Here is a 72,089-nt window from a genome sequence, read left to right as displayed (position 1 = left end):
TATTGGTTTTACCAATATTTTTTTTGGATATGTCTCCTCACGCAAGGAAAACTAAAGCAAAAATAAACTAATGGGACTACACCTAACTAAAAAGTATTTTGCACAGCAAAGGAAACTATCAACAAAACAAAAAGGTAGTCTACTACATAGGAGAAAACATTTGCAAACAATATATCTGATAAGGAGTTAATCTAAAATATACAAATAACTCATACAACTCATCATTAAAAAAAACCTGATTAAAAAATGGGTAGAGGATATGAAGAGACATTTTTTCCGAAGAAGATATGCAGATGGCCAACAGACACATGAAAAGATGCTCAACATCACTAATTATTGGAGAAATGCAAAGCATAACCACAATAAAACACTACCTCATACCTGTCAGAACAGCTATCTGCAAAAAGGCAACAAATAACAAGTGTTGACAAGGATGTGAGAAAATGGAATCCTTGTACATTGTTGATGAGATTGTAAATTGGCGTAGCCACTATGGAAAACAATATGGAAGTTACTTTAAAAAATTAAAAATAGAACTAGAATAAGAATAGAAATTTCATTTCTGGGTATTTGCTTAAAGAAACCAAAACACTAATTTGAGAAAACAGATGCATTACAATGTTTAGTGCAGCATTATTTACATTCACCAAGGTATGGAAGCAAACTATGTGCCCATCAATAGAAAAATGGATAAAGATATGGCATGTATACATGTACAATGGAATATTACTCAGCCATAAAAATGAAACGTTACCATTTGCAACAACATGATAGACTTAGAGGGTATTATCCTAAGTAAACTAAGTCAGACAGAGAAAGACAAGTACTGCATGATCTTACTTTTATGTGGAATCTAAAAAACAAAGCAAACAAAACAAAACCTGACTCACAGATACAGAGAACAAACAGGTGTTTGCCAAAGTAGGTCAAAGGGATTAAGTGGCATAAACCTCCAGTTACATTACAAAGTAACTGGGATGTAATATACAAAATAAGGAATGTGGTCAATAATATTGTAATAACTTTGTATGGGGACAGTTGATTTTATGGTGATTATTTCATAATGTATACAAATGTCAAATCATTATGTAGTACACCTGAACCTAACAATATTGTACATAAACTACATTTAAATTAAAAAGTAATATTTATAGAACTCTCAAAGAAAATAAATACTGTGATCTTAAGAAAATTTTACCTAGCCAAGTTTTCATTCAAATGTAAAACCAACAGACTTTCACAAACATAAACATACATATATACTGTTTTTGAGGATAAGATAAACTTCATTTAGCAATTAAATTGAAACAGAGCAAAGAGAAAAAAATAGAAAATTTAAAGAAAAAATATGAGATGACTGCTGATGAGTATGGATTTATATGATAAAAATATAAAGGATTTAAATGTTTTTGTCACTCATGATTATGCAAAAGCATGAAATGCCATAAGCAATGTCATTATAAAATAATGACTAATAAAACTGAGATGTGGGTGGAACAGAGATAAAAGGAAGCATAAGAAGGCCGATGCTCCCAAGACACACAGGCTATCAGCAAATATTTTGATATGAAAGAATATTTTTTAAAAACAAACAAAAAACTCTAAAACCACAACCTTTCACTGTATTTCATAGTCTTTTTTAAACGTTATAAGAAGAGTTTAGAAGTATTTTCTGTAGTAAAGAAACACTTATTTGAAGGCAGTAAGTTCCGTTAGTTTTATTTTTGTCAGAAAAAAAAAAAAAATCAGGTCATTTAGGATCCTGGAAAGGAGAAATCCCCTGAACTTCAGCCATAAACCCACTTAAAATTTTGGTATATAATGAATAGAGTTGTACATCTTAGTCTGATAAAGGAGTGTATGTAGATGTATGTGTGTTTTCATCTGTTTATCACCAAGCAGCAATTATGGTTAATGATGAAAATCTAGTAATATTTTCATTGACGTGCAGAATATACAATTAATGATTATTAGCTTACAATGCTTAAAACCTTTTTTGGAAAATTATGGTAACTCTAACTGGATAAGAAAATAAAATCAGCTGTATAGATTTTTTTAAATAGGAAGCAAAAATGTAAGTGTAAAAAATTTGTCTATCTAGGTCTGAGGTTCAGCTGTGCAAAGTAATGAAAAAAGTAATTTTAAATACTCACAATGTGGTTAATGACAAAATCTGTGCACCAAATCAATTTACTTATATATTTTAATGTTGGTAGTTTGTTCTCCATGGATTTATTACACTTCTGCACATCTTACATATAGTAGCATTTACTTTTTTCAGACTATTTTCAAGGATGTTTGTATAACAAATAGCTTTAGAAGACAGATAGTGTCTCCTTCTGGAGAACAGGTCATATTTGTTTACCATCCAGTATAATAAAGAAAATGTCTTCTTTGCGCCATTTATAAAAGATTCATAATTCCCTAAGCTTGGAGTTTCTCAGCTGTGATGCAAACCCAGTTTATGTATAGCATCTATGTGGGCTCTCCTCCACTCTCCTGTAGGACTTACTGTCAAGGAGACCTGACACAAACATGCAGCACAGTGCAGCATCATGAGCAACAGAGTCCTTGTCTCCATCCCAGGACACTTGTGACTACTACCAGCTTCTGTGAAATTGTGGCAAGCTACTTTGTGACCTGTATGTAGGGTAGGTTCTCAGAATTTTGACAATTCTTGACATAAAATAGCCATTTAAAAGATATAAAAAATGTAACATAATTAAATAGAGATAAACTCTACTATACATGGAAATGTAACATTATATAGGAGGTATGTAGTAATTCTGAGAATAATAAATTCTTTTGTAAATGGTGTAAGGATAACTGGGTGGTGTTACTGAGGAATAAAAAACAATCTCATTTCTTATTCTAAAATAAACGTCATAAATGTACATGATCAATGTGATGACAGAAAACTATAATACATTTTATAGCACAGCAAACACAAACAAAACAAAAAGTCCAAGTATAAACAAGTTTAGAATACAAAGAACAACCAGAGAAAGAAAAACAAAATAGGTCAACAAAAATAAATATTCAAGTTTTAAAAAGTGGACCAAGAATATTACAGACAGAAATCAATACATATAAGTAATCAAGGGATATATATGTATATATGAGCACACAACTGGATTTCAAAGAGAACTGAATAAAGGACTGACCATATTCATGGTATGATCACACAAAATAACAACTGAGAAATATTAAGTGATCCAAAGACCAGCAACAGTAGGAGACTGTCACCAATGCTGGGTCTGACAGGGTAAAGGGATAAATTGGTGCTACTAGAGCCAGCTAAGAGCTCAACCCCTGGAAATGTCAGTAGCAGGTCAAAACTCATGCCAAAAGTTCTCAGAGCTGCATGTTAGGGTAAGAAGGACAGAGACAGGGAAGCAGTGGAAAGAATTTGCAGAGATGCCAAATGATTTGCCAGAACTCCGCTATTCAAAGACATTCAAACTAAGCAAGATATTATTTACCATGCATCAGCAATTCTATATTTCCAAATCTATATGGAATCAGACACAAACATTTATGGAGCCAAAAGATGATACAAGCTTTAGGACATTCTGATCATTTATATAAAAATATATGGTACATTTTTGTTATGTAGCTTTAAAAGGTTTGATATAGTCACTATAAGAATACAAATTATATGACTATTTATATTTATATCCAACTTGGTGCTTTTTGGTCATTTTTAACCTCCTTATGTACATACATGTATATGTGTGTGTATATATGTAATACATGTATAATATATATTATATTATATATAATATAAGCTGATAATCTGATTTTTTTTACCAATAAGTTGCTTTTTTATTAAAAGAAAAAATATATAAAGCAGTATTTAAAATGCTCGAGATCACACACATTATATTAGAATAGCTAATATTAACTGTAAGTGTAACACTAGAACATCCCCAAATCTGCCGTTGCTTTATATGTATTTTTAAATATTTTATTTTACATCTGTGTAATTAGATTTTGATACACGCCTATAAAACTTAAAGTGTTTTAGTTTTATTTCCAAGAGATTTTCTACTTGTCACTGTCCTCTCATCTAGTTCATGGCATCCTATCGTTACAGTATAATTACAGTTTACTATATTTGAGATGGTAAAAAGTTTTGTTTTTGTTTTTTTAGTCCAAAACTCTTCTTGAATTTCTCTGGTATAAATTTTTACTTGATGTTAATGTAAACCTTTTCAATCTTTTGCCAGGCAAAGTATTATATCTGTGGGTAAAGGATGAGATACTGAACAGACTCTTGTAGACATAACTTTCTCCTTAAAAACGCAGAATTTAGTTATTGGTGTAAGTGGCCAACTTTTTAGAATTTTCTCCTCTTCATTAGTGTTAATAAGTCAGAAGAATAATTTCTGCTTAGAAGTTCCAAGTGTAGTACAAAACACAGTATCTCCACAGTGCAGAGTGAAGCAGGGCTCTAGGCAACCTGTCTAATCTGGAGCTTGTCATCATTCCTTTTATACGGACAGCAAAAGATGTGAAATACGGAATCTTTGTTTCTAAAAAGATACCATTCATGACTTAATCTGTCTTGTGTGTTTTGCATTTTATTTTATTTATTTTTTTTGCAGGCAGGGTGCTTAGGTGCAGGGAGTTTTCTTACATACATAACATTTCAAATATTTCAAGTATACGAAATATTATAATTGAGGTTTAATCCACTGGCAAGTACCATCCAAGTGCTGGTGCCACCTCTTCCCTCTTGTAACACCTCTGCCCCTTTGAGTGTCAAGGTCTCCGACTTCAGTTGTGTTACATTAGAGTTATTCCTTGTGCAATCTGGTTCTGTGGATGAGCATTCTGAAAACCTTGAGGCCCAATGGACAATCTTGTACCCCCAGCAAAAAGAGGAACAAGGAAAGTCCTCTTCACCCAAGAAGTGTGCTGCTCAGCCTCCCCCATTGATGGCTCAGCTCCACCAGCCTCTTGGTCCTGGCCAGGTAAGGTGTCTGGTAGCCTTCTTTACCTATTCTTGCTTTGACTCGTCTTTGTGGCTGGAGGTCCAGATGCCATTTTTCATCCAACTAATCTACTTTTTGATCACACCCACAGATGGTTCTTCCTCTAATCTCCTTCTAGTTCTTTGCTGTGATGCAATCCTTAAACCCTGCTTTCTACAGGCCCTCTGCTTTAATTTTAATCAATTAATACACCTTACTTATTCACTTCATCTCAGCTGCCAATTCTACTTATTCTCCAGGCACCAGAGGATTTTGCTTGTATGCAAACATGAAGGGTTTGGTTGTGTATTTTTATTTTACGAAAACAAGGATATCCAAAGCCATATTTCCATATTTAAGTTATCCCTCAGTGTTACTATTGAAAAGGGCTTATTCTCCTTTGATGACTTAGCAAATGACAATCATGCTAGTTGGAACTACAGGCTGATTATGAATTTTTTCTTAACACTTGCCTTGTTACTCTGAATAACCTAGGCTTTTATATTTAAACTATGATCCTTAAGTTTGTCAGTGAACAGACCTAAATTTGTAAATAAAGCATGGTCTTTACAGAGCTGAAAACCCAGGACTCACTTTCTTCTGTAACTGGAATTGCCTTGTTGCACATAAAATCTAACTTGCAGTGAGCAGTCCCTGAAGATGAGTTCAGCTAGCTTTGCAGACAGATTTCCTGGATAAGATTTGAAGTGATGACCTGGGGAGAGCTACACTTCAAAAACTTTTGCAACCCAATGTCTTCAGGAAAGAAGGATCCTCCTTGACAATAGTATCAGACTGTTTTAGGTCATGTTTTATACCCAAAATATTGGTCTTCCCTTATCAGTCTGTGAATTTTTTTTTTCTGATTTTTTTTTTTTTCTGCTAGATTTGGTCTCAACTTCTTCAACTGGAGCATTTCAGTCCTCTGACAGTTTTGGTTTCCAGAAAGAAACATGGAATGATTACTGTGACATGAGATAATTTTAAACTAATAATATAGGTTTAGCAAAAGAGTAAAATACATCAAGCTAAGAAAATCTTTGAGGGGGCTGAATGCATACATTTTATTAAAGAAACAGTGATCAATTATTGTGGTTCAAAATGATATCTAATTTAATCGTCTGATTGAAAGTGTCCCATAATTTTTAATTCTGAGCATGACTTAGTTATTTAGCTGATGTCTCCTAAAAGAGGTGCATGACTCAGAACTAATTGAGAGCTGAATTAAAGATTTCTTCAATGGACAGAATTACACTTAATTTATAAAATCCATTTCCAGATAAGAGCAACCCTTGAGGAATTACCTGAACTTTGTAATATTATGCACTACAGCCTGTGAACTGGTAACATTGTAGAAGTAGTCTATCTACCATGAAAAATATTTAATGGGGGTTTCGCTGATTAAAATTGATATTTCAAAAGAATATTCCAGGGTTATCTTGGATTTTCCTGCAGTCTGACACATAGTTGCCCATTCTGAGTTACCCTTACCTGTTTGCAAAGCTTAGCCATCTAATAACTGAATATTTCATTTTAAAAATTCCTTTTTACTAACACAATAATACTTATGAAAATCTGAATATGCCGTATGTATTATATTTTCACTCTGAATTCTATTTTGACTAGCAGAGGTGGAGGTAAACACCCAGGAGGCTAACTCCTCTTCTTATGATAGACTAACCGCAGCCAGAACTGAAGTATTGTTCCATATCCAGATTAAGAACTAAAAAAAAAACTTGAATTCACTCCCAGCTTAGAGAACCAAATTCCAGTTAACCATCTTTTTGGGATCCTACGTAGCCTTTACACAGTTTACTCTAATGGTAACATCTTACAAAATTATAATAAAATATGACAACCATAATATTGACTTTGATGCAGTCAACATACAGAATAGCAACATTATAAGGATCTTTCCTGTGTGATAGCCACACCAAACTCCTTTCCCTTCTCTTAGTCTTCCTTCTTTGGAAAGTATCTTTAACCCCCATTCATTCCTTAAGGATAGTTCCACTTAATATAGAATTCATGATTTACGGTTCATTTTTTCAGTACTTGAAAAATGTTGGTCCACTTCCTTTTGTCCTCCACCAGGTCACACACAAGAAATCCACTGCTGTTTGAATTTGCATTTCCCTATAAATGTTTTTTGTTTGTTTGTTTCTCTGTAACTGCTTTTTAAGATTTTTTTTCTTTGTCTTCAGTATTTAGAAATTCAGTATGATAAATCTTAGCATGGATTACTTGATTTGTCCACTCAACTTCTTAAATCTGTAGGTTTATACGTTTAACAAAATTTGGGAAGTAGTCATTGCATCTTTGAAGACTTTTCCAGTCCCATTTGCTCTGTCTTCTTCTTCTGAGACTCTACTTATATAAATACAGCTTTTTGGGTTATTGTCTTACAGGTCCTTAAGATTCTTTTTTCAGTCTTCTTTTTGACTTATTATGTAAGTTACACTGATCTGTCTTCAAGCTCATTAATTCTATCTTCTGTCATCTTCACTCTTCTAAGGACATTTACTGAGTTTTTTTTATTTCTGCTATTGTAATTTTTCAGATCTACAATTTCCATTTAGTTCTTTCTATGACCTCTTTTTTTGATATTTTCTATGTTTTATTTGTTTCAAAATGTTTATTAATTATTTAATCAATTTTATAATTGATTAAACACCCCCAACCCCCAAAAAAGGGAAAAAGAAAACTTATGCATACTTGTGACATAGCCATATTACTGTCCCCAAATATCCATTCTTCCTTTCACCTATACAGTAATATAGCCTCAATGTTGAGCAAGCACATGGCTGCCAAGAGTAAGTCTATGCTACTCAGAATCCTCTGAGTGAGGCCTACAGTGTGAGCAGGAGGAGATGTATGCAATGTCTAGTTCATGTATTTATAATGAAGGGCATAATGGCACAAATCCCTCTTCTTCCCTTACTGTGGGTTACAGGATGGATATGCGATGAGCCATCTTGGACCACGTGGATAAAGGAGCACCATAACAACAGACGAGCGAAAAATAGAAGTAGCCTTGTTCTATTTGGAGAGCAAAGCTGCCCTATCAGCCTAAATTTTTATGTGAGATGGAAATGAACTTATTAATTAAGTCACTGTGGTTTGGGAATTCTCAGAGCAGCCACAGTTATACCCTAACTAATGCAATTCTTAACCTCTTTATGGAATGTAACTTCCAGTTCTTTGTTCTAAATAAAACCTGACTCTAGGAAGATGGAGTGTGATTCAGTCCAGTTGAAATAAAGACTGATTTTGTTCAAGTGAAAATACAATTTAGAATGAAAAATAATAGGAATTTTGAGAGATTAAAGAAAGTGAAGAAACAGAACCCGTATTTACATTTTAAACTTGGGCTAATTTCTAGAATTAGAACAAAGCTTTAAGAAAATCAATTAATGCAAATTTAGTTTGCATATTATCATTAAATTGAAGAAGATTCACCTCCAGTCTCTTAAGCTAAATATTCCTTGCCATAATTAAAGTCACTGTATTAAAAGGAGATATTAGACATTATCTACTTTCCTGGACTACCAGAGCTAAAAGGGGTCCAGTGGATCACCAAGAGTCATATGCCAATGTGAAGAATAAAAATCCAGATTTGTAGAAGTCCAGCTCCTTCTATCTCTGCATACATCTACTTTTAAAGTGCTTACATTTTTGCAAAATATAAACATAGGATTGCCATATTGACAAACCATATTACTGTAATAAATTACCTCATTCCAAGTGAAATGTATCACTTTCTATAATTTAACTTTAAAATTTTGACCTATTAAAAGCCAAGTACTCTCTTAGAAAATGGAGATATGAATTTGGCTATGACTCAGTCTTTTCTTTCATAGAGCTCATGAAGCAATTTAGGAACCTGTAAGTATTCATGTAATTAATATATTTTGTTAGTTACACATACTGATAAGCAGAAAAATCAAGTCTATTTTACTAGCCTGAATTTAAGACAGTCTCTAAATTTACAGAATTATTTCAAAAATTATTTTAACTATAGTCAATATCTTATAATAACCTTTAATGAAACAGAATATGAAAATGAATATGTGTGTATATGACTGGGATATTGTGCTGTACACTGGAAACTGACATATTGTCACTGACTGTACTTCAATTAAAAAAAGAGAAAAGAAAATTTAAGATTATTTTAATAGCAAAATATATTATAAGCTTCCAAGCTGATAGTTTTACAATAATTTAATGAAACAATGACTAGTGGTCTAGGGTTTTACAATTTATGTGACTCTTTAAGATGCATTATATCTTTCACTTTGAAACAATTTCCTGTGAAGTTTTCTAAGGATGATGAAGGGGCCTCCCTGATCAAAGAGGAAGAAGCCAAATAGGGGTAATATTAAGACTCCCCAAAATTCAGCCTATTGCCTTTTTTGTATGACTTGCATGTTCAGAATGGTTTATTATATAAATATGATTTGATAATTGTCAAAAATAATATTCCATGACAAATGAAATTTCTATGATTTCAAATTTCAATGTCCACAAATAAAATTTTATTGGAACACAGCCACAGTCATTCATTCATTTACTGTCAATAGCTGCTTTCATTCTACAGTTACGGACTGGAGTGGATGCAGCAGACACTCTGTGGTCTGCAAAGCCTGAAATATTTACTACCTTCACAGAAAACTTTTGTCTACTACTGAAATGAATTATCTCTGCAAAATGCTTGCTTATGTTCTGGGAATTTATACAATAATTTGTTAAAAACAATGTTCTGCAGCTAATTGTTTCAAGAAGTCTTGAAAAATACTGTAGTGTATTATTTGATAGTCAGAAGAATCTTGTGATATTGGTATTATTTCTACCTTCTCTATAGGAAACATACGTTGAATGATATACCAAATGTCTGTAGCTAGTTAAGTGGTAGAGCAGACACAGTAACCAGTTACTCTGACAGCCCTAGGCAGAATCCAAATCTGAATCCTTCAAATTATGTGAATGTAAAACACCAACCATAGTATTTTCTGATCTGATTAGTATCTTATTCTGCCTCCTGTAATGTAGAAGAATAGGTACATAGCATCTGAACGTTATTATACAAATTTACTTCTGGTTAAAATGGGAGGTTTTATAGAACAATAGAAAAATTTCTCCCAAACCTTCACCAGAGCCTGCAGGAACACAAATTGGAGACTTTTATTTATGTAAGCAGCATTCAGTTTTAAATTATAAATGTCCCTGAAGAGTTATCATTCTCATGTACCTACATCCCAGAGTAATAGTGTACAATCAGATTGTTTTTCTTCTAACAACTGAAACAAATTGAAGGATTTGCAAGAGGAATAAGAGGACAAACCAATCTGAAAATCTCAACAATGTGCAGCATTTTATGTCCATTGAAGGCAAATTATTGTTTTCTACTGATTGGAAAAAAGAGGTTAGAAGAAAGTCTCTTTAGATGGTAAATTATACCTTTCAATTACTTGTTTTGAAATGGATGAAACTATTATTTTTACTAACACTTCAAGGAGTTTCTCTACCAGAAGCCATTATAAAACAATGCAATTAGAAAAAGAAGTAATTCACTTGGCCAAAACTCAGCTATCATTGTGATGCAATTTAGTATTTAATAAATAATGTTAATCTGAAGCAAGAGAAATACATATCTATTATCAGAGTGCCTACAGACTTACAGATGTAATTTATATTTCCATTCTAAAGATAAAGTACATAATAATTATTTTTTAAAACAATATTCTTGGAAATCAAGCAACTGCGTTAAGTATTGAATAAATTTATGTAAATCTCCAAAGCTATAAAATAAGTTTCTTATTTGATGAAGATTTTCCACATTGAAAAACTCTCTATTATGCTTGAATTAGTATATAATTAGTATGCCATTTTTTTCTCTTTCCTTGATTTTTTGTTTTTACCTTTTCTGATATTTTAAAGGCAAACAAAGATGAAGAAAACTGTTAACGTTTAATCATTTTATAAGTGTAGAATAATTATTAAGCTATTCAGCTTTGATAGTTTTGGATGCTGTAAGAAATATTACCCTTCATTTGTTTCCTACAAAAATGTTTATTTGCAGGATTTTAGAAAATCAAAGTGTTTTAGACAATTTAATTTCAGCTTACATGTAAAAAGGCTCATAATGAAAAATTTTTAAATATTTAATTTTACTGTATTTAAAAATACTACAACAGAGGTGAAACTGCCAAGTTGTTCTGGTTGACTTTTTGGTTATTCTCTTACGTTTTAGAAAAGTACACTTTAAAAAATGCTCAAGGAAAGACGTATTTCTAGAGACAAACAGTCTATAGATAGATAATTCTACTGATAGATAAAGTCACTAAAAGATTAAATATAAAAATAGGGAAATAGAGTGCTATAATATTACCACATAGTTCACAAGGAATTCATTCTGTAAAAAAATGCAGTCTTCACTGAAAACTGTGCATTGCTCATAGCATACCATTCTAAGATATATAATTCTCATTTTATAGAAGCTAGCTTACAATTTTGTTAATTAGAGACATCTGGTGGTGATGCAAAACCACTGTTTCTTATAGACACATTCTTTTCTGTATAAATTCCATTCATTCTGATGGAGTTTCAATTGACTTATTTCCCTGACTATGAAACTATCTAGTTCCATGTCCATTTTTACATTAATTTATGTGTTCCTGCTTTGTAAGTATGTCTCTTCAAATTCTCCTTTGAACCTGTTAATATTTAGTTAGTATTTCCTTGGCTCCTTCATTATAGTTAAATAAAATCTTTAACATGTGTTCATTTGTATATTTGTGCAAGAATCATGATTTTATATTTTCATTAAACTTGAACAGTTTTGGATGTCTTCCAATGGAGGCCCACTGGGTTTACCTAAGAGAACTTAGTAAAGTCTCTCACCAGAGAAGTGTATCTCATCAACAGTTTAAGTCCAGTTGAGTGTTTTTGTTGAGTCCTAGAGGAGAATCCAAAGGGTCCACAGAACTTTTCTGACTCTGTTTTCCTCATTTTATTTTTCCTATCTACTACTTTTACATTTTATTTTATTTTTTTCATTTTTTATTTAGCGTCTTTAATGCAGCCAATAATCACTGCAGGCAGCAGTAATTGATCAGTTGATTTTATATCTGATCATTGGTGATCTCTGAAAATTGATGAATAGTTCATAGGTATCTATTTCCCATTGGATAACAGATGAGAGAGAGTCTGGTTTCTATGCCTTTTCCTGTTTGCTTGTTTCTTTTGTCCATTTGGTGGTCTAATCAATTGTTTGTGTCCACAAGGAGAACTCCTTTTGTTATCTAGACCAGCAAAGTTTTTCTGTTGTTGTTTCTCTTGTGTTTATTCTTGATCCACAGCTGAAATTTCAGTATTAAAATTGAAGACCTTTCTCTATATGTCTGCCTATAAATCTGTAATTAGCAAGACTTTTGACTTTAAATGCATGTTTTTGTAGCCCTGGATATTATTAACAAGTTATATTATAAAGTCTTTTAAAGGAACAAGCACAGTGGGGAATGTGCTTCGAAGACAGTAGCATTAGCAGTAGCACACCACTTCCAGGGGAAACTTGACCAGTTAGGTATACGGTGCCAGTAACATGGTGTTTATGGTGCTTGCTTTGGCTGCAGTGAGCAGGGTAGTATTTTAGTTACCACATACCTTCCATGGTATGATTTTGATTGAAATTTTATCTCTGATCCTTCTAACATTTATTGAAAACATTTTCTTACATTCCTTGAGCTCATTTCAGCTACAAGTTACTTTTCTAATAAATTCCCTTTTCCTCTTTATTTAGTAGATTCAATTTCTATTGATTGAAAATAAAATCCATAACTAATTTGAATATAGCCACCAAGAATAGTGGCAAAAATTATATCTACATGACAGTGGTTAGTATTTGGGAGATTTTCCCTCCAAAGTTAATTTGAGTTGAAAGTCAGGAAGGTCTGACCTGTACAAAACTTCAAGGAGCCAAAGGAGTAAAATTTATTTTGAAATAATTATTATGTAGATATTTAGTGAAAACCAATTTCCAGTTTAATAGGTACTGAAAAGTTTATTACAAGTTTCAAAAGAGTAAAAAAGGGAAATTTTAAACCATTTTGATTAGTCAGTTCACACAATTCCCAATAATGCAATGTGTCATAATAGGCAGGCCATATGCTCTTTCTACAACGTCTCCTTGGTTTTATGGTAATATTCAAGAAACATCAAAGTTAACAGTTGATTGATCCCTGTTACTTTAAACTCTTTCTCTAAAGTCTGAATATCACTGTTAAAAACAATTTAAAAAGCTTCCTATCTTAGGTGCAGAGCACTGATGTATATATAGGATGCAGCTGAGACTCCACCTCAGCTTCTAAGAACTAAGAGAATTTTATTCAAAACACGACAGATCTGAATGATAAACCAAAAGAAAAGTTATACTGAGGGAGAACAGATCAAATGTCAGAAAGACAATTTAAAAGCATCTTACTATATCAATGTTCCCAACTGGAATTTATAACTAAAATCATTTATCATTCTTGAGGTTTGTTGAACTTCTTGAATATGTAGATTTGGGGGATTTTAAAAATCAAATTTGGGAAGTTTTCAACCTTATTTTTTCAAATATTCTCTGCTCATTTCCCTTTCCTCTCCTTCTGAGATTCTTGTTAGCTATATTGTTAAGCACTCTTGATGGTGTCCCATGGCTTTCTTAGGTTCTGCTCATTTTTCTTTTTTCATTCTGCTTTTCAGGATGGATAATTTCAATTGACCTATCCTCAATTTCACTGATTATTTATTTCATCTGTTCAAAAGTACTACTGAAAGTCTCTGGTGAGTTTTTTTTTATTTCATTTTTGTTACTTTCAGCTCCAGAACTCTCTATGTGCACATACATCATTCTCTTGGTTTCCTTTCCTGATTTGTTCATGCTTTTCTTTAGCTATTTGAGCATATTTTAAACAGTTGATTTAAAAATGTTATATTTTAAATCCAAAGATTGTACTTTGTTGGCAAAAGTTCCTGTTAATTCCTGTAAATGGGTCATACTTCTTTTGTTTCTTTGCATTCCTTGAATTTTTTGGACATTTTGAATATCATAATGTGTAAATTGGTAACTCTGGAAATCAGATTATTGCCTCTCCTCGAGCTTGGGTTTTTCACTTTCTTTTTGATAGGTTGTTCCATTAGTGACATTTCTAAATTTTTGAAGTGTGGTTTTCTAAACCCGGGTTCTTTAGTTTGTGTTTACTAGTGGTTTGAATGACATTTCCTTGAATGGAGAAAGAGATAGAGAGGGACAGAGACGGTGGGGTGTGGGTGGGAGAGAGAAAGAGAAGGAGAGAAAGAAAGAAAAAAGTAAGCAAAAGAAAAATCTCTCCCAGTCTTTTCAGGTTGGTTGTGCACTGGAGCGTTTCTTCAACACATAATCATGCCATTTAAAGCTTGACCTTAGCTTTCATTTCTTTCTTGCACTGAGACTTACAAAGTTTTGAAGGCTGGCAAGTCCAAAATCTTCAGGGTTGGCCAGTAGGCTGCAGAACAAAGGAAGAGCTGAGAGTTGATATTGCAGTTCAACTCTCAAGGCTGTTGGCCGGCAGAATTCTTTCTTGTTCAGGGAAGGCTAGTCTTTTGTTCTATTTAGGCCACCAACCAACTGGATAAAGTTCACCAACATTATGGAGGGCAGTCTACCTTACTCAAAGGCCACTGATTTAAATACTAACCTCATCCAAAAACACTCTTACAGAACCCTCCAGAATATTGTTTGACTAAATATCCAGACACCATGGCTAAGCAAAGTTGACACATAAAATTAACCATCACAATACATTCTTAGCAACCACTACTGAGGGTAGCTTCTGTGGTGCCTGCATGCTGGAAAACAAGCCACATCTAAATTTCCATGAGCTTAAAATATTACATTTACACTTGCTTGCTTAAAATACACATGCTTGCTTTGTTTTAATGTTTTACGCAGTAGATGACCTATAGCACGTATTATGCTAAAGAAAATTGTGATGGGCAATCCTGAGATTGACCGTAAGGGCATAAAGGAGTGCAGATATTTCTTTAGGGTGAAACAATGGATGTTCTGGAAAGCCAGATCATCCATTAACAGAACTTTGTTCTGGCCTGAAAGCATGTGGTTAAGCCCAAGGGAAATATTTGCTATCTCAAGGTGTCCCGGGGGCAATAACAGGATAGATTTAGAAATTTTGCATACCCCAAGGAGGGTGATTGTTCCTGGAAGGGATAGGCCTGAAATTAATCAGTTAATCAGCAAGCAGAACTTGGTGCTTATCTCATGAAATATCTAAAGCCCCACCTCTTTGATTGCATTTTTTTTCTTCTCTGTATACTCCTAATAAATATGATGTTGACCAGGCTTTTGGGACTCTGGATCCATGAGATCTTGAGTCCCCTGGTCTCATCTTTGCTCTTTACCTTGTCTCTTTGCTTCTTAAGTCTTGCGTTGCTAGTCCTCGGACATGGTCCCGAGCTGTGGTGGACGCAGCACCTGCAGGCAGGTCTTAACGCACTGGACCATTCAGAGATGGCTACTTGAGTTCTCTGAGCAGTCAGATAGATGGTGCTAACTTTGAGTTTCTTTACATCTTCAACAGCAGTCCTGCGAATACTGCTTATTGCAGATATAAAGAAGCCACTGATGTTTTCAAACTCCTTCATTTTCAGTTTTCTCAAGCAAAGGAAGCTGTTTCTCAAGCAGGGCAGAATAAGCTAGATTGCTTCTCATTATTATCTCTCCCTTTATTGTAAGATCTTTAATATAATATCTTGGAAAATCACTTGCATTCAATGCCCTTATCCATTGTGTATTTTGTGAAAATTTGTACCTACCCTTTGAATACAAAGACAACATTTTATTTTATTTTTTTATAAAGTCCATACTACTGGCTAGGTCTCATTGACAGATAGAATATAGTAAAGACACTGGATCAAAGCCTCCATAGGCGAGCACACAGCCCTCAGTTGTAGGGGTTCTCCTTCTAGGATTCCACAAGTGCTCGTGATTTCTTCCCCTTGTAACTAGCATAAGTTATTAAATTCTCTCAGAAGACAGTGGTGCCAGTCTTCAAGCCTTATTGCTTCATTGCTTCCACTGCTGCCGATGGACACTGGCTAATAATTGAGAAAAATTCCCTTTTTCTTGTTGGCCACTATCTTACCTCAACTGGTTCTAGCCAAACCTTCTCTCCTATGCTGTCATGTGGATGTGGGGGAAAAGAGAATCTCTCCAAAAAGCCTTCAACCTTATTTCATTAAATCCCAAAGAAGGCAGGACTTCCTCTCAGTGGATTTCAAAACTTCTAGCTTGTCAATTATTTTACCTAATTTATTCTTTTAGATTTTTAACATGGCTTTTATTGGGAACTTGCTCAGAGTGTTTTTAGACTGAACCTCAGGGTTGCAAATGACACAGCGTGATGTTGAATTAAATATTCCACTCAGACATAGTGCCAAAAGTTAGGTGACATTCTTTAATCTCATTATAAACAGGTAACTTCTTAATCCAGAAGGTAAGAGGTAGGTCATAGCATCCTATTTTTTTCTACCTCTATCATCTCCAGATCAGAATTTTGGTCCTGAGAGATGAAAGCTAAGCTGGTGTGGTTGCTTTTGCATGTGGTAGGCTAAACCAGTTTTCTGGTATCTAGAAATTCCAAAAATCAACATGTGGACAAACTCATGCCTGAAATCGTATGGTGTATGCCCATAACATGTCATCTTTATGCTTTCACTGAAGCTAAAAGAAATCAGAATATACATGTAGCCAGAAAATTCCTCTTATCCTCCTTTTACATTTATATGCTCGCTAGATATTATATTCCATGAACATCAGTTTCCAGATACTGTCCTATAAAATTAACACAAATACGATGCCTAACCCCATACTCCCCAGTATTCATTGTGACCTTTCTCATATTGTCTAATGTCACTTAGAAACTAGGCTCATTTATGCCTGAAAAACAGAGTACATGTTTCTAACTTTAGCTGGACATCATCATAGAGATAATCTCATTGTATTATCACTTCAAGTAAATGGCTCTGCCAAGTCTGGGAGCCCTGATCACTGTCTGTAGTGCAGCCTTTCTAGATGTACCACCAGCTCCTTATTTTCTGAAGCTGAGATTATCATTCTTGGAAAGTTCCCAAGATGTGAGGACTAAATTCTTACTCTCTGTGGGACTACTATCCATCTCCATTCCATTTTAGAGGAAATATCCATTTTTTTCCTTCTGCCATCTTTCTTCCTATTTTCTTCCCCTCAAAATTCACTCTAGGCCTCAGACTATTGCAAAATAAAATTCAAGGAAAGAAAATGTCTTCTGTTATTTTTAGCTTTTTTTCCTTTGAAATAGAAACATCCCTGCCCAATATAAGACAAAGAGCACTGAATGCCTTTCTGAAACAGGGAAAAGAAAAATCACGAGAACAAATTAATTTCTTAAAATATTATTGTAGTGCAGCTCTTTCTAGCAATTCTTTGTTCACTCAAATTAAATTTACTCTAGATCTCAGTGTCCATCACAGGGGGTAGCATATTCATGTCTACTGCAGTTATCCAGTTCTGGTTAGAATTTGCATCCCTATGACATGTGTTCCCTGAAATACAGCAGCACTTGGATATACATGTGATGCTTTTTTGAGTATTCACAAAGGCAGAGAAATGTTCCCGTAAAGGCAAAATTTCCTGGAAAAGGCAATTTTCCTCTTCCCAGAAATAAATTGATCCCACCCAGGAGTACCAGATTGTATAGAATTTTCACCAAGATTATTAAAAAAACAAAACAAAACTCTGTTTGACCTACTGTCAACACTAGTCTTAGGTTCAAGGAATATTTTATAAGGATTTAATTTTGACTATACTATGATGTTTTCCTTCAAGAGAAATCTCCAGCCTTGTCCTTTGTCAACTGGGACAGTGGCATCAAATTTGTACTAATATTAAAGGTAGGAAATGTGGGAGATGGGCTTGGCAAAAATAGTATTTATAGATTGTGTGCTCTATGGGTCTAGCACACTGCATACATCATCTCAGGGTATCAGAACACTACACTAACACAGGATCACTATTTCTACTCAGACATGATGAAACTAAGCTCAGAGAAATAACAGTGACGTGGATGAAGCAGCAAAGCCAGTAAACGGCAGAACAGAGATTTGAATTCCTATTAACTACGTAATTCATAGTTCTCACTGCGTGCAGTGTATATATTTCTACTTACTAGTATAGGCTTGTGGGCTATATAAAGGGGGAACCACATGCTTGTATTCTCATTTGATGTCTTTCTCTTACCACTTTTGTAAGATATACGGACTTGTACTAGGAAAACTACTGTGGGAAATGAATTCAAATGGCTTATATATGAAGATATACCTAAAAGTGAAAAAAAAAAAAAAACAGCTGGAGAAATACCATTTCTTATTCTCTATTTTATCTTTTGAGAAAATTCTAGAATAAGAAAATAAATTTTTGGCTGCTACCATTAAGCTTATTATCTGTAAAAGATGGTTTAAATAAAGAGAAAAATATTAGATTGAAGTAATATTACCAGAATTTACTATGTTTTTTATATAACCTTTGCTTTCTCAAAATTGACCATTTTATTTTAAATGTTTTAACTGGTATTTAAATCAATATTTAAGAATAAAAGTAAACAAAGTATCTAAATATTTTTGGACAAAATATAGATTTGACATTTAACTAGCTTTGAGAGAAATAAAAAGAATGAACCCATTTTTCCTGTCCTTTTGGGACATTTAGTAGTGGGCTGATCAAACACCAAAATCTGGTGTTTTAGGTAGCAAAAGAGTAATACTTTATCACTGTCTCCAAGAGAGGAGAGAAAAACAAAATGAATAACCTTTCCATGATCAATACCTTTGCAAAATACTAATTTTTCTTCAAATGCCATAAATCATGTAAACAGAATGCATTATATTGTTGCTTGTATCATTTACCTAATTCTGTAGTCTTTTTTTTCATATGTGAGTTATGTTAGTTTATCCATGATTTATCTCTCACATGTATTTGATAGGATAAAAAGAGTTTCTTTCAGCTAGAATGTATTAATTACTTTGATTTAGCAACAAATTTAGACCATACTGGCAGTCAACGCAAAAACGGGAAAGCACTGAATTATATAGTATGGAAAGCATTCAGAAAGAATTGTTTGTAGAGATATTCATGTATACTGCCACTAAAACCTGAGACAAATTAATAATGTAAATGTTTTAGTTAATACCTACATCATTTTAATTAAAGTACTTTTTTCAAAAATATTTTTAAGGAATTATTTCATAACTTTTTATACTTGTTGAACCAGAACTTCAATAATAATAGAATTTAAGTGAAAGCATCCACATGACACAAACTACAGAGATAAAGCATACTGAATAAAAAACAGTAAATTACTCTATGAAATAGTTTCCTAGGAAACTTTAACATGTCTTGAAATTCACATAATCCAATAGTGAAGATTCTGACAAGAGACCAAATTACAAGTTCTGTGATTTTTGTTTATACAGAGAAAAAAATGCTTTTGAAAGTGGATCTAAGGTGAGAAAGGTGATATGAATAAGCCAAACAAGTCTACATATTCAGAAGCAGCAACTAAATATACACAGAAGTTGCAGAGTTATTAACAGAGAAGATCAATATTTTTTTTCCTCATGAAAGAATTTAAAATTATCCTAAGATGCAACAGAGTTTCAACAACTTGGACGTAATTTTGCTGTGAGAGACTTTAAGGGCATGTGTGAAAATCTGTGTCTAAAAATGAATGTTGATTAGAACCTGTACATCTCTAAGTAGATGCTATCAATGTACTTATGGAAATTATGAATGAAACTACCATTCACTTGATTGTCAGAATGTCCCGGGTAGGTGTATGCAGCTAGATAATCTAGCTTGTGGCATGAATCCTATGGCCTTTCAATAATCCATATCTTGTTATTTGTTTTTTTTCTTTAAAAGCTACCCTGAAAAGAAACACCTGCAAACGTGACTTAGGTTTACTGCATATTGCTCTCTGCCTGGCTCTTCTCCTCTGAGGAGGTAGTCTGACCATTATTTTAGTCTAGCTTGGGGTACAACAACTACCCAAAGGAATATAAAATGAACAACGGTAAGCATTCAATGAACTATAAAAATCAGTGTGGCAAAAATATTTCTTTTAACTCTAAATTGATTTACTTCGCCAATTAATTCCTATTTGGTTACTCATTATTTGTCATTTTATGTTCTATTACATTAATTTGCCAAGTGCCCCAAGTGCCAGCACTTGACATTCTGAAAAGTTATTATTTGGTTTTTAAAGCTTTTGCAAAAAAACTTTAAAACCTGTAGTATAAACAACAACAGCAAAAAGAAGATAATCACTAATGATTATAATTAAAATTCAAATTGCAAAATTTATGGAAGTCATTTCTTAAATACTGACTTAAAAAGAATGAGTGAATAATTTAGATTTAGCTCTGCTTAGGTTAAAAAAATATTGGAAATGGATGTCTTAGAGTTGAACAAAGCACTCACTGACCATCTGCTTGTATTTCAGTTTAAACAGTTGACTATCCTAATTTTTGAAAAAGAATCTTAATAGTAAACCCGTTTAATTTTAGATGACTTTAAGTAGCATTGAAGAAATAAAAACAATTTTGTATATCAGCAAACAAATTTACAAATATACAGGCTGTTCAAAAGGTCTTGATTGTAAGATAGATAAAACTAGTGATATTACTTGCCGGAGGGAAGATTTTTTTCTACATTTTGTAACAACTAAGTTATGAGGGAAGTTATAAAGGATTTTACTAAAAATGAGATGAGAATAGCAGAATGATATTTTCACTTTGAAATTAAGCAGCTACTTCTTAAATAAAATACTGTTGAAACTTCCTCTTAAGTCAGTGAGTCAATACCATATTATTCAGTGCCAATGTCGCCATGCACCTCCTTTTGATTTTCATTGTGTGTGTGTTTTGCTCCCCTCCACATATTGTACTAGTAATGTACAGAGACACATTTAGAATGGGTGAAGCCCCTTGTATAGCTTAACCTATTCTACTTCCAGTTGCCAATGAAATTTGGCAACAGTGAATCAAGATGTAGCAGAGGTTCCATGACTTCAGGTAATGATTAGGGTCCCTACCTCTTCTAGGGGAAAGAAAAGAATTCTCATGAATAAACTATACTACAAATATGCTTACATTTCTAAATTTATAAATTCAAAACATTCAAAACATTACAAAAATGGGTTTGAAATAAATATTTTGGGAAAATTAGCTTTCAGTAAGAAAATTATAAATTTTCATCTGCTACCTCAGACTATATAACAAAATAGTTATTGGATTAAAGATTTAAATGTTAATATAATTTTAAATGTGAGATAAGGAAATATAGAAGAATAAATAAAATAGATTTTTACAAATTTTTTTCTATAGGAAATTAAACTTCAATAATCATAAAGTAATAAATTTGAGTGCATAAATTTTGGAAGTCTGGATGCAAAAAAGAAAATGGCACGGAAAAACCTCAAGTGTAAAGTTTTACTAACCTCAGTATGCAAGGTTTTTACAAATCAATAAAAAATACCAACTGAGAAAGGATATAGATATAGGCACACACATATATATATTCATACAATTAAGTCAAATGCAAATCTATTTGTAAACAAGATTGCCTCAGTAGAAAATTCCAAAGAGTCTATTAGAAAACTCCTAGAACTTTTAAGTGAGTTCAGCAAGGTTACAGAACACAAGATCATTACAGAAAATCTATTACATTTCTATATACTAATGATCAATATGGAAGAACCAAATTAAAAACATATTATCATTTTCCAAAGATAATGAAATACTTAGATAAGCTTAATGCTAAGCATCACATGTAGAAATTTTATACTGAAAATTATAAAATGCTAATGAAAGAAATCAAAGGAGACCTCAATAAATAGAGAGACATATCATGTTCATGGATTGGAAGACTCAACATAGTTGAAATAGCCATACTCCTCAAACCAATACTACTACAGGTTTTATGCACTTAATATCAAAATTTCAGCAAAGTACTTTGTAGATTAAAAAAAATTATTCTAAAACTTGTATGAAAAGGCAGAAGCACTAGAAGAGCTAAAAATATTGACATCAAAGTATGAAGTACTTTGGAGGAGTTACTGTAGTCAATATTAAGTCATACGATAGAGCAGTAATCAAAGAAATGTGATATTGGTGGAGGAATTTAATCAATGGGACAGAACTGGAATTCAAAAACAGACCCACACAAATATTTTTCAACATACTTTTGACAATGGTGGAAAAGAAATTCAGTAAAAGAAAGGTAGCCATTTCAACAAATGCTCCTGGTGGGAGGAAGAGAGAAAGAGAGAGGGAGAATGAACTTAAACCTAAACTTTATACCTTATAAAAATTAGTTTAAAATAGATAATAGACTTAAATGTAAAGCATAAAACTATAATACTTTTTAGGGAAAAAATATAGCTGAAAATATTTCAGATTTAAAACTAGGCAAAGAGTTCTTAGATGTGATTCTAAAATAATGGTATACAAAAGGAAAATAATGTTTAGTTATCATCAAAATTAAAAACTTTTGCTCTGTGATAACCTATGTGAAGAGAATGAAAAAGAACAGCTATGGAGTGAGAGGAGACATTTGCAAACTGCTTATCTGACAAAGGACTAGCTTCCACAATACATAAGGAACCCTTGAACTTAACAATAAAATATCAAACAATCCAATCAGAAAATGGGCAAAGGATAAGAACAAAAATTTCACAAAAGAGGATATATAGATGGAAAATAAGCCCATGAAAACCTATTCAACATCACCAGCTATTAGAGAAATACAAGCTAAAACCACAGTGGGGATATTACTATATACCTACTAGAATTGTTAAAATGAAAAAAAAAAAAAAAAGATAATGTCAACACCAAATGTTAGTGAAAAAGTGGAGAGACCAAGTCACCCATATACTGATGGTGGGAATGTAAAATGATCAGTCACTCTGAAATGTTAGGCGGTTTCTTAAAAAGTTAAATGTACAATTATCATACAATCCAACAATTGCACTCTAGAGCATTTATCTCAGAGAAATAAAAAATTATGACTACACAATACCTATTCACAGATATTTGCAACAGCTTAATTTGTAACTGCCAAAAATTGTACTCAGTCCTGATTTCCCTCAACAGGCAAATGGTAAACTGTGGTACAAACATACCATGGAATACTACTCAGCAGTAAAAAGGAAGTTATTATTAATACATACTCTACTTGGATGGATCTCAAAGAGATATTGCTAAATGGAAAAGAAAAGCCAATCACAAAAAGTTTCATACTGTTTAATATATTTATATTTGTATAGCATTTTTGAAATAAAATTTAGAAATGGAAGACAGAATGGTGATTGCCAAGGTTAGGTATCAAGAGGTGATGAGAAGGAAGTGAATGTATTTATAAAAGGGGTCCCAGCTCAGAATATTGATCATGATAGATACACAAACATTTACAAGCTGAAAGATAGTATGGAATTTAATACAGATACACACACGCATATGGGTAAAAATAAGGAAATGTGAATAAGACTGGATGTGGGAGCCCATGATTGGGTTAACAAATTGTAACAGACCCCAGCCACTTATCTTCTTAAAGAAGATGTGCTTAGTCACAGCCTTGCTTGCATAGTTGAGGTTTTAGCAATGACCCAGGCCCTAGGCTATAAACACTGGGTGTACTTGCTGTTAAAGATAGTCTTCTATCCCCAAAACAGCCTTGGGCTGGAATGGTAAACAAGTTATAAAAAGCTGCAGACTCAGAGGTGAGAAGGCTGGTTAGCCAAAGATGGGTAAGATCCCCTGAGGGGGCAACCTAAGACAGGCACTGCCCCCGGAGTCCAAGTTGTTAAGCAGCTGATTCTCATATGTTCTGCCCTGATAAGCTGAAAGGCTCAACATGATTATGATTCACCAAAAAGGGTCTTCTGACCTTGAGCCAAATGCCAACAATAAACAAAGCCTTTGTACTCATTGTGATCCCACCCTGTCCTTCCCTAAATTCCTGCATTCCTCCTTTGACTGTACTCAATAAATGTGGGAGCATTTGAGAGGCTCATGGAGAGTTGACTCCCGACTCCTTCTCACTCTCTTGACTTTTTTCCACAAAGTCTCTATTAATTCATTCCGTCTCGTGGGACTTCTGCTGGCCAGAAAAATATAGATTCATATTGAATCTATATTTTTAAAATTTGTAAAATCTTATTCAAATTACCTTTGACTTGTAGGATACATTTTCACACATTTTGCATTTCAGTAACTCAGAATTCTGTCTCTCCTTATTTGCTGAAAATACTAGTTATATATTAGGAAATAGGCTAGCTTATGCTGATGAAAAAAACAACCCCAACATCTCTGTGGTCTGAAACAACAAAGGTTTACTTCTTGTTCATCTTATGATCTCTAGGTCAATTAGGTGATACTTTTGCTGACTAAAGCTCCTTATGGTACTTGTGTTATGGCTGTTTCGTTTCAACAGGGCTACAATAGCAGGGGAAGAGAGCATGGACAATTAAACCTTCACTCACTTTTCAATGGACAAAGGAAGTTGTGTGGCCAAAGTGAACTCATAGAGGGCAGAGAAGGGTAAATACTCTATGTGACCAGAAGAAGAAAACCAGGCAATTTTGGAAACAGTGTTAAGGTTTGCCATGTTAGACAATTACAGAATTAACTGCTACATCCCTTGCTAACAGGCCATGATGGTACTCATAAATCTTTGTCATTATTTTACTTTAATATGGAAAAAAAGGCTAATATATCTAACATCATTCTCTTGCATTTTAATAGGATGGAGAAAAAAGATGTGAACTATTTGGTGGTATAGGCCTACATTTTTGGTTTAAAGAGTATCTGGTTTATTTGCAAATTCCAGTTTGGCACAGACAATTTACTTTACACATCTCTGTTTTTTCAGAATATTATTTTGTAATACTAAGTGGATTTTCTGATTGCTGAAGAAACCTTTTGGATATGACAGTACTGATGTAATGGTTTTCTCTATTTGCAGTGGCTAGTTCAGTTCGATTATTCTAAAATTTAGCTTTTAAAACTTATATAGACATAAGCTTCAGATGTCTCAATGAAACAGGAAAATAAAAGTAAAGTTTAACACCACCACTTGCCTTAGAGTAGGACTCTGCCACAATAAAAGTGTTTATGAACAAATGAATTCACAAACCTCAATGGAGAGGTTATCACATTTCAAACTTAATCTGCTCATACTTGCTAATAACCAGAGCGAATTTTCACTGAACTATATTGTCACTTCACAAAGAGATACAGTAAATTCTTATCTTCAAGTTAGTTTTCTGCTCTACCATTCCATACTCAGTTTTTTCATTTTATTCTGAAGTCTGACTCCCAAGGAAAATTATGTGTATGTGTACATGCTGTGTATTGTATTATATAAAATGCAGTATGTGTGTTAGTCTTTGTATATGCCTGTGTACAATAAATATGAAAGGCAGACTTGCAAAAATATGAGAATTTCCTTAGCACATGTGTGTATGTATTGTAATCAATTAAGAAATAATTAACACTTTGATGATACCTCAGATAGTATTTACTTAATGTGACACTTCTTTTTTTAAGAAGCTAAAACATCGCATCTTAAGCACATAGTATAGCTGAAAGATTTTATACACAATAATAATTTGACTTAATTTTTGTTTGTAAATCCAGAAAAAAGTTCTCAATATCACTTCTATGCTAATGGGAATGTTTGGCTGCAATGAATGCTTTGAAAAATGATTTCCGAGTTTAGGTTATAGATAAAAGTCAAATCTGAGTTAAATGTGTATATACACATTATTCAAATTTTATTTTATCACAGTGACTTTGGACGACATAAATAAAAATAGTTTTTCTCATATGAACTTGATTTATGGAAGCATCCATAGCAATTGTCCTTTAATGCATTACCTACTTAAGCCTCACAAATTTGTTACCATGGTAGCAAAATGAAGTTCATCTAAAAACCTTTCAGTTTATAAAACTTTGATCATACTTTATGGGAATGATGAATTATACATGACAATATGGTTGACAGTGCTTGGAACAGACTTTTTAGTGAAAAGGCTAGGAAAAGTCAGTAACTGACTAGTGTTGAATTGTGAAACAACATTTATTTACATGAAATAGAATAAAATGCAACATTTACTTTCTTCTCACAATAATGAAATTCAGGACTTTCTTGGAAAATTATCTAAGTTAATATATTTTTAAATCACAGACAAGTGAAAGTCTAAAATTGGTTTTTAAAGGCCCAAATATAATATTTATATTACAATACTGAACAGGGAGAAGAAAGGGTGGACACAATTCAATAAACCTGTTCTCAATTTAATTGACTCAAAAAATTCTCTACAGAAAATTCTCAATTTTATCTTTATAAAATGGATTTTAAAATGTATAGTTTCATAGAATGATTATTTGACTGGCAAGTACAACATTTAATGTTTCATGTTATAAATGGTAAGAAATAAACTTATATTAATAAAAAGCCATTTTTTAAAAGTAAGCCTTAAAAAAAAAAATTCTTGTACTTCTGGGATAAACCACACTTGGTCACAGTGTACTATTCTTTTTATTAAGAAAGACACTAGAATATGTTACTAAGCATTTCTGGTTGATTAAAAGGTCATATTGCCTAAGCCATATGCCAGTTTTAAAAACTCATTAAATTAGTATAAAACAATTTGTGAATGTTTCCAAGGATATAAATGATCTCTTTACAGGAATAAACTCAGTTCAAAATACAGGTTTCAGATAATATATGAAATATTTGTCTATTTATGTCTTAAGAAAGGCTAATTTTTAGTGACTTTTTTTGTTTGCCATAAGCCTTGGTCAGTGTGATAATGAGCTAAATTTCAAAAAATATTTTTATAGATATTTTCAAGAGGAATATGCATTTATTTCTTTACTGCAGCAATTTCTTTGGAAAAACAATTCTGCCTGCATTGACCTATATTATTTTAAGTCTAATCAGAATCTACAACTATCTTTCATTATAACCTCCATATATTTATGATTGGACATGATCTTCTGGTAATTTTTAATCCAATAATTAAAAAAATACAGTACTTAAACCAAAAAAAAATTTTTTTTCAAACTGGTGCACTTTACATGTCATTTAATGTATCCAAAAATGAACATATTTGGTAAATTAATGTGCAATTTTATATTTCTTTAATTGATATGTTGTATAATATGTGCTTTAGTTAGGTAGATGCATGAAGTATATGGAGAATCTCTCCTAAACAAGTAACTTAGAAACGAGGTAAGCAGAAGTAAGCCAGCAACTGAATATTTGATTTCATAAACAAGGAGACAAAATAAAAATGCTCCAAGAGAAAAAATAAAGGTTTGAACTTAACATCATTAACTTAAGCACACAGTATCAATCAGAATCTTCCTCAGTATCAGAAAAAAATTACCCTAAAGTAAATACAGTACTGATTTCATCCACCTACCTAAAATTATAAGCAAGTCCCTAAACAAGCAACAGGTATCCAAATAACACAATCACATTCCAGAACAAAGATGAAGAGTATTTATAGAAAAATAAAAGTATCCAGTTTCCAATATAGTAGAATTCACAATCTCTGGTATCCAATAAACATTTAGCCACCATGAAAAGAAGCAGGAATTTCTTATTATGGATCATACTATATGAGAATAAAGAGAACAAAGGTCAGTTAACTGAAACAGACCTTGAAATCAAATAGATGTTAGAATTAGTAGACAAAGATGGTAAAATAGTTATTATAGCAACATTCTATAATCTCAAAAAATAGAGGAAAGACTTGGAAGATATTAGGCCCAAACTGAAACTGAAACTGTAAAGGAGAAAAAATGATAATGTGTGAGATTAAACATATAATGGATAATATTAACTTCAAATTTAACATTGAGAAGAAAAGATTAGTGAATATGTGCCTTTGTAATAAAATTTTTTTTCCAAAATAAACAACAGGAAAAAAGAAAACAAAAACAAAAACAAAAACACAACATAACATCACTGAGTTGTGGAAAAACTTTAAGCTACTTAATATATGTGTAATAGGAATGCCTGAAGGAGAGAGGAAGAAGAGGGTAGAGAAAAGTATATTTAAAGAAATATGTGAAGACTTTCTAAATTTGGTAAAAACTAATAAACCCACAGATCCAAAGCAACACATACATAAAGACACATGAAATAATGCCATAATCAAATTGCTCAAAATCATGATAAAGAGAAAATCTTAAGAGCAGCCAGGAAATAATACATTTTTTATACATATGAACAAAAATAAAAATGATTTTAGACTATTCATCAGAAACAATTCAAGCCAGAAGACAGTGAAGCAACATCATTAATATACTAAAAGAAAACCTAAAACTCTATATACCAAGTGAAGATATCTTTCAAAAATTAAGGTGAAATATTTTTTACATACATATTAAAAACTAAAAGAATTCATCCACGTTAGAACTACACTGCAAGAAATGTTATACAAAGTCAAACATAAAGTGAAGACAGAAATGGAATATAAGATGAAAATATGGACATACCCAAAGAACTGAAGAGCACTGATAGCTGTAGTTGGTGTTAGTAAATTCATATTTTTTCTAATATTTAAATATCTTTAAAATATAGTTGACTCTTTAAAAAAATAGAAATATAGATTGAGTTTAATGACATATATAAAGATAAAATATATGAGATCAATAACACAACAGTTGAGAAGAGAAACAGACATGTACCACTGTAAGATTCTTGTATGTGAATTTTCTTATGTATTCTTATAATATATTGAATATATTCAATAGTATGACTTGAAGGAAACTTACTGTGATAAGTTAAAGACACATTAATCCTAATTCAATTGCTAAACTATCAAATCAAAAAGCTATAGCTAACCTAATCAGCCAATAAAGAAAAAATATGTAACCTTAAAAAATATTCATTTAATCCAGAAGCAGAAAAGCGAAAAAGGAGCAACAAAAAAGAATGATGAAAAATAGAAAGCACATAAGAAAGTACACATTTAAACTGAACCATATTAACACTAGAAGTCTAAATGTAACAATTAAGGTAGACATAGACTGAATAAAAAAACAAGACCAAAATATATACTGACTCCAAGGGAAACACTTAAAATATAAATACACAAATAAGCTAAAAGCAAAATGATAAAAACATATGTATTATGTTTACCCTTATCAAAGAAATGTTTGACAATATGAGAAACATGGAAAAAAGTAGATATCAGAGGAAAGAGTATTAAGAAGAATAAAAGTTATTACATAATGGTAAAGATGAGGCTATGAGACTACAATATTGCTCTCAACAATTGATATAGCAAGTAGAGAGGACATCAGTAATAATGCAGAATAATTCCTAAATAGCACTAGCATCAAACTTTACCTATTTAACATTTATGGAATAATTGTGCAAAACAGTTTAATACATATTCTTTTTAAATGAACAAAATATTTACCAACATAAGCCACATTCTGTGTCATAAAACAAATCTCAATATATTTAAGGTGATAAAATTATGCAAAGTACGCTTTCTGACCATAATAAAATTAAATGATCAATCAATAACCTAAGTCTCTGGGAATTCACTAATATTTAGAAACTAAGTATTAAACTTATAAATAACCTATGACTCAAAGAAGATAGTATAAAGGATTTTGAACAAAACATGAAAATACAGTGTATTAAAATCCACAAAACATAGTTAAGTCAGTGCTTTCAAGGGAAATGTATGACAAAACACATATATTAGAAATAACCTACCTCAATGACTTCATATTCTACCATAAGAAAATAGAAAAGGAAAGAGCAAATAAAATTCAATATATATGAGGATAAAATTTAATAAAGTAGAAAATAGTAGAATATAAGTGAAAATAAATTAGACAAAAGGTTGATTCTTTGAGAGGATAAATGAAATTGATTAAACTCTAGACAGACTGATTGTCTGGGAAGGGAAGAGAGAAAGAGAGGAAAGACAAATTCCTATATTAGGAATTAGAGTAGTGACACCACTCCAGATCTATAGATGTTCAAAGGATAGAAGAGTATTATCAACAACTTTATGCCATTAAATTTCAAAACTTACATTAAATATATAAATGCCTTTAAAGAAAAACTGTAAAAGCTCACTGAAAAAGAAATACACTACATTATAGCTATGAAAAGGATTAAATGTATGGTTAAAAAAAATCACACAAAGAGATGAGGTGTCTTTCTGGTAAAATTTACCAAATAGTTATAAGGAAATGAAAGCACTTTTACCCAAACAATCTTTACAAGTCTATAAAATGAATAAATCCAAACTCATTCTATTAGTTCAGTAGTATTCTGTTATCAAGATCTGACAAAGACATTACAAGAAAAGAAAACTGCAGAACAGCATCCCTCATTAATATAGGTGTAAACGTATCTTAATAATTTAGTAAATCAGTTTTAACATTATTTTAACAGGATAATACATCATGACCAACTAGGTTTTATTCCAATAAGAATGTTTTAACTTTTAAAAATCACCATAATTAAAAACTAAAAATGAAAATATGATCATCTCCATAGATAAGAAAAAACATCTGACAAAATCTAAAATTGATGATTTTTTAAAAAAAATCTTAGTCAATAGAAGATATTACTTCAGTCTGTTAAAGTCATATATATGTATATGAAGAATATATGTATTTAGTTAATTTTTGACAAAATTACAATGGAGAAAGGATAGTCTTTCAAAAAATAGTTCTAGATTGAGTGTATATAATTTGGGGACAAAATTAACTTTCATACACTGCACAGAAGCTTAAAGTTAACTGAAAAGCGACTAGAAATTTAAAGTAAAACCTAAAACTATAAAACATTGATTATAAAAACAGAGGAAAAATCTTTATGATCTGGGGCAAAATTTTCATAGATACAATTTTCAGACGGACTCTCTATAAGAAAAAATTTGATAAGATGAACTACATCAAAATTAAAAATTTCCTCTCTTCAAAAGACACCATTAAATAATGAAAAAAAAACAACACATATCCTGGGAGGAAATATTTTCAAATTATATATATGGCAAAGAATGTCGAGTGAAACATGGAAAGAACTCTCTCAGCTTAATAAGAAAACAAATAATATAAATGCAAAAGATTTAAACAATCACTTCAACACAGAAGATATGTGAAACACAAGCATTTGAAAAGTTTCTCAACATCATTAGTCATTGGGGAAGTGATATTAAAAACACATGAGTTACGACTGAACACCTATTGGCACATATAAACATAAAAATAATGATCATACCAAGTGTTGGTGAGGATATGGAGGAAATGGAAACTTCATACACTGCTAGTGGGGATGCAAAATAAGAGAACTGCTGCAACTGCTTTATAAATTTGCAGTTTCTTGAAAAGTTAAGACATACATATAAGATCATCCAGCCATTTCATGCCAACGAAGGCATATATTCACACTTGTATATATACATGTATATGTGTGTATGTGTATATATATATACACACACACAGATATATATATGCTGCTTTATTTGTAATAGCTCAAAACTGGAAACAAAACTATTCACAATAGGTAAATGGATAAAAAAAAGTTATCGTATGTCCACAAAACGGAATACTATTCAGAAATAAAAAGCAATGAACTATTGATACACACAACATGGAAAAAAAATCTCAAAATAATTACGTTGAATGAGTACAGACAGACAAAAATAGAATACATATGTAGAATTGTATTTATGAAAACTTCTTAAAAAACAAAGCTATTCTATAATGATAAGAAGTAAATAATTGGCTGCCTTTGGATGGGGGCCTGGGGGAGCAGCAGAGAAAGGCCTGGCAGAAGTGTTATAAAGAGGCAGGAAGATACATCTTAGCGATGTTCTCCTAGAGCAGTCTACCCAAGCAATAGAAATAAAAGCAAAAATAAACAATGGGACCCAATTAAACTTACAAGGTTTTTCACAGCAAAGGAAACTGTAAGCAGAACAATGCAACAACCTACAGAATGGGAGAAAATATTTGCAAAAGATGAGACTGACAAGGGCTTAATTTCCAGAATATATAAACAGCTCATATGACTTAATAAGAAAAAAACAATCAAATCCAAAAATGGGCAGAAGACCTAAACAAGTAATTCTCCAGTGAAGACATAAGAATGACCAATAAGCATACGAAAAAATGCTCAATATCACTAATTATCAGAGAAATGCAAATCAAAACTACAATGAGGTGTCGCCTCACACCAGTCAGAATGGCCATCATTCAAAAGTCCACAAATGATAAATGCTGGAGAGGGTGTGGAGAAAAGGGAACCCTCCTACACTGTTGGTGGGAATGTAATTTGCTGCAGCCATTCTGGAAAACAGTATGGAGATTCCTCAAAAGACTAAAAATAGACTTACCATATGATCCAGCAGTCCCACTCCTGGAGATATATACAGAGGGAAACTTAATTCAAAAAGGCACCTGCACCCCAATTTTTATAGCAGCACTATTTACAATAGCCAAGACATGGAAACAACCTAAATGTCTGTCGACAGATGACTGGATAAAGAAGTTGTGGTATATTTATACAATAGAATACTACTCAGCAATAAAAAATAAGTAAAATAATGCCATTTGCAGCAACATGGATGACCCTGGAGAATGTCATTCTAAGTGAAGTAAGCCAGAAAGCCAGAAGAAGAAAGAAAAATACCATATGATATCACTCATATGTGGAATCTAAAAAACAAAATAAAAAACAAAAAAAAAATGAACTTATATGTAAAACAGAAACAGATTCATAGACATAGAAAACAAACATGGTTACCGGGGGGAAGGGAGTGGGAAAGGATAAATTGGGAGTTTGAGATTTGCAGATACTGACGGGTAAATATAAAATAGATAAACAAGTTTACACTGTATAGCACAGGGATCTATATTCGATATCTTTTAGTAGCTTATGGTGAAAAAGAATATGAAAATGAATATATGTATATTCATGTTATGACTGAAGCAGTATGCTGTACACCAGAAAATGACACAACATTGTGAACTGACTATACTTCAGTAAAAAAGAAAAAAGAAAAAAAAAGAGGCAGGAAGAAACTTTTGGAAGCGATGGATGTATTTATTTTCTCAATTGTGGTTACGGTGTTATGAGTATATGCATATGCCAAAACTTATTATATTGTATAATTTAATTGTATGCAGTTTTTTGTATACCATTTATACCTCAAGAAGAGTATTACTCTGAGATAGTCCCTAAAATAAGTCTTACGGAAAAAATAAATCACTGTCTGTGTTAGAGTAAACAAAATCCTGGTCACTATTGTGGTCTTTCAGAGGTGTGGTAAATCATGTTCTTAAGACACAGTGAATATCCTTTAAGATATATTTCTGTTATTGATTATAATATAATTCATTATAATAAGAAAACATATTTTGTATGACTTGAACTCTTCTTAGAGACTTCCTTTTTGGCCCAGAATTTGGTGTATCTTGGTAAATGATCAAATTGCACATTAATGAGTGTGTGTTCTGCTGTTGTTGGATGGAGTTCTATAAATATTAAGAAAAGTTGATTGATGGTGGTGTTCAAGTTTATTACTATTTTCTTAATGATTTTCTGTCTATTTGAACTATCAGGTTTTGAAAGCAAGTGTTGGTATCTCTGATGAAAATTCCAGATTTGCCTAGTTTATCTTTTATGCTATTATTCTTTTATAACTTTTCACTTCTGTTAGCTCTGTTAGTAGGTACATAAACAACTTGGTTCTGGTTTTGGTTTACGTCCTTTTTGAATTGCATTTTTAATCATTATCATGACAAGTGTCTCTTTTTCCCTAGTAAGAGTCTTTCTCTTGCTGAAATGGACTTTTCCTGATATTAATATAGTCACTTTTCATTCTTTTTTGAGTATTAACATGACATGTATTTTCAATCTTTTTTACTGTAAGCTATTGGTATCTTTTGTATCTAACGTGGATTTCTTATGGGCACTTACAGTTGCTTCTTGCTTTATTATTATCCAAGCTAGCAATCTTTTATTTTAGTTGGGATATTTGAGTAGGATTTAATTTATTTTTAATGTGAATATTGATATGTCTGTGTTTAAACTTACCACATGTCTATTTCCTTTCTACTTTTCTTTTTTTTTTGCTTTCTATTAGATGAAGGGAATATTATTTATGATTCTTTTTTATCCTTTATTATTATCCTTACCTGCTTTTATTACTTGCTTTAGGGTTTATATTATATATTCTCAACTTATCAAAAACTACATCCAAATGATATTTTATAGTATTTTGATATAGTATAAAAACTTAACAACTCTGTACTTTTATCTCTCTCCTCCTGAACTTAGTACTATTGTTGACATAATTTTCCTCTAGATATCTTTTTTCTAGATAAATTTCACATAGGTAATAAGAAAAGATATTCAACACCTGCCATGCTTTAGACATTATGTATTGCATTTTAGGCATGTATTCTACCTTAGTCCTCATAGTCTTATGATACAACAATCATTACTTTCATTTTTCAGGTGTGAAAACTGAAACTTGAAGAGATTATATAACCTACCTAAGTCAGATAAGTACTAAGTAAAGGAGATGAAAATCAAACCCAGGTCTTTATAGTTCTGAAACCTATGTTTGTTTGTTTTATATACCACCGTTTTCAGTAAGTATTTAATGAATGCATAAATAAACTTCTAAATTAATGTAATTTTAGGGACCAAAAAAAGGTGCTCTTAATTCCAAAATATTTACATTTGCTTTGCTTGATAATATCTAAAATGTTCATAAGTGGAATATATCCCTTTAGCTTAACATGATGAACAACTAAGTGTAGCACCCATAATGTTTACTGCAAATATATCAATGGACATTGAAGTGGTTAATTAATAGACAAAGAACCACTGATGCTTCAAAAATTCAGCAAGTATTACACAAAAAATAGTACAGTATTACATGATGAAAACGTATGTTTTCTCCTGAGCCCAGTGAGAAAATGATACTGCCCACCTCAGCACCTTAACCATCCCCACAGGTAAGGCAGAATAATACAATAGAGTGCTGAGATTAGAAATGTCAGAGATTAACAAATGAAGCTGAAGGCCAGTGCTCCACAGACTAACATGCAGGAAAGCACAACCTATGGGGAATCAACCGATAAAGACTCCTTACATAAACGTATTTATAAGCTGAAATTTCAAGTCTTCAGATGAGTTGTGCTGCCTCAAAAGCTCTCAGTGAAATCCTGAAAAGGAGAGAAATAAGGGCATAAATCCATACTGCCATATTCTCTTAAATACACCATGACCTAAGATCATCTTCCTTCAAGAAAAAAGTGTGAGGAATTCAGGGAAGAAAAGAACAGAAATAGCCAATAAAGAAATATAAACAGAAGGACTGACAAATATTTAAAGATCATTTTGTGGGATTTGAATATTATTTCATAGGATATCAACTCCCTGGCATTAACCAATGGCAAGCAAAGTGGCAGGTGAGACAGGACTGGCCATGGTTGCTTGACAAGCACTGGAATGATAAAGCAATGAGGGAGCTTCAGGGGAAGGTGCAGCAGATGTTGACTAGCTATATGAATTCAAGATTGACTAGAGTAATAGATGGGAACTGATGGACTGAATGAATGATGAAGGTTTGAATGATCTTTAGAAACTATGAAAGTTAAGGGATGTGAAGGGAACAGAATGCCGTGAGTATCACCTTGGAAGTAGAACATTTTTCTATAATAGCCGAGTTAAGGTTGTGCTATGTATGTGGGTAGTTGACATTTATTGGTGATTGAAGCCATTTATATCAAGGGTCTATGAAGTAGAACGATACAAACTGATGGTTCTGGCCATTTTAAATGGTCTTTAATTAAACCAAACAACAGGGATTTGCTAACTGAATTTAGAAAATAGTCATTGGATGAGCATATTAGTAAGCAATAAACAAAAATTTGCATATGCATCATGAAATGGATGTGAAATGAAGGCTTCTTGGATAATAACTAATTGTTCTACCTTGTATGAAGCAACCCAAACTTTTCCTCTAAATGGTAAAAATAGATTTCTCAAGAAATATCCAGTTCTCATCCTCAAAGTTAAATTTAGTTTATACTTACAATCACCTATTAAGGTATATAAAATACTATGAAATAAAAATATTGATAGAACAGATATGAGTATTGAAAAATATACTTAGATTAATTTGAGAGCACATTTTTGCAAGAACTATTTAAAGCATTACATGAGCATATGTGTGTGTTTATATGTGTATATATGTGTGTGTGTGTATGTATGTGTATATATATATATAATTGTTCTTCCTTAATTAATAAGTGACATTAAAATGTTATCTTGTGACTCTTCAAAATAACCTGAGGCTTTCAATATTAACACAAGGTAGAATTCCCGTATTATGTGGATTTTCTTTTCTTTTAGGAGTTTATAAACACTCTTTTAGGTATACAATAAGATAGGTAAATCAGTACATCCTAGATTAACTATCTGATTAGAAATGAACATGAGGGGTAGGCCAGGAGGAAAACCAAGTACCTTAAACTTATTTTGGGAGAGCCGAGTCTCATAGAGACATGACACAGGGTGTGCATCCACCCCCAGGCCTTGTGATTGATTGACTGACTGATTGATTGCTTGATTGATTGACTACTTGGTTTCCCTGAGCTCTGGTTGACTGAGAGCTCAGGTTTCTTGTGTTCTGGATTTTTCCCTTCCCCTTCCTCCCCCTTTGCCCAATGCTCACTTCACTCTAAGCTACCTAAGATTCCCCACTCTAGTCATGAGACCCCAAATCTTGGGGACATAGAGAGTGTGGACCCCTCTAGCTACTTCCTGCTGATCTAGGGTGATGATGGAGCTCGTTGGCATCCCAGACTAGCTGGCTGTCCTTGGGCAAGATGTGAGCGAAGGCTCGGTGTTCATTGAGGGGCTTGTATATAAGTGGTCTTGGCTGATTGGTTGATTACCTTGTTATATAATCATTTGAAGTTTGTCTCTAGACGTGAAGAAACACTTTTCGTAAGAAGGTTGAAAAGATAGAGGTCAAATATACAGAGCTAATCCTAGCCAAAGGACAAAAGAGGCAAACAAGGGTCTTTAAAAAAAGTTGATTTCTGTGCTTTCTGTTGGTTTAGGTTTTAGAAAGCACATGTTGAAGTGTTAGTCCAGTGAACAAAAAGAGGAGTCCAAAGAGGGACCCTAATGTCAGAGCCATTTTAAATTAGTCTTAAATCAGTTTGATGGGGGCCCTAAAAGAGAAAAGATTTGAACCAGGAGACATTTAAGAAAGAGGTTTGTCTAACAGAGACCCATAGTCCCCTAGGGCAAGGGCAGAGTCTCAGTTGCTAAGAGGTTTGTGAGAATATGTGGCTCCCATTGGTGAACCAGATCTCATCAGGGTTTTCCAGGGGTTGGTTGGTGAGATCTGTTCTAGCTCCTAGAGAAATGGATAGGGTCTCATGACATAGGCGAAAGGGAAGAGACTCATCTGGTGATGGTCATAGTGTAGCAGAATTGAGTGTCCCACAAATGGAGACAGTGACATCTGGGTTTTCCAGTAATAATGCCTGATATTTAAGAAGCCAAGCATCTGAGAGCCAGAAACATTCCTTGCCTTTTAAAAGGTCAGAAACTTGATAGTTAGCATATGCTTGTATAGGGGCCCCCAGAGCTAGCTTAAAAGCTTCCACCAGGAGAGCAGAGAGGGCTCCCAACACTCTTAGGCAGGAAGGCCAGCCTCAAGCAGTGGGATCTAGCCACTTGGAGAGGTATCCCATAGGCTGTTGGGTAGGACCCAGCCATTGCCTGAGGACCCCCAAGGCTATTTCTCCTCTCTCATGAACATAGAACTGAAAGGGCCTTGTGGGATCTGGAAGCCTCAAGGCCAGGAATCTTACTAGGAGATTTTTTCATTCTTCCATTGCTTCCTGTTGGGAAGGACCCCACTGGAGAGGTCTTTCCAATCATCTAACCCTAAGCCCCATCTGGGCAGCTGGGGACCCCAGATCCCCATGAATCAGCTCATGGATCTGGTGTTTAAAGTACTGAACAATAGAGACAGGGCTAAAGAGGCAAAAAGGCTTCAGGGACAACAGCAAAAGGCGCAATTCTTAGCGGCAGCCTTCATCTCTGCACCACCTCAGAGTTATCCTCCACCAAGACCCATGGTGAGGACAGGATCCAGGATGCCTGCATCAGAGCCACTGTCTCACCAAAAAGGGACCTGTTTTAAGTACAGCCTGGAGGGCCACTGGAAAAACAAATGCCCCATGTATAGGAAAAGTCCACCAGGACCCTGCCCCATATGCAAATAAAAAGGCCACTGGAAGCGGGACTGCCCCCAGTCCCGAAGGGGGCTTGGGACTCCCAAACCAATGATGGCTGAGACAACTAAAGAATGACAGGGCCCGGGACCCTCCCTGGCTCCTACAGGACACCGGGTCATTTCTCCGGTGGAGCCTTGGGTAACCCTTCACGTGGCAGGTAGAAAAGTTGTCATCTTATTAGATAAGGGAGCCACCTAGTCTGTGCTGACTGATTTCCTTGGACCCTTGTCCTCCCAATCCTGTATTACAATGGGGATCAACAGAAGGCCCCAAACAAGGTGCTTACTAAAAATTTACTTTTACACATGAGTTTTTGCTGGTAGCTGAGTGCCCCGTCCCCTCATTGGGAAAGGACCCACTTGCTCAGTAAATCCCAAGAAATAATCCAATTCAAAGACCCTTACATGAAAGACACACACCCAAAAAAAGTCTACTCTTGGCTTTGGGAGCCTGCCTCAGTCCCAAGCCAGAAGAGGTCTCCCTTCCACCCCATATTGATTCTCAAGTAAACCCTGCTGTCTCGGAAGCTGAGGTCCTGAAAGAGCTACTATTGTCAGCTGATCATCAGAAATGGGACCACGTGAGGCTACAGGCCAGCTTCTTCAGATCAAAGGCAAAACCAAGAGCCTTAAATAAAATACTTCTCAAACCCAGGAAACCACCTCAAAAGTGTGCATAAATAGATGGCCAAATCGGAGGCCACTGATCGGACTAAGCTGACCATAGCTGATATTTGGAGCCTAATATAAATTTTTTGGAAAAGTCTCCCCTAAGCTAAATGAGATAAAAAACTGTCCTTGTTTTACAAATCTAGTCTTTACAGGACCAGATGTGTGATGTGGCTCAAAAATGATACAAAGCCCACCAATCCTTCCACCACTCCCTAAACCTCCCCTATGTATTTACCTTAAGAGACAAGTATTTTGAAAAGACTTTATTTTTCTGGCCTTTAAAAAACAAAGTCTTTCTAGGGGAAACTTGCCTTCCTATGCCTTTGAAATACAAATATTCTACCTCATCTTCTCCGGGAACTCTGACCTCACCATCTTTTTAAAATGCAAATTAAAAAAAAATTAAAAAACGGGGGTGGGGTGGGGATAAATAATTTGGAACCTAATTTGCAAAGGACAAGTAAAAATTTTATCTCTTTTTCATAAATATTAGTAAAAAGGCTTAGCCATCTAGATGGGCAACTTTGATTTGTTCTATCTGCCAAAAACCCCAGTTAAAATCCAACCTCTTTTGGTGCCAATGGGTTTTACTTTGCTCTATCTGATTCATGACTAAAATTTTAAAATGAAAACTATAAGGTGCCTGGCTTGTATGTCATAGATGTATGCTACTGTCACAATTAAATGGTAAAAGAACTCTTTAAGTGGCTAAAAGGAAGTTAAGTACGTATATAAATACTCAAACATAGAGAAAACTGGCCAAAATAAATTTCAGGTTCACGTTATCTAAAAAGGATTCAGTACTGGTATTGGTAGTGAAGCTAGCTTAAGCTAGTTGGTTTAATTAATAGAAATGTTGTCTTTAGAGACATCAGTGTTAAGGATAATACTTCGGTCGTGCCTAGGCTTACTAGAGGGCAAGAAGAACTTTATTATATCTGTTACAAATTTGTCAGCAGAAAAAGTAACTCAATGTAAAAAAAACTTTCAAAAAGTAAACAAAATAAGAGATTTGGGGTAAACTCTATAGGAGTTTTCTTTTGAAAGTATCTACCTAGAATTGTCTCTCCAAATTTTGGTACTTAAAACTAAACGAAGTTAAAAAGTTCACTGACTATCTGTGCCATTTATAGAATATTAAAATATTAATTGCTAGGCAGATCTAAGTTTATTTACCTTTGCCTTAGGAAGAAAAAAAATAAAAAACTAAAACATAAATTTCCAGTCAGGAAATGGTGATATGACAACCAATTCACAGTTGCTTGCTTCTTGGTTTTTGCCAGAGATTTAAGGCTTTTGAGGGCTAAAATGATAATATATGTAATTAAAGCTCCTAAAATAAGTATTTCAGTACACAGTGGGAAAGTAAGATGTATGCTTTCAGTAAGAGTTTCGTAAAACAACTATGGGGGAAAAAAAGGTTTCATACATAATCAGGATTTTAAATATCTAACAAATTCAAAAAGTTCTTTGTAGCCCCAGGTAACTTTAAGATGCTTTAAAGAAAACCTGAGACATCTCAGATATTAAGTTAACTAGGATTATTTAATATGTTAAGTTTATACATATAACCAGTCAGAATTCTAGTAATTACAAACAAATCTCTATCAATTACAGGTGTTTAACCATGCCTTTTAAGTCTTTTTGTTGTTACAGACTGTCAAGCTGTTACAAAGGGGCTTCATCTTTAAAAAAATTGGTCAGAAGTCAGTGGAAACAGTGGGTTACAACAGTCCCACATCAGATGATGGCCCATGCCCTCAGCACTCTGGACACAGAAACAAAAGGCTGTCCTGCCCCTGAGGCCCTTAGATTAGGCATTCAGAGATTTTTTACTCCCTGATAGGCAAGGTCAACGCCCCTACTCAGCCTGGAAGTGGTTTCAGAAGAAGGACCATCATCCCTCTACAACCCCTTAAGAAGATTGTAAGAGTAAAATCTCTGAGGGAGGAATGAGACAGGAAGGAGGCAGGGCACAGCCATTTCAGGAATAACAGGGCAATTAACACCAGTATGGCAAAAGATTCAACCCCCAGGAGGCCTTGATGCTCAAAATGGTGGGAGACTTGACTTCTAGTAGGCCCTGGCCTAAATCATTACATGTCCATTGTAATATATTAGCATAGTGAATAACATGCCCACAGGTGCCAAGACAGTCCCAAGGCCACAGCCCCCTCTCTCTCCCTCTTAGGACATGGCCCACACTCTGTCTATGGAGTGTGTACCTACTTTTACTGGACTCTGAGCACCCAAGCCCCACACCTCCTGGGCTTTTTCTTGCCTCTTGATGGATCTCTAAATAAATCTCCCTATACTCAAAGAAACACACAAAAAAGATTATTTGTCCCTCCTATGAGCTGAGGTCTCAGTTAGACTGGCCTGGTGGAGTGGATGTACACTGATATAATATATATAATATATATATATCATATAATATATGCATATATTTTAAAAACATGCATATATTATATATACATACATCCATTATATAATATACATATTACATATATACATATCCATACACAGACATGTGTACATATATTGTATATATTACATATATATCCATACATTAACATGTGTATGGATATACACATATCATACACATATTACATATGTACATATTACATAATATATACATGTAATATGTATATTATATATATACATATCCATACAAGACACGAGTATATATAATAAATATATTTATATTCATACACTGGCATGTGGATAGATATACACATATATAATATACATATGATGTATGTGTATATATCATATATGTATATATAGATAGCATACACTATACATATTATATATACATATTCATACACAGACCAGTGTAATTATGCACTCTCGTTTAACAGACACGTGATACAAGTGCATTCGATTCCTAGACCAGTGTACATATGTACACTCATTTAATAAGACACATGAAACGGGTACACTTAGACTCCAACCCCAGGCATGTGTCTGGAGAGGCACCCCGTCTTACAGAGACATGAAACGGGTGCACTGGGCCTCCACCCCCAGGCCTGGGGCTGGAGGGGCACCATGTCTTATAGACATAGACTTCATTATTACACAGTTTTAATTTAACCAGCATTACTCTTTCCTCATCTTAACATTACTTCCTCCAAACAATTTTTATGATGTCACACAATTTGGTTATTTCCATCCTATACACACTTGTAGTATAATGGACCTGCTCATATTAAAAATGTGTCACATCACATTATACTTTCATGTTCATGATTGATATGCAATGATATACTTGAAGTTCTTAAAGTCAAAGTGCAAGCCTTATAAATAGGTTGTTTATATACCTTGCTTTGTCAGAGACAGTTTCATTTTATACCAGTTTCTTCAATACCATGTATATCACAGTCAAATTGTCTTAGTTTGGATTATAAATTATATGGTAATTCCACTTATAAACCCTATATGCCTAACATCCACCAGAAAGCAGGTAAATTGTGAGCACTCAAAGATTTTTGGAATTAATAAATGAATAAACAATTAAGTCAATGAATGGTTGACCCCAGTTATCCTTAATTCTGCTTTTTTAGAAGATATTTTAGAATGTCTTCTTTTAAAAACTTGACCACAGATGAGGGCACAGCTCAGTGCTAGAGTGCCTGCTTAGCATGCACAAGGTCCTTGGTTCAATCCCCAGTGATTTTATTCAGAAACAAAGAAAGAAATAAACCTCATTACCTCCCCCAACCAAAAACACAAACACAAAAACAGAGAAAATAACTTGATCATTCCCTTTGCACCCAAAACAGAAAAGAAATGAATAACAGACTAAAATACCCTGTGCAAAAACTTGCTAACATTTTCATACATTACTTGTGAGGAAACTATTTCTGCAATTTATATGGACAGTTATCTATTTTTCTGTTTACCTCTTCCTCTGCCTCTTTCTCTTTTTTGTTTCCGTCTGTCTCTCTTTGATGCTTTCTTAGTGGCTTGTTATTTTTCATAATTCTTCATGGTATCAGTGCAGACAAGACTTAAAAGATCTTCATGCACTGATTCTGTTAAGTATAAAAATATTTCATTTATAGCTTTCAGTACTTCTTATCTATTTCTTTTTGAAGAATTTAATCATGAATTATATATACCAGTACAGCATGAAATATTCAACTCATGTTCTTTCATTCCAGTTTAGCCTACCAAACAAAGAAAGAGTGGTTTGAACATAGAAAAGAGAGGGTATGTGTCGAGCAATATGACAGTACTGTTTAATAGCATTTTTCCCATAGCAGGGGCCAGATGAAAAGTCCAGCATAACTAGATTTCATATACTCAGTGCAAGACATGTTAAGTCATTCAATTAACTGAAACAGAGACATGGCTTCAAGCATATAAAATACAAGATTTGCTTTGCAAAAGTCAGTGAGAAATGGTATTACTGCAAAAGTGAATTATCATCATTCAAAACCACAATCAGGCATATTTTGTGAAATTTGGAAAAATTAATATAGGTTTTTAGGCCAATAACTACTTTTTAAATAGTATCAGAAGATACTCCTATCAATTTTAATTAATAATTGATTGATTATTCTGTTCAATTTGATTCTTTACAATTAGAGGTTTCCTACAAATCCTTCTAAATCTAGAAAGAGTAAAATCCTCTCCATTTACTGAAGAATTCTGAGTTATATCTGAGAAGAATGCATGGACTGAGACCTAACAGTGGGTTCAGGTTACTGCTGGCAAAATCTGCCTTAGGAAAAACTCAATGCAGTAATATTTTATTGAGATAACCTGCCCCTCAGACAACAAATCTCCAGTTCTTCTCTTGTAAACCAGTGAATGCAGGATTTGTCTTTTTCTTTTTAATCCAACAATTAGGGGTCAGTGCATTTTATGCACTAAAGAAAAGTAATTTCCTTCCTATCTGATGTATAGAAATAATGAAAGACAATAAAAACAAAACAACAACAAAAAAGAACCATAAATTTGTGAGGTATTCTTATCTACTTACTTCACAATACACAGTGTATCCAGTTACTCCAGAAAATGTTCAACATTTGTATGAAATTTCTAGATTGCTTGGGTCAATAACTTTTCTATCTAAGCATTTATCATTTGAAATTATTTGAATTAGAGTTGCCTGGCAAAATATGAATGCAGTTATCCCATTCAAAGGAATTTTTTTTTCTTTTTAAATACCCATTTTAGGTTTTCTTAAAGTCTTCTTTCTTCAAGCTAAAGTATTAATTTATGACTGAGAATCTATAACAATATCATCTTAGGTATATACTTAAACTTCAAAGTCATCTTTTAAAATTCTTGTTAAACATGATATACTATACTCCAAAGTTTGAAGGCCCTTACCTGTGTTTCTGTTTTTATTTCAGTTCACTAAAAAATCATTTGATTGAATATTAGTTTTGTATTGTGTATATTGAAGTGTTTTATTAAAAATGTATTAAATTTGTTTTTCTTCTATCCCTAAGTGACTTAGATAATCTAATATAAATACAAAAATTAAAAATAGATTTTAAGTAATTCACATTTTATTCTAGTAAATAATAGAGCACTGATTCTATGCCAGGGTTTGTTTTTAGCACTTTATATAGATGCTGTATTAGTCAAGGTTCTCCAGAGAAACATAACCAATTGGATATATATATATTTATTATAATAAGAATTGCCTCACATGACTATGAAGGTACAGAAGTCCATGATGTGCCACCTATAAATTGGAGAATGATGAAAACTAGTGGTATAATGGTCTGAGTCTGATGGTCTGAAAACCAGGTGATCTGATAATGGAGGACCAAGACCAAAAACCTGAGCATCAGGGGTTGGATACTGTAAGCCCTGATCTGAGTTCTAAGGCCTGAGACCCAGCAACACTGATGTCTAAGGGCTGGAGGAGATGCGTGTCTCAGCTTAAGCAAAAAGAGCAAATTTGTCCTTCCTCTGCACTTTTGTTCTATTCAGATACTCCACAGATGAGGGGGATGTTCACCTGCATTGGTGAGGATGATCTTCTTTACTCAGTCTACCAATGTAAATGCTAATCTCTTCTGGAAACACCCTCACGGTCACAATCAGAAACAATGATTTACCAGCTATGCCAGCATCTCTTAGCCCAGTCAGGTTAACACATAAAATTAACCATCACAGATGTCTTATTTAAAACTCCCAATAAATCTACCACAAAATCATTATTATTATCTACATGTTACAAATGGTGAAACTAAGGTATAGAGTGTTAAATATTTTAAGGCCACATACAAAGTGGTGGAGAAGGGAGTCTAACCAGGGCATTTGATTCTACGGTTTGCTCTTTTATGCCTCCTTCAGTAACTGACTACCAATCCCATTCCCAGAGACACTGGAAAACATGAACATCCTGTTCTAATTAAAATAAGTGGGAAAAAACATAAAAACAATAACTTTTCAACATACAGTAACAAAAGATATTTTCTGAACAAAGGAACACAATGATCAGTATACTAGTTAAAGGTAAAATACAACACTTCAAATACTTTAAATCTAATTTACTTCTTTTTAAATTTAAAAAAAATTTTTTTCTACTTAACTTCTTCTAGAGTAATTAAATATTATTACTCAATTTACTGTCTTTTATCTAGTTAGACATTCATTATTTTACAATAATTATAATCCTTGACAAACTATATTCTAATCTAGTTTCTGATCTAATCTAGATCAGATCTCTTAGCACTTCCCAAATAATGATGGGTCCTAAAACACTTTAGAGTCTTTTCCTATGCTCCCAAATTTTGTAATTTTGCTAGTATATATTATAATTTCACAAATATTTAAATTCATCTGGGATAACTCTCATGAGAATCAATGTGAGTCTGTTTAATTGAATTTTTTCTCATAGCTCCATGTCCTAGCTTGGCTGGTAAATTTTGGGTGAATATCAGACATTATGTTAAAAACAATTAGCAATTCTGTAGGATGTTATTTTTCCCCAAGAGTAGCTATTTTTGTTTCTGGTATGCAGTTAGAGTAAGACCAAATGCTTTGCTATCTCCTGGCAGGGAGCTAAGCTAAGGTGGGTTTTGTTCATTGTTACAGACTGTTATGCTCCCAGCATATACTTATTCTTGAAGGCAGCTTTTCAAGGATCTCAACTGAATTACTTCCTTCTTAGAAGACCCTGAAATCCACTTATTTTCTCTATTACATAATGAGAATGAAATCCCTTTGCAGCCTCTCAGCCCTGCTCTGCTTACCAATTAAGAAATGGAAGTGAAAGATCTCTACACCGAATTACACGACATTGATAAAAGAAACTGAAGACACAAACAAATGGAAATGTACCCCAAGCTCATGGATCAGAAGAATAAATATTGTTAAAATGTCCAAACAATCTAAAGCTATCTATAGATTTAATGCAAACACAATTTTTACAGAAATAGAAAAAACAAACCTAAAATTTGTATGGAACCCACCCCCAACAAAAACACCAAACAGCCAAAGCAATTCTGAGAAAGAAGCACTAAAGCTGAAGGCATCACACTTTCACACTATATTAAAAAGCTAAAGTAATCAAAAATGTACACTACTGGCATAAAAGCAAACATATATACTAACGAAACAGAATCAAGAGCCCAGAAATAAACATGCATATACAGTCAACTAATATTTGAGAAGGGACCCAAGAGTCCTCAATGGAGAAAAACAGTCTCTTCAATAGATGATGCTGGGAAAATCAGATATTCACTTGCAAAAGAATAAAACTAGACCACTATCTTACATTCACTCACAAAAATAACTCAGAATGGATTAAGGAGTAAAATGTAAGAAATGAAACTATAAAAATCCTGGAAGAGAAGATGGAGAAATGCTCCTTGACACTGATCTTGGCAGTGCTTTTTGTTTTTTTGGTTTTTTTTTTGGATACTGACACTTAAAGCACAAGCAACAAAATAAAAAACAAACAACTGAGACTACATCAAACTATAAAGCTTCTGCACAGAAAAATAAATAATAAAATAAAAATGCAACCTGTAGAATAGGAGAGAATATTTGTAAACTATGCATCTAATAAGAGGTTAATGTCCAAAATATACAAGGAACTCAAACAACACAATAGCAGGGGAAAAAAAAGTCAAATAATTCAACACTGGGCAAAGGATCTGAATAGATATCTTTCAAAAGAAGATACTCAAATGGCCAACTGAAAAGATGCTCATCCTCACTAGTCATCAGGGAAGTGCAAATTAAAACCACAATGAGATATCACCTCACACCTGTTAGAATGGCTACTGTGAAAAAGACAAGAGATAAGTGCTTGTGAGGATGTGGAGAATAGGGAATCTTTGTACACTGTTTAATGGGAATGAAAACTGGTACAGCCAATATGGAAATGGAGCTTTATTTCGGTATGCAGCTTTGTCAACAAATTAAAATTAGAAGTAGCATGCAATCCAATAATTCTCCTTCTGAGTTTATATCTGAAAGAAATGAAATCACTATCCTGAAGAAATATTGCACTGCCATGTTCAATGCAGCATTACATACAATAGCCAAAACACAGAAACAACCTAAATATCCATCAATGGATGATTGGATAAAGATAATTAGAATACTATTCAGCCACAGAAAACAAGAAAATCCTGTCATTAGCAGCAACATGGATGGAGCTTGAGGGCATTATGCTAAGTAAAATAAGTCAGTTAGAGAAAGACTATGATTTCACTTATACATGGAAGAAAAAAGCTCATAGAATCAGAAAACAGATTGGTGATTGTCAGAGCAGGGTACAGGAGTTGTGGGAATCAGGTGAAGATGATCAAAAGGTACAAAGTTGCAAGTTATAAGATAACTTCTTATAAGATTCCAGGAATAAGTTCTGAGAATATAATGTACAGCATGGTAACTATAATTACCAATACCGTACTGTACATTTGAAAGTCACTGAGAGAGCAGATCATAAAATTCTCATTACAAGAGAAGTATTTGTAATTATGTGAGGTGATGGATGTTAACTAAAGTGATTATGGTAATCACTGTGAAATAAGAGATATATATCAAGTCATTATGTTGTATACCTTAAACTTATACAATTTTATGTCAATAAAACTGGAAAAAAAGTTTAAAAACCAAATAACTTCTTTAAAAAGGAGAGAAAGAAATTTCTCAAGAATGAAGGCAATATTCACTATTCTTCTTGTCCTTGGTTCTCTCTGGATTCTTGTATCCTTATACCTTGGCTACTTTGGAAAAGCTGAGCTGCTTCTTAGCCTCATACAACCATTAAAAACTGTTTATCTTTCAATCACTTACCAGTACTTCCTGCTTGCCTTTTGGTCCCTTATATACAGACTGTTTATGAATTAGCCAAAATCTTGAGGGCAAATTTGGTAAAAAGTTGGGTGCACCAAAATTTCTCTTCTCTCTAGCATCTTGGCTCTTGAAGACTCAGCTGCCTTTGTGAGTCTATAATAACTCCAAAGGGTGGTTTTTGTACTTTATCTAGCTGTCTTAACTGTACTTAGTAGAAGGGTTGTTCTTATAAAAGTTACCTTGTGATAGCAGAACGAAAAACTTCCCTCCATTCTTTATTTAAATTCTATTCACATTTAATCATATTGTTTCTTTTTATCTCAAAGTATTTATCTCAGTTTGTAAACTTGACTTATGCATTAAATACTATAAGCTTGATAAGCATAGGCAATGAATTTCTTTTTCACCTCACATCAAGCCCAGGGAGATTTGAGTAAATTATGTTTATTGAAAAGTAAACATTCATTGCAGCATTATTTGCAATAGTCAAGACATGAGAACTACCTAGGTGTCTATTCATAGATGATTGGATAAAGAAAATGTGGTATAGATAACCAAAGGAATGTTATTCAGCTATAAAAAAGGAAATTTTCCATTTGTGACAATATAGATGAAACTTGAAGGCATTATGCTAAGTGAAATAAATCAGATAAAGACAAATACCATATGTTCTCAGTGATAGGTAGAATCTTAAAAAACAAACAAACAAAAAAACTGAGCACATAGATAGAGAACAGATTGCTTGTTTCCTGAGGTGGGGGTGGGAAAAATAGGTGAAGGTGGTCAAAGGCACAAACTTCTAATTATAAGCTAAATAAGTCATAGAGATATAATGTGACTATGGTTAGTGTACTGTATATTTGAAGGTTAAGAAAGTAGATCTTAAAAGTTCTCATCACACACACACACACAAATATGTAGCTATATGTGGTGATGGACAGTAACTAGATTTATTGTGGTGATCATTTTGCAATATATACAAATATTGAGTCATTGTATTACATATTTGAAACTAATACAATCTTATATGTCAATTTTATATCAAAAAAAAAAACAGAAAAAAGTGTAAAATACCAACTCTGATAGTTTATAATGTTGTAAAAAACATGTACTGCCCCTTCTTGTGGGAGGATTATACTTTCTTGTCCACTGATGTCATGTTTGATTGTGGGGCATGCACTAGTTTAACAAAAAATGGGTGAAAGTGATCCATTTTCTACTAGATAAAGCCATCATGGGGCTCCTGTCTGTTCCCCCCAGTCCCTCTAACACAAGAATAGCCAGCAGTGTTCCAGCAGCCCGGACCCCTGAATGAAGAAGCAGAATAGAACTGAAGCCAGTCTAAACCATTGTGTAACGTGATAGAGAAATAAATATTTTTTTTGTAAGCTGCTGAAAGTTTAGCATCTTTTTCACTGCCACATAGCTTGGGAAAACTATCCAATATAGAAATTAATACCAGATATGAGTTTCTGTTGTTACAAAAAGAAAATATGTGGCACTAGTTTGGGGGCTAGGCAGAAGGCCTGAGGAAACTTACGGCAAGTCGAAAACATCTAGCGATATTAGGTGGTGTAAAAATTGTGTTAAAATTGTAGCATGTGATCATTTGGAGGGTCTAAGATATATTCACTGAACTTCAAAGAAGTTGGGAAATTGAAGGTGGGTTATATGCCATGCTTGCATTTGACAGGATATTAAAGTAATCTCACTCACAAACAAAAATAATTTGCTTATTTTTTTTTAAGCAGAGAAGAAAGAAATTAACACATTTTTAGAAATTTTTGGATTTAATTGTTATCTACAATTGATAAAAAAATAAAATTAAGAATGCTTTGAGTGACATGAGTGAATTAAAACTCAGTTTTAGTGTCAAGCAACAGATCAAGGAAATAGCCACCATTTCCTTATAAAAATTCTTAATGGATTCAGATGGCATTGAGTGAATCATTTCAGCTTGGTAAATTGTTAAGTAAAAAGACAACACTAAAAAAAATAAAATAAAAATTCTAGAAGTATTGCTCTCCCATGGAATCCTAATGGGCTCAAAGCATGTGCAATTTAGTCTAGAAAAAGAAAAGGACGGAAACTGTTGTTGGCACAGGAGTAGACTGGAAAAGAAACAGACAAATGGAAGTCTATTTAATGTCATTGGGAGACAAGGTCTACCGAAAGGCCTCACGCATGGTATGAAATCATCTTTAGAGATTTCGGAAGAGATGAGCTGCTCGGCCTCCATGGATTGCTGTTGTGGACTGAATGTTTGTGTTCTCCAAAATTTATACGTTGAAGACCAAATATCCAGTGTGATGGTATTTGGAGGTGGGGCCTTAGGAGGTAATTAGGTTTAGATGAGATCATGAGGTTGGAGCTGCTATGATGGGATTAGTGTCCATATAAAAAGAAGAGACCAGAGCTCTCTCTCCCCTATGTGAGGACACAGCAAGACAGCAGCAGTCTGAAAACCAGGAAGAAAGCCAGGAACCTAACTATCCTGCACCTTGACCTTGGACTTCCCAGCCTCCAGAACTGTGAGAAGTGTTTGTTGTTTAAAGGCCACAGTCTATGTTTTGTTATAGCAGCCAGAACGAAGACAATGGCTGAAGTGCTGTAAGTTTCTAGTTATAAAAGTAATTTTGAAAGATTTTCCACAGATACCAAACTTCATAGATTAAAGATGTAAGTTTAGAGCAGATTTGCAAGTAACCATAAATCTCTATAGCTGACAAAAAATGAAATGTTTTAGAAGCAGGATCTTTCTGATCTTCAAAGAAATGTTAAAAGCAGGGAGCCAGTAAACAAAAACAAACTACTCACTCTGCAATTTTTATTAACATCTTTGTGGCAGAAAGTAAGATATAAGGAAATATTGCTTATAAAGGGAAATCAAAGGAGGAAAACTGCCTTTTGAAATTTAGGAAACACTGTGGTGACATTTTATCTTCTAGTCCTGCCCTCCTAAGTCTCCTATACTTCTTTTTAGGTCTGAATTCCATTTACAAACACAAATACGTAAGAATATTAAAATGATGGCATAGCTATGTTAGTCAAACAATCATATCATACATTATCAAATTACACTGAGAATGTTGTATGCAGAATAGAGATCACCTTAATATCCTTTTGTCTCAGAATTATTTGGACTCTACTAATTTTATCACCTATTTTATAAATATGGCATTTATAAATTGTCAGTGCATTTAAAATAGACGATTTGGGAAATATCTACCAGTATCTTATTAAGTAATTATGGATAACTATTGGTGAGCACATTTTTTTGCAAACTGAATTTTAAATAAGGGTTATATGATGTACTGATTAGAACAGAAATATCTTACACTAAGAAATCTGAGTCCCTCATCAATCCTTTACCTTGTATTAAACTATTCAAACCAGGGATCCCCAAGAGGCACCCTCCTCCTCCCCTCACCATTCCCATAGCTCAGTGGAATTGTTCCCCATGGTGATACTCCACATAACACAGAAAAATTCATCTTCACATGTGCTGTGAACCGCTCATTTTCAATAAATGTATTGATCTTTCTTAAATAATTTGAAGCTGATTAACTCATCCTTTGATCAGCACTTTTTTCATTCTTAACATGGTTGCTACCCACCGGCATGGAAGAAATTTCATTCTTAATGATTTAAGAGGAAAGTTGGAGCAAGAGACATACTTACTATGTGCTGAGTCACAGCAAATAAAATGATGCAGAGTTTAAAATCTATCAATTCTGAAAGTTGGATAAAGTCTTTAAGACTTTTTTCCCCTGACAGATATACTTCTATGGGTCTCATAAAATAATTCTCTGGATGTAATTACATCTGCCCAAGTGTAATTAGATAGTGCTTTGAAAGAGGTTATGTATCAATCAGAACCATCTTGGATTAAATATCAACACTAAACTTGCTCTATTGATGTTGACCTCTACTTTATTTTATACTCATAAAACTGAAATTTTAAAAACACTTTTCTCTGACATGTACTTTATTCTGTTGGTAGCTGTATGCTTGCTGGGGCTGCTGTAAGAAAGTAACAGAAACCAAAGGGCTAAACTAAAAATGTATCATCTGAGTTTTGGAGGCTCGAAATCTGAGATCAAGCTGTCAGCAGGGACATATTTCCTCTGAAGGCACTGGGGAAGGATCTTTTTCATGTCTATCACTAATCTTTCTTGGCTTGTGGCAGCATAATTCCAGTCTTCACCTGGTATCCTCCCTGCATGTGTGTCCAAATCCTCCTTTCTGTAAGGACATCAGTCATAGAGGATTACGGCAGCCTCTTACCCTCTATGACCTCATATTGACTAATTACATCTGTCATGACCCTATTTCCAAGTAAGATCAGATTCTGAGGTAATAAGGGTTAGGACTTCAACCTACGAATTAGGGTGGGGACAATTCACCCATCACAATATCACAAATATCACAAGCATCTGACAAAATATTTATTTTATTTTTAAAACAATTTTTCCATTTGAAAATAAAAACAAACAAACAAATCCTGTTTTGAATTTGAAAGCATATTTTTTTCTAATGTGTATGTGTTGAATTCTATATGTCTTAACAGTTACCATATCGACCATATATGATTGGATATATAGTTGCTATTACTGTGTACTAATCAATCAACATAGTAGGGAGAATGTAATCAGGAGTTTTAAACTTAGTATTATATAAGATCCATAAACACTCCTATACAATGAAAACAAAGCTAACTGCTTCATATTCAAACATACTTTTGCAAAACTCTATCATCTGCTTCAAAAAGAGAGCATTATTTTTGATAATGTGGATAATGAATAAACCTTCAGTTGTGCATTCCTCACTTTGATGCCTTCCATTCTCAAGATGTATGTTTTATTGTATCTTTTTTGCTAAAACTCACCTCACCAGGGGATTCCATCTGCCAAATAAAGAGCAAACTTTCACATAGAGGGAAAATGTTTTTTACTTACAACAAAAAGTTAGATCCTGCTGAGTGTTTCCCCAGGCTTCTATAAAAATTCACAGGTGAAGCTCTACCACCTTAATAAGAAACCCAAAACAGCTTTGATCAGCTAAACAGAAATAGTTTTCATTCCAAGCACATTAAAATAGACAAAGAAAGCTCAGTACAGGCAGTACTTTTGGCCTTTATTTCCTTGTTTATGATATTTTTTAACAAAACTTTGAAATACACTTAGTATTTTCGAACTCTAAAAGCATCATTTGAAACACTTTCATGCTGGGGTGATAATTAGTTCAATTTCCTGCCATGTTATGACCCTGATTCCTATTTCTTCATTTATTTGAGAAATAATTGCATACTTAATCAAAATAGCATAAATCCATAACTTTAAAATACTTATTCATGTATTTTATAATGTAAGTAAGCTATTAAATAGGGCAAATTGGTTGGATAATCATAAAAATATCTTTGTAAAAATATCTATGGCTATTAAATTCCTTTTTTTGGTACAGAATTGTAATTTTGGGGAAATATGTAAAATCTGAGTTTTTTCAAAAAATGTAATACTTGTTCAGTTTCTATAATTCAGAATATGGAGAAAGTTGGAAAGAATTTAAAATTACATATGTAAGTCCTTAAGTATAGAGGCCCACAACTAATGTGTTTTATATAAAGCTGATCCTATATGCATATATTCTATAAATAAAACAAAATTAAGGTCTTATTTTGTAAATGAACTACGGACTCTGGGTGATAATGGTGTCAAAGTAAGTCACTAATTGTAACATGTATTCCTCTGGTGGGAATGTTGGTAACAGGGGAGGCTGTGCATGCACAAGGGAAGGGAGTACGGGGGACATTTCTGTATCTTCCTTTTAAAATTTGTGAACCTAAAACTCTAAAAATTAAAGTATTTAAAAATAAATAGAGGAAGGAAGGAAGAGACTGATGCATTTTACTAAATGCTTTTCACTGCCTATTGAGAAAACTATACATTTTGCTTACTGGGTTTAATGAAACATCTTAATAAAAGTCCTCTTTTATAAAAAGCACATACACATCTGTCCATTTATATACTGCTGCAGAGTAACTCTGCTAGAGAATATAGTGATGTAAGACAACCCACGAGGATTACGTGGTTCAGGAATCTGGACAGGACAGCAGGGATTTTTGTCCTTGCCCCGCCGTATCCAGGGCCTCACCTGGAAAACTCAGAGACCGGAAGTGACTCAGTGGGTTAAGGACATGGGCTGGGCACAGGACCTCAGGTTTCTAAAAACCTGGAGACTGAGTTCCAAGGGTTATTATCCCAAGACAGAGACAGTCTGGTGGAAGCACCTTGGATTATAACGTACCCTCATAACTCAGTCACTTCGGTCACGCTCTGTTAACAGAACCAAGTCACTATGTCTAGTCCATGCCGAGGAGAGGGGAGTGAGGCTAATAATTTACATACTTTTTTTTAAACTTCCACAGTGATCAGTGCACATCATGCAGCCCATTAACAATTCCCTGGAAGTAAAAGTAGAATCTGGAAGGTAAAGTAAATTCTAACCTTGTTCTTTTCCTTTGTGCTTTATCTGGGCTCACTTGCTCACAGGGGCCGCAAGCAGAGTCCACCACCTGGCACTTCAGACCAGAGTCCCTAGTGCCGAAGGCTGCGCCCCACACCTCAGCTCGGAGGGGCCAAGGGCGGAAGCGCGGAGCCACACCAGACGCTACAGCTCAAGATGGCGGCAGCGGCGGCGGCGAGACGCGTGCAGACGCTGCGCAGGCACTGCGCTCTGGCGCCGTGAACAATACGCCTGCGCGGACGGGGCACGCCCCCTCCTCAGTGCCAAGGAACTCACAGAGCAGCCACGCTGCGTTTTGTTTTGTTTTGTTTTGTTTTGTTTTGTTTCGGGGAGAGCATGTAGTGTAGTGCTTGGAGCTCTCATCTCTTCACTCTGATCAAGGAATGAAGTTTTCCTTTGCTTCTGAACTAAACTCGGTCTCTTTCTCTTGGCACCAGGGACACCAGGCAGAAGGACCCTTGTTGGAGACCAATGCAGGAGGGTCAGTAACGAAAGGATCATGTGTTTTTTTTTTCCCTTTGTTCTTTTGCTTGTTAGGATTAGCATCCATCTAAAAATTTAATAAACTCCTCTAAGACTGTTCATTCCCTGTGTTTGAAGTGTGAACTCTTCATTTTCTCCCCTTGCTAGAAACTCTGAAAGGAATGAGGAAATTGGCTTGGGTGTAGAAAATACCTCATCTTCTATCATAGTACTTTATTTAAAAAAAAAAAAAAAAAACACAAAACAAAATTTTAGAACGCACATCTCTTTTGAGTCAAAAGTTCAATCAAGATACAGTCCCTAAAAAATAAATGAGAAATAACACAACACCAATCTATACACAAACACAGAAAGTGCCCCCCACCCCCCCAAAACATGTCTTTTGTGTTGGAACTATCAAAGCAAAAACTGCACCAAACTGAAACAGGCAAGGAAGACCCAAGGAGAGAGAGGACAGATTTCAGGCTGTGCTTGATAATCATGAAATACTTTTTGAAAAAGAAAAGAAAACCAAATGGCATTAGAGTTTTTAAGAATGGGGTGATGTAGAGGCCTTAGGTCATCTGTGTTTGTTAATTGTCTTTACCCGAAGGGAAAGTAAATGTTCTCTCATCTTCTTAACAGGAGGTAGTTTACAACTTGGAGCAAGGCTCCGGGCAGAAAGTTGGCTCCTATTTTGCCACAAAGACTGAAAGATAGGATCTCTATATTCTTTATGATTACATTTCAAAAGGATGGCTCCAGGTCTTGGAGGAAGACATCAGGGGTAGTAAAACTGAAGAGGATTTTTTTTTTTTTAATTTACCTCTCAAAGTAGCTCAGAAAATGGATTTACAATTAAAATTTTTCTAAAGCAAATAACACTAAGAAAAAGATCTCAGGGACCTAGAATAAGGAGTAACTGTCTGAAGTTTGGTCAAGCAGAGGTAAAATTTAAGACCCTCTTGGTCAGTACTGTAGAAGAATTTTTTTCTTAACAATTGCCATCAGTAGAGTGCTTTCCTAATTTGTCAGTCATTTGTGGAATGCTTCTGGAAGATGGGGAAATGACTGCTAGCACTTCCTGCATGCCTTGCCTGTGGTCAGAGCAGGCTCTGTCAGCCAAAAGGCCCAAGGCAACGGGACACAGGTGGTGGCAGTTGAAAGTCCTGCAAACGGCGGCTAGAAATTGCGAGGATCAAGTGGATTTGAGTAGGGCACCAAAAGAATCTGCTGGAGGTGCCATCACTGTCTGGAGCACTATTCAGGCCGTTAAAGGTACAAAACCATTTTTAAAAGTCTATGTAGTTATTGGAGAATTTATGCTCAAAGTATGCTTAAGCAACTGGTTCTGTCTTCTCTTGCAAGTCATCAGGAAAATTGTACTCTGGCAATAACAAATCATAATTTTATGGTTCATTAAAATGCATTTTATGTATAATAACACTGTCAATAAACAACTGTTGATTTTTATTGTTTTCACTCAGGATTGTTTATTGACTGGTAAAAGTTTATTTTTTTGGTAAAATAAGGGTACCCATATGCCTTAATTCAATGATTTACATAATGAGTACTTTTACCTAATGAGTCCTGGGTAGAAATTTTTGTATCGGGAACTGTAATAGAATTTCAACTGCAGTTAAGTTCTTTCTCTAGAAGTTTCACTATAGCTTTTTCATACCCCCCCACAAAAAAAACCCCACACAGAGTAAATGAATCCATAGCCCTTGATGTTCTGGTCAGGAAGACACTAAAAGGAAATAAATCTCACTCATTCTTTGTTTAGGTAAAATAATCATCAATCTTCACCTCAGGGGGGTTTTACGAAACTTTTCAAACCTTCAGTTCCCTACTGAGTATTAGCTAATAGCCTTTGATTTGATAGTTGTTTGGATAGCAGTCTATTGGATTAAATGATGCCCTAAAGCTATCCTTCAGCAAAATTAAAATTCAGTATTTCTGTTGGTAAATTATGCTAGCCTTATTTAATTAGAGATTTCAAGGTGTCTATTTTTTATAAGCCTGACATCTATTGAGCTCTGCAATAACATGTTATTAATTGCAGGTTGAAATTGAAAATGTTTTCTTATGAAGGATATTGAATTCTAGTGATCAGAAGAGGAGAAAACAGATTTCATATGATAATGTTTAATTAAAGTATTAGAAGTTTCAAGAGTTTATCATTCTAACAATAGCTCACAATTTGCTGATTTATACAACATACTGCCTGTTTTCATCTCAAGGGATGGCCAAAGCTTTATTTTATTTTAAAAGGAGTTGTTTAAATTGGACTAATATGCAAAGCCTTCAGATTCTAAAGGCAGTCACATTTTCATCAGATAATGGACAAATTTTATAAATAAACATTGGAAAGTTTAGAATGTTTATAGTGCTCTTGAGAAACAGAAATTCAGTTTCTCGGTAACACAACTAAATAGAGAACCTTTTAGATACATTATGTTTCCTGGCCCTGAAACATAAATAAATTTGGAAATAAACGTTGTTGAACTCTTTTAAAACAAAAACAAAAAGAAAAGAGCAAAACTATATCTAGGCATGTAGTTGCCTACATTAAAGAAAAAAATTACAAGCAAGAAAAAGTAACAGTGAGTTTGTGGTCAATGAGCGATGCATCCAAGAGAATTTTTAATTAAAGTAACATTTAAGTAAGTAACATTTATTTTTCAATTGCAATTGTTAATGGCAGTACTTTTTTTATAGGAAGTAGGGAAATTATATTTATTACCTTAAAAATGAGTCTGTATTTTGTACCATCTGTATAATAAAAATGTAGTAGAGTTTTAATACTGTGATTATTAATTTATATTTAGTGGGATATCTCATTAAGTGTTAACAATTCAGTGTAATACTAAAAATACTATGTAAGTTAACACAATAATTTGCCTATGGAAGAAAAAATATAAATGCATTGAAGAAAGATGTTTAACTCTGACTTCACTTAGCATCTTCCAGGCTCCAGACATAGTTTAATTTGTGTCTTATATAGCTATATAAATGGCTATGCCATTTTATTGGTACTTGGGCAAATCACCTGAGCTCTTTATGCACTAATTTTCTCATCTATGGAATAGAAATAATACTACCTCATATATAAGAAACACTTAAATAGCACCTGGCACAGAGCAGATGCTATATAGATACGTGTCAAATAAAACATATAAGTAAAGTGTCAGTGTCTAAGAAGATAACTAAATTCCCAGGAATTCTCCATTATAAAAGGTCTGGGTATCAAAAGAAAATAAAAGTAATTAAAACATTTTATGCCATGTAGAAAGAATGTGTTTGGCTTTTCAGAAATTGTGTGTCTTTTTGATTTTGCCTGTATCTTTGAGTAATGACTTAAACGTAGATGAATATTTTTAGATAATTATACCCTATTTCCCATCAGTGCAGTAATTGCCTGCAAGATGAAAAGCATATGGCACAGTATAAAGAATGTGAACCATTCTACAAGAAAAGCACATGTACTGTATGTAGCAAAGTGTGTCAGTCACTTATATAATGTCGTTTATTTTACCCAGATGGCCAATATGGGAAGTTGGATGTTGGTACAGAAGATAAAAGGGACAGACTTTAATATAATAAGAAATAAAATAGTTATTAACTTCATATATTTCCTTGACTAATAACATTGCTTGTCCTTTCAGTTTATAGAGTATCTTAAGGCGTATTTCTTATCAGATAATATAAACCATGCCTTTAGACAATAAAATAGAGAAAATATAAAGTAGGTGGTCAGATTTCTTTGGTTTTTCATGTGTACTGTCTTAGATAATGAGTTTTTCATAAGTTATAGTGCCATTCTTATTTTGTTACATTGAAGCCGCAATAAATATTTAACAGGAAAATAAAATGTAGAACATATACCTCTATAAAGACATAGACAATGTGACTTTGTTCCATAAATCTAGGAAGTTTACTCTGCATTTCCAAATTTGTAACACTGCATCCTTCCTATTATAGGTTAAATTTATTTTAAAACAGCACTGTTTTCTCATATCAATGAATATTTAAGGGAAGAATGAAGTTTTAAAAGCTACATATGTCTGTCTGAAATAATAATTGGCTGATAACTCATGCAGGTATTTTATTCAATGCAGGTTATAGCAGGCAATATCTGAAGTGATTATTTGACTTGTAGTCAAGTGTTCCTTACCTGGATATGTCTCTCAGTGCATATGAGTGGATTCCACTGGGCGAGTTTGCACACATGATCACATGATTTCACTTTCCCAAGTCCATGGTTGGTAGGTCCAGGGGGAAATTAATGTATAATTCAAGTTTGGTCAAGCCGATGCTCTGTCCCAGAATTTTAAAACATGAAAAAGAGAAGCATAATCCAGGAGGACTTGACTCTAACTCTTGTTATTGACAGCCCTCTTGAGAGGAGATCCATGAGCATTCTTGTTGCTCAGGTTCCATCTTCCTTGGTATTTGCCTTTCTGAAGGTTCAGCTTTCAACAGTTCCTTTGATTCTGAAAATGATCCCATTTTTACTCCAAAAGTTACCCTTTTATACCTAAAATGTCCAGACTTAGTTTTGCTGTTTACAACTAAAATAACTTTGATTAATACACAAGTCTAAATGAAATTGCTAGGTAATGTCTATGAGTTAAAATTTAATTAATGATAAACTGCTATATGATTAAAATTGAGATACAATAATAGATACAGTGAGTCTTTTTGACTAATAGAATACAAACTCAATGTAAAAAATTCAAAATTGAAATTTAATATATAAATTCTTGGAGAAGATGCAGTAAAATAGTGTAATCTTTGGTGTAAACAAGAGATGACTTCCTCTTTGAGTTCTGGTTCTTCCTATGTCTGACTGACTGTTGGAAAATTACTTAAATTATCTGTGTCCTCTTCCTTAAAATAAGATAATAATTAACCCCTAGTGTCATTTTTTAGGATTCAAACTTCTAATTTACATACAATAGCTACTTCAACACCTGACCACATAAAAAGTGCTAAAGAATACGGATTCTGCCTCTCCTCCACGTTGAATTTTTGTTCATGTAGGTGTTTGTAGGGATCCAATAAATAGTACAATTTTTCCCTCCCACGTTCAGAAATAACTGGAAAATAAACAAAAAGTATGGTTAATGGGAGGTCAGATATCAATGTAATTAGAGATAATAGAGAAAGAATTAGGGACAAAAGTGGCTTCCCAATGGGGAAATTTCAGAGTTAGACTGAGACTCCTGCTGACTCACAGAGCCGGCGAGAAAGCCTCAGGCCTGGCTGCAGTGACAAGGGCTAAGCTCATGGCAGGACAACAGCAAAGGGGATGTCTCTGTAGGCAGACTCGTTCCTGAGCCAGAGTGAGCCAGGAAAACAAGGGCCAGGCCATGAATGCTTGGTTTTTCCTTTCCAAACTCACCAGTCAAGAGTGGTTATTAACAATGAACATATAAACATGCTCATTTAAACATGGGAAGAAACATGGTAAGAAATATTAATGGAGAAAATAATTTATACAAAAAATTATGTCTTTGAGTGATTTGGATAATGTTTGTAATACTATAATTTAAAAAAAAACAGAATTAATGTTTCTGAATAAGCCTGGGGAGCTATGCATAGTTATGCATACTTTCAACAGCACCAGAAAGCGAAAAGGAACAAGAAAAAAATTTCACTGAGGACTCAAAGTCAGATACCAGGAAAAAAATAGGTAAGGATTAGGAAGAATCTATTAGAGGAAGGGCGAGCATGATAGAAGATTAAATGTCTGAAAAAACAATAGAGAGTAATATAGTTTGAAGAAAATAAAATAGAGGAACAGATATGAAGTGATATTGACAGGAATTTTTAAAAACATGAATATTTTCAACTAGAATACTTCAAATTTTCCATGAAACCACGGATTGATCCTTAATGTTGGTTTGCTGGAAAATACATACAGAAACATCTGGTGGAAGCCAGAAATAAAAGAAGTAATTAACATAGTTACTCACATACACACACACATATATATGCAGGCCTGTGTGCATTACTGTGTAATATATTACCTCTTTAAATTCTACTTTCGAACATTTTTTTCAATTTATTTTCTTGAATATGTTTGTAGTAATCAAAATAATGGCCTACCAAAGATGTCCATGGAATCTGTGACTATGTTGCATTATACAGAATAATAGAATTAAAAAATGTGATTAAGATTATGAACCTTGAGGAAGAGAGATTATCCTGCATTATCTGGGTTGATCCAGTCTAGCTTCATGCACTCTTACAAATGTGGAGAACTCGGTCAGTTTTGAAACAGGGGAGAGTTGAAGCATAAGGCCCCACAGAGCCAGGGAAGGAGAACTCCTTGACAGAGGGAACAAAGAAGTTGGGGGGACTAGTAAACAATGAATCCATGGCTTTTCCTTGATAGAGTCCCTGCCGGGAAAGAAGAGGAGCAGTTAACAAAAAGACTTCACAGGAGGTGAGGTGGTTGACTGTGAAATGTTGAGGGTGATGGTAATGCAGGAGAGCTTCTGTTACATAAGGTACAAAAATGGTTAAATGGGAACACACAATAATTTTTTTCAGTGCCCTTCACCAAAAGGGCAGTGGCAATAATGGCTCTAACACAAGGGGGGTTTCCTCAAGCCACAAGGTCCAGTTGATGACTGTAGTACCCTGTGGGTCAACGGTGGTCCTTGTGCTTGGTGGTGAGTACCCCAAGGGCCTTCCCTTCCTTTTCATATAACAAAGGAAGAAGAGAATTGGATAATTGAATGCCTAAGGGCAGGCATTAAACTCTCCTTTAAAGCTTTAAGACTATGTCATCCAGTTCTTTCCATAAAATTGGGTTAAGGGTGTTACCATTTAGTAAAACATACAGAGGTTTGGCCGTAAGAGAGAAATTTGGAATCCAGTTTCAGCAACAACCAACTAGCCCAAGGAAACCTTGCAGCTGGCGCTTAGTTTGGGGTTTGGGGTTTAAGACACTATGAAGTCTGTTTGACTCTAGATCTGGTCCTTGTTCTGATATCAAACGCCTTAAATACTGAATCTGGGTTTGCGCAAACTGCAATTTTTCTTTGGTAGCCTTATGTCCCTTTAATACTAAAAGCTTTAGCAAGTAAGTGGATGCTGTCTTCCTGTGAGGAGGTTTGGCTATTTTCCCCTGGTTTATTTTCCTTAATGATTTTTAGGACCTATTATAAGATTAAAATTTATTCTTTTGTCATATGTGTTGCAAGTCTTCTAGTTTCCTTGGAGTTTTTATACATCATTCATGGTATTTTTTTTAACCTTATAACAATCTGTTATTTATATGCAGGTAAATTTATCCATCTTTTATCTCATGACTTAAATTTGCATTCTTCTGAGGAAGACTAGTTCTATAAAATATGTTTATAAAACAATCCATCTTTCCCTCTGATAAGCAGTAAGATCTTTATTATATATGAATTTCAGTATATTTGTGGACTCTTTTATGCTGGAATGTTCACTTATTTAACTATATTGTATTATTTTAATTAAACTGTATAGGCAAGTTTTAATGTATGTTGATAGCAGGTCTCTTTCTAATTTTAGTACATTTTTTGCTGTTGTTGCAGATATATTTTTTTACACAGGAAAATTAAAATCTCCTTCTGAAGTTCAGAAAATGCTACATAATTTTTACTCTTATTGAGCTAAAGGTATAGATTAGCCCCTATGCTATACTGACAAGCTTGTGTGATAGGCCTTTTTTGCTTGCTTTGTTTTTGTTCTCTTCTCTTTTGATAATTCTTTTTTTTTTTTAGTGCTATTGCAAAATGAGCTATAAGAACACTTTTATCTTTGAGGTTTTATGTCCAAAAATTGTTAGATTGCTGTACCCATTCAGTGGGCCCTTAAGAAACCGGTAACTTGGGAGAACTTGAATCTCTACAACACTGATAATTCTTGCTCAAGGACAATGGTATACCATTCCCTGTTTAAGTTTACCTGGCATCCTTTAATAAATCTTTTAAAATATGACATCTGTTTCTCTTACTTATGTTTAGATCCTCTGTTGCTTCATTTCTCATTATTGCTTAGGTTTGACTACAGTGAGTTCTCCCTGGACCTTGCTACCTGTAGGTCTATGAATAGGAGAAATGACGGTAGTGTTCCAGGCTGGTAGGTATTCTCCCTCCAGACCTGAAAGAACCACGATTGAATGCTCAGAAATTGACTTCAGTTTCCCTGCTCACTGGTTTACAGATATCAGGAACTCCGAGTCACAGTTCAGTACCTCTCACTTTTGTAACTGCTGCAATAGTGTGTTGTCTGTGTGTTTTCTTATTCAAACCTCTGTCCCTGACTAGTGTTGGGAGCTAAGTGGCATCCACAAAAGACCCTGTGGTCAGCCTGCGTATCTTACCCTGTCACTCTCAACAAGGTCGCTGGTCAACCCATCAAGAAGTGAACTGCCACTGACAGAGTTCTACGCTCCACAGGCTTCTTCCGAGTTCTGTGGCCAGATCTCTACTGCATATTTACATGTGCCTGTTTCTCACAGTAAGGAGTTCACATGTTACTACTGGCATTTGGAAATGAGTAAATTAATAGACAAAAAATATTAAACCACTTGCCTAAATCTACACAAGGAATAAATGAATCATGATTTAAACACAAGTATGTGTTCACAAGAGAAGTAGTCTTTCTTTCCCTCTTATTTCTTGTTTTATTTTCTTTTTTGTATCTCTCACAATGACTGTTACAATTATCTGCATACAGTGGGTACCTAATAAATCTATTTAATTAAAAAGACAGTTCTCACTTTTTACTACGTAATTAAATCTTAATAATGGTAACATTTTCTAAACATCCATCTATTTTGAAAGGAAATTTGTGCTAAGGCATTTCACAAAGACTTGTACCCAATCCTCTGTGAGCAGCCACTCCTAAAAAGTCCAGGATTCAAGTCACTCGGAAGGAAGTCTTTTTCACGAGAAATGTCATTTTCAGGGTATACAATGCGGAGGAAATCTAATTAAGGCCTGTCAGGTCTCTGACTTCAGATTTGCTGAGTCTGGCTGGAGAGTGTATGCTTGAAAGACAGCCGTCTCCTGGCAGATGCCTGAATAAAGTAGCAGGACAGACTTCTGCAGTGTCAACCCATTGACTTCAGTCCCTTGATACAGCCTCAGGATTCTGGGTATTTTACAGCTGCTTGGTTTCAGAGTAAAAGACAATTTCTCACCTGTGAGGTTTAATCCTTTGCAGAAGAGAGCATAAACATTTAGATGGCAAATAGGTCAGCTAGCACAACTGACCAGTTATACTGACTGTGGTTATACAAATAAATCAGGAAGACATTCATGTGATTCATCACTACCTGCTTTTCTGCCCAATAAAAGCAAGAAATATTGATTTTACTAAGAATAAAATCAGTCGGAACACAACCAATAGCTTGATATCAACTGCAAATTCTCAACCACCCTGTTATCAACATGTCCATTTAAAAGCACAGTAGAGATTGAAATTCTAACATCTATATTTAGTGAACACTCCTGAACTTTATGATATTTATATTTAAAATGCAAATTTAATTTTTAAAATAAAGAAAACAAAATTAGCTGTTGTATTCTGTGATCTCTCATCAGCCATATGATTTAGACCTTCATATTTTATCTTAAATTGGTGTATCATTCTTCATATTGACAAAGAAGAAGGTGGGAGTATCTTTACCTTTTAAAAAAATATTTAAATTATATTTGGCATTATATATCAGTGTTGATTGTGGGGACTTACTCCAAACACTATCAATTAAGAATGAACCTGCTGTGGGGATATTCAGAGTTGACCCTTCACACTGAATTTGAACCCAACATAAGAATTTAAGAATCACCATATTTAATGCATTATTTAAAATATAAATTTCAAGAAGTATTTATAACAAGTAAAAGTATTTATAAAAAGTAAACAAGTTTACTAATCTTTGTGTACATACATTAGCAATTTGGTTCATTCTAGTAGAGTTTCACACTATAGAATCTTAAAAATAAAAATTACCCATAATCTGATTCACTTTGGATAAAAACTGACTATTTTCCATGTTTGTTCACGCAAAATTATTCAGGTTAAGACAGTATTAATATTGGCAATTCATTACCATTACTATGAGTGCACAGTGAGTTCATTGAAATAACAGAGATTTTAGTCATTACAGAAGGTACATTTTAATTTTAAGAGGCTAATCCTTAAGATTTTCAATAATTGTATATGGAACTAGTAAGGCATTTATTTTCCCCTGAATTTCACACATAACATTGGGAAATTAGGCTTCAGAAAAATATACATTATTTATTTTCAGAAGAAAGTAAAGAGTAATTAATGATAAATAGGTCATATTTTTTATGATGTGTGAGTCACAGGTATTTTTTAACTTGTTCCAAAATATCAAAGACTAGTTATGTTACATTGATTATTTGCTGTAAATTAAACTGTGAAATTAATGAGTTTTCATGATAAAATGCTAAATCTTTAGACAGATATTCAAAACATTTCCTCCAAAACTTCTAGTTATACTTTGAGCAAGAGTGTATGTCAAATATAGATGTTAAATAAAATTCATTTCCTAATTAAAAAACAAAACATCTTTTAATGCAATTTCATTAACCAGATTATTATCTATTGAGATTTCCAGTTTATTCACACCCTCTTACACATATTTCTCCTTCCAAATCATGAAAAATGTATGTGAAAGACTGGTAAAGGGGTAAGTCATGATTTGTAAAGGAGCCTACACAGAAAGGATTTTGTTCTATGAGCCAAAGTTGGAGGAAGAAACAGAAAGAAGCCTAAGTGAAAAGGTGTTCTCTATGGCTAGGAAAAGGTGAGACTTCAGAAAGCATTTCACCCTATTAGAGTAGGGTAGCCTCTTCTGTCTTACTTAAGATGACCTGCCAGATATTCCTAATCCCAGAAAATGGCAGTGTTTCCACAGGGTGGAAAGGATAACGGATCTCCATTGCAGAGATTCCAGAGCCCAGGTACTGGCTGTGAGCAACAAAGAATCTACAAAAAAATAAATTCATTTTAAACAACAGATTTTAACATTGGCTTAAATCAACTTTTCTATGCATTATACACAGGAAACTCTCTTAAAACATACCATTAAAATTTGAAAATATATAAGATATTAGATATTCAGGCAAATTCAAGAAAAAAGTAAGAGTGACAATATTGATATTATTTTCAGAATGCAACTGATTTAGTAGCAAAAAATAATTGAGAGAATTTGAATAATTCAGTTAACATACAGAAATGATAGACTTATTAATAAAGTTGCATTCTGTAAGTGGAAAATATATTTTATAAGAAAAAGATAAATTTAAAAACTTCTGGAGGGTCCTAAAATAGGTGATAACTCAAGCAGATCTAAAATAAGCACAGATATTTAATATCTGCCCAATATAATTAGTGTATCCAAGATATGCTGTATTTCATCTATTTCAAAATGCCCTTCATTAAAACCATTATTTTATTTATATCCAAGGGAAAAAAGAATGCTGAGAATTAAACTTACACAATGCTTTGTTATCATTTAAAATGTTTTATGCTATCTTTATTGAAAACTATAGTTTAGTTTTATAAATATCACTATGTGATGCATATATAAATGTAAAAATGTAACACAAAGCAGTACGTACCTTCCACCCTATTTCCGTTCGTGGACTTCAATGTCTCTATCTTCTGGCATTTTGCATGCTATTATTTGTAAATTAATGTCTGTCAAATATCTTCTCATATTAACCTGAATAGCATCTGAAGTAAAGAAATTAAGAAAAAAAATTGTATCAAAGTTTATCAATCCGTGAACATACCCTTACCCAATTGAATATTTGACAATTAAATACTTCCCAACTAGGAAGTAGAGGTCTAACCAGCACCTGATAGCAATCATTCTTTGGTTATTACAGTATCTGGATTTGTAGATCGAATGGTTTAGTGGGAAATGCTGTTTCTTTCCTCTATGGACTCCCTTTTATAAAAATGATTTCTTCTTGTTTTCCATCTTTCATTCATAAACTTAACTAATAAGGCAAACAAGAGTGTGTGAAAAGGAAAAGAGAATTTTGGACTAATAAAAATAGTGAACCAAAGGGTAACACCAATAATATGTTTTTAAGGAACAGTTATCTATTGAGGCAAATACAGTAGCAATTTTAAATGCTTGAAAGTATAGATTGTAAGTGAGTTTTGTATAATAAAATTATCTGCTTAAAATGTGCTTCAGATTTTATTTCTGCTCATGTGTTTAATTTAGTGCTTTTCTACCCCGATTACTTGAGTCTAGAATCACTTCCACTATTTAAATACAATTTTTTTTCTGTCTTTTCTTGTTTCCTTGATTAAAACTCAGTTGGGTATTTTCCATTCTGTCTGATGACTTAATCAGTGCTCAATATGCGCGCGCGCACACACACACACACACACGTCCTGAACGGAACGTTTCCAAACTTCTCAGGAACTTTAAAATATGTATGAAGAGTAAGTACCTTATTGAAAGTATTTCCATTGTTCCATGAATATTTTACTTTGTTTCTCTGGTCCATAACCACAGGCATATTTTTATTTGCATTTTATTTAGTTTCCATATTTATAATCCATTGCATGATATTATTTCATATAGCAAAAATGTGAAAACATCAGCAGAAAAAATATTAGAAAACATTGTTGTTATCTCTAAAATGAAAATATAGTAAATTATAGGTGAAGGTACACTTTTTTTTCTAACTCTCCTAAAGCTGAGTAAGCATGTTGCCATGGTTTTTAAACTGTTTCAGTTTAATGGAAACCATAGTATAAATGCATTTTGTAAACTTATGAAATTACTTATTTTACTCACCATTTAGTTGTTTTAATTAAATATATGTTAACTGAAATTAAATAAGTTGAATATGAAAGGGACAAAATTCCTACTGTCCTTTGCTCTTCCTTCCTTATCTACATTGTCAGAATGGCTTATCACCTGACTGATATGCCAGTTGACAAGAAATGGTTCAAAGTAATGAAAAGATACACTTTTTCCATTTAAAAATAAAAATTAAAAAAAAATCCTAAGTGGTAGAAAAAGATAAAGAGCTAAATTTTTTTTAAAAGAGTGCAAATCAGAATTGTACCTATCACTTTTGGCCAATATTTCATTTGCCAACGTTTAGTTATATGGCCACACTTAGCTTTAGGGAAGGCTGTGAAATGGTCACTTGAGCAATGCAGTATGACCACAGTGGAACAGTTAGCCGTCTTTATCACACCAACCTATTTAGCACATGTCACCACTCATTGTTCTTTTAAATAATACATAAGAGTATTATATTTTTCCACCTATCAATTGTTTAAATTTTTTTCTGTTTTGCCCCAAATTTTTAGATAGAAGACATTATATTTTATGTTTAAAACTATTCCATAATTTATGTAAGATGGCCTATGAATATGACACATTATTCTATAAATTAGAAAAAAGGCTTTAATTATTATTCAAGTATACCAATAATTCCATTTTCTGCCTTTATGCTTTCATTGAGCTTCTCAATTAGATGGGACAAACTTCACAGTTCAAAATGCTCCTTTCTTTTCAGAATGTTTCTCCTTCTGGAATGTAATAATATGTAAAAAATCAGAATTATGTCATATGTCACTTGCTTTTTACTTAAAGTAAGCAAATGGAAGTTACTAAAAGGAAGTTTTTCAATTTCTTCTCATTTTTAGTGATTAAAAGCACATTAAAACACCTTTAATCTCTTGGTCAAGAACTAAGTATCTTTTCGTTACACAGATACGTTAGCTCTGTACTAGGACTCATTAAATGTCAAACAAGAAAAGACATTTTAATTAGAATTAAATATCAAGATAAAAATTTTTAATTGCCCCAGTCTTAATATCTATATCTAAATCTCCATATACATGTATATATGCTTATAAATAACAGAGTATTCACACATTTGTATATTTTGTATAGTCTTATACACACACAAAAATCCAGCAAGAGGCCTGGGCATGTAGCCAATTTCATATACGCTAACAGACAACCAACCCCAGGAGTCTCCGTGAGCAAACAACTGAGACAGATTGTTTTAGAAAGAGCGTTTATTACATTTAATTTATGAATAACTGACACTTATTCTTCTCATAGAGGGAATAGAACTTTTTATACTGGAATACGGATTAAAGCTTGTGATTGTTTTCCTGTAAAGCAACCCATATTTCTCTAATATTGGACCCTAAGAAGAAAATTGTGGGAAGTCCAGAGTCTCCAGGAGGGTATACATTCTGTACTCATTTCATATAGAGCGTGACAAGGAAAAGGGTCTCAGGGAGCAGAACCAGGGCCCAGAGAGAATAGCAGGCAGCTCTGTCCAGACTGTTTATAGGTCCCAGAACCTCAGAAAAGTTGCTGATGGAGAGGGCTATACATTCCACAGAGAAGGAGACCTGCCTGCAGAAACTGGATGAAACTTCAGGGTCGCCTTGTTTGAGAACTGGCTGAGTACATTTTAATAAGAAGGATGAATACAGATGTCTGAATAACTAAAGGAGCAGATCATGGTAGGGAATATAGCTGTATGTTCAAACACGTATTCTCAACATACTCTTTAGTAAAAGAACCTCAGTTTTATTTAAGGAAGAAATACACCCAGGAAAACAATATAATTCCTTACTTTAAAATTTCTGGATGATGGTGATTATTCCAAAAAAAAAAAAGTGAATGAAAACTTAGAACTATGTTTATGCTTTATTTTAATGTGAAATGCTGTACCGGTGAATCATATTGCTTTTTTAAAATTCAGTATATCTTAAGAGTAGAATATTTACATCCATTTGCATTATTATTGACAAGAAATAGCATATTCTGAAGCTCATAGTTGTTTTTTTTCCCCTATGTAATCTGTTATCTTGGAAAGTCTCATCATTACCATTAAGTGAAAAATAAAACACAATTATTGTGTTGCATTAAAATATTAACTAGTTGGCTACAGTTTACTCCCTCTCCTTCCCTCTTTGCCATATATCCCTTGGAAGACTCGTAAGATAACATAAAGTAATATTAGGTGACCACATTAGGGAAATCTATCCACTATTTCCAGAAACAGAGAAAAATTACCACTAATGAAAGGTTGAATGGATTCATGAAGCCAAACAGCAAGGCTACAGTAGAAAAATAATTGATCACTGTCCCATACTCCCATACACCATGCGCTGCATTTGTCTATTCTAGAGCAATTGTTAAGCAAAAAGCCTATCTCTTATTGTATATGTTTGAGGAAATGAAATACTAAAAAAGAATGAAATTGAAAAAAAAAACCACAGAAATGAGTCTCAGCTGACTGCATCATCACAGCAGGGATGAAGGAACATCTAAGGAAGCAATGCTTCTATTTTTTTGTTTTCATTATTGTTGTTGTTCAGTGCTGTTTTTGTTTTTAATGTGCCCATTTTATTGGGGTAAATATAACAGAACACTCCTCCTAGAAAAGCATTCTTATCCACAACTTCAGTTCCAGGAAAAGCAAGAGAAATAAAAAGAAAATATCCCCTCCATTTGAAGGGACTCACAAGATAAATTCCTAATAGATTTTCGTAAGGGTGATGCCTAATTAAGACGCAAATTCTGACCGCAACCAAGTGTATACTGAAGATGAGGAGGGGGAATTCTTTCCCTCTCTATTGCCAAATCCCAGGATAAAATCTTTTCATTCATATATGCTCTTTAAAAATAGTCTGCAGCAAGAGAATAACAGGGAAGATGCCAGAGAAAACTTCATTTTCAAAAGTGATTTACCACGAGACTAAAGCAAACTTCAGAAAGTAATGATTTTGGTGTTCTCAAAGTGACTTTGTATTTTTAAAATCTATGGTATTCTTCTATGATTCTAATGTATCGAAAAATATTTCATCATATTTACTTCTTTTTGTTTTGTTGTATACCTACACTATTTATCAGAGAAATTCTTGTGGACTAATTTGCAAAAATAAAACAAAAAGGATACCTGGCTGGATAAACAAGTAAAACAGACATTTCTTTCATAATTATTTTATTTACTGTTTTTTCTCACTATTGCCTTTTAACTTAGAAAAAGTAGTGAAAACTGGATAAAAAGTGAAGACTGAGCATAGAAAATGAACTGCATGTAGTCTAAAATAGCTATCCCTGTATTTGAAGGCATGATAGACAAAGTGTTATGAGAAAAACAATAAATCAGAAACAATAAAGAGAAACCAAATGGAAGGCATCATCAGAAGCAAAACTTTGAGAAATTCTTCAAAAATAGAAAATATTGGGATAAAATTTACAGAGAAAAAAAAACCCAAAACCCTAAAATCACAAATATATATATGTATAATCTGTGTATATATATATATTACATATATTATATATATATGCTGGAAAGAATATGATAATACAATAAAACTCACAAAAATACATTGCTGCAGGTCTGACTTCTAAGTCTGTAATCCATTTTGAGTTGATCAGTCACAGGACAAATACTGCACAATTCCACTTATGTGAGGTATCTAATTCATCAAACTCAAAGCAGAGAATAGAATGGTTGTCTTCAGAAGCTGCGGGGTAGCAAAATAGGGAATTGTTAAACGATTATAATTTTTCATCTGTGCAAGATGAATAAGTTCTAGAGATCTGCTGTGCAACACAGTGTCTAACGTTAACAGTGTAGTTTTGCGTGCTTAAAAAATTGTTGAGGGTAGATCTCATGTGAAACGTTCTTATTACACA

At 33.6% G+C, this 72,089-nt stretch overlaps 1 long non-coding RNA gene across 1 annotated transcript; it reads left to right on the top strand.

Moving 5' to 3' along the window:
• Window positions 1-13,715: 13,715 nt before the first annotated feature.
• LOC141577917 (uncharacterized) lies at window positions 13,716-55,482 on the top strand. Its single transcript, XR_012507540.1, has 2 exons — window positions 13,716-13,799; window positions 54,925-55,482. It is a non-coding gene; the product is annotated as an uncharacterized LOC141577917 (long non-coding RNA).
• Window positions 55,483-72,089: the final 16,607 nt, after the last annotated feature.

This window comes from Camelus bactrianus, chromosome 6 (genome assembly GCF_048773025.1).
Source record: "Camelus bactrianus isolate YW-2024 breed Bactrian camel chromosome 6, ASM4877302v1, whole genome shotgun sequence".
NCBI lineage: Eukaryota > Metazoa > Chordata > Mammalia > Artiodactyla > Camelidae > Camelus > Camelus bactrianus.
The sequence above is the reverse complement of the archived record's forward strand: the minus strand, read 5'-3'. Positions and strand labels throughout refer to the sequence as shown.